Genomic DNA, 72,089 nt, shown 5'->3' with positions numbered 1-72,089 from the left:
TGCTGGAGCCTATCCCAGCTGTCTTCGGGCAGTAGGTGGGGGACACCCTGAACCGGTTGCCAGCCAATCGCAGGGCACACAGAGACGAACAACCATTGACACTTACAGTCACACCTTTGGACAATTTAGAGTGTTCAATCAGCCTGCCGTGCATATTTTTGGAATGCGGGAGGAAACCGGAGGACCTGGAGAAAACCCACTGAAGCACGGGGAGAACCTGTAAACTCCACACAGGAAGGCGAGGGCCCGAAACCGAACCAATGTCAATTGCACTGTGACACAGACATGCTAAGCAGTCCACCACCGTGCCGCCCCCTTTTCAAAACAACAATGCGGAAAATTCCAGGATTTGTAATATTTGGGCTTGTGTACTTCATCATTTAGCAACGTCCAAGCAGTGATGAGAAAAAAGTCTAAGCACAGCAGAGTTAGAGACTCTCTTTTGAAACAAGAATGAACTGCTTATTCCAAAACACATAAAAGACAGACAATTTAATTTTGATTTTCCAAGACGAACCTAGGCTGAGTGAATGCAATGGTGTGAAATATATACACAACAAAATAACTTTAATTAAAAAAAAAACAACAAAACAAACAAATCTAAGAAAAATGAGTATCTCCATTTTCCAGAGCCACCGCATTGTAAATATTATACCCAATAACATCAGAATGACTGTGGCCTCTAAAACGTTTTTCTTTTTGAGGAAAATGAAAGCTCAGCGGGGGAAGCTGTGGTTTTTAAGAATGTGTGTTCAATCCGCCAAATGGCCTTGATATATGCGATGCGTGCACCAAACTCCCCAGGAGCTGGAATGTGGCCTACAGCGCCAGCGTGTCACTAATGGTTTGTGCTCATTCATTACTAGAACATCAAGTTATCCATTAGATTGGTCACATGTAGTGGAGTGCAACTTTTCCAAATACTAAAAACAGCTCTCTGTATGCTGCAGTGCAGTTCTTCATCATGACAAACTATTTTTGAATAACACCGCTGACATTGAAAGTCATAACACGAGGCTTTCAACCAGTTCGTAGGATGTATCCATAAAAAAAGTAGACGCTTGATTCTGGTTTAGTTTTATTCTGCGTTGAATGGCACGCTCAGCTCTTCTCACTATATGCAGAAGAGTGTGTGTCACAGCACTTTTTTCTGTCTGTCATTCTCTTTGTCATTCACTCGCTCTCTCCCCCCTGCGGACTTCTTCCATCACTCGTCCGAGTAAGACGGTGGAGTGGCATTGATGTGATGAGGCTACACAGACTGTCAAGATGAATTGCAACCCTGAGAGATTAGCAAACAAACACACACAGACACACAAAGGACATGTGGCACTCAAACGTCCAGAGTCACACATGCATGCATTCACCCATGCTGACACACACTATTGCACAAATGCACGACCGTGCAGTCAGGGACTCTGCTTCGTGCACATGCACACACGGTCCGGTGAATCTGAGGCCTGTCAGCCAAAAGTTGCTCTGTCTGAAACAGTATTTCAGCTGGAAACAGACTCACGCTGGCATTACGGCTCCACTCCACCAAACACACAGTGAAGCAGCTGCATAATGTTCTCTTTATACACAGCCATGCTTCTTATTTCAATTATTTGAAATCGGAAATAATACACTGTTGCAATGGTGCCTTTACAGACACTGCAACGGTGTTGTTGAGAATGATGAGTTAATTACACTGATCAACGATACATTTTGATCGCAGATGGCTTTATGTGTCTCCAGTTTTTGATACTTCATTTACCCTTTTCATTTGTTTCCTCCCACAATCCAAAGACATGCATGGAAGGTTAATGGAACACTCTAAATTGTCGTAATCTCTGATTGTGAGCGCGAATGCTTTTCTGTCAATGTGCGCCCTGAAATTGGTTGTCAACCAGTTCAGGGTGTACCCCCCCTACTGCCCAACGTCAGCTAAGAAAGTCAACGAGAACTACTTACATGAAAATACTTAGCAAAACGTCAAGCGAAAACAACAAGGCAAAAAGTCATGAATGTCTACAATACGCAGGCACGTGGAAGCAAGAGTTGTGAGCAAGGCTGAATAATGGGACAACCAGTTGTTGGTGTGGCAGAGCTTTTAAAGGCAGCTACATAACGAGGATGATTAACCACAGGTGCGGCTCTGGAGGGAACCCCCTCCACTCCTGCTGGAGACCGAAAACCAAACAGGACAGGATCATAACATAAAGCAAGTTGAAAGCAACAGTAAGACCTTCAATAACCACGAACAGTATGAAAATACAACGATCCATTCCTACGACACAACCGCCTTTGTGAACAACCTCTTGTGCATCTTGTTTTGTAATTCGGAATGCATCCGAGCCTGTATCATGAACCTATGCTGACACAATCATAAAATATCACAATTACAGTACATATTACACACAGTATGCTATAACATACGACAAGGTTGCATTGTAACCATAATACTATTTAATTTTCCAGACTGTACATAAACCTGGGAGTTGCGAAAATAGTGTCTTGAACAGCTGTCTCTATCATTGGCATGGTGATTCCTCTTTGTGAACGTTCTTTTGTGTTCGTGGACACGTGCAGTCTCATTGTTCTTTGTAGCTGTATGTAGGGAACGTGTAGCTTAACAATCTTCATTAGGAGCAAAAAAATGAATAAAAATAAAATAAAAAGAAATCACTTGCAGTGATATATCAATTATGTTAATTTATAATGATATGCCTAATCAGCTGCAGTGTCAGGCTCAGAGCACATCAAGATGGTGTTTACAGCTTCAGCACTCAGCAAAGAGAGTTTTAGGAAGACTGTAATTAAACTGCACTGCTGGATGTGCAATGAGGTTAAATTTGGAACATGAATGTCACGTCGCGTGTCCGCCAGCAGGTGGCGGGTTTTCTCCCCCGCCATCTGCGCACCTGTCCGTAATTTCGGGCTGATTACCCTCTTTTATTAAGAGACTCCGACAGTCATCTCGCTGCCGGAGAATTCCACGCCGTGCCATTGCTCTCTCGTGCTAATTCCTCGATTATAGATTACTCGTTGCCTTCTTGCCTTGCGGCCTTTACTCTTGCCATTTGCGATTAGTCACTAAATTGTATTCTCTTATATTGCCTATTCAGTAGTTCCTCGCACTTTGTTTTTTCGGCGAGCGTTTTCGGTTGTTTCCTTATTTCTCCCCTGGTCCTTATTTGACCAGCGTTTTGTGTTACCGTTTTTTCCCTGTCGGGCTCTTTCTGTTTTTGTCATTAAAGACACTCTTTGTTTTGACAAGGTTCTTTCGTTGTCTGTTTTCCGGGGATCCAACTCTTTATTTTCATTGTTCTGCACGAAGCGATAGTTATCGCTTCGGACAGAACGTGACAGAATTCTCCGGCCAACATGGATCCCGCAGACATCGAAAAAATTTTGTCCGCTCTTTCCCGACAAGAGCAACAGATGAGTCAGCAGGGCCAAGCCATTAGGGAACTCCGTGGCACGGTCTCCATGCTGGCTCATCGGTACTATGATTTAGAACCTCGGTTGGTCCGGGTGGAAGAGCGGAGACCATCTCCCCCCGGGGTTCGTTCTATCATTCCCGAAGCGCCCTCCTCATATCCCATTATGACGAGGGAGCCATCGCTTCCACACCCCCCTCGCTACGGGGGCGAGCACGGGCAGTGTGGACACTTCCTCCACCAGTGCTCTCTCATTTTTGACCAACAGCCGTCTGCCTATGCTAATGACGCCGCCAAGGTGGCTTATGTCATGAGTCTGTTAACAGGTCCGGCAGCATCGTGGGCGATCGCGACCAGTGACGCCAAGCCGAATCTCCGTACTTCGTTCCCCGACTTCGTGGCTGCGTTCCGCCGGGTGATCCATCATCCCGTGCGGGGCAGAGAGGCAGAGGGCCGGTTACTCGCCATCCACCAGGGAGAGCGATCGGTAGCGGACTACTCCATCGAGTTCCGGATCCTGGCCGCCCAGAGTGGATACGGTGATCGGGCGCTGTGTGGCCTGTTTCGCCGTGGACTAAACCCTCAACTCAAGGACGAGCTGGCGACCCGCGACCACAGCACCAACCTGGAGGAATTAATCGACCTCTCCCTCCTCATGGACAATCGCCTGAGGGAGCGAAGCCGGGAGCGTGGAGGTGAGCGGTCCCAGTTCCGACGAACACCCACGGAGGAACTGGTGCAGCTGGGAGGCAGGGACGTTGGTGCGGAGGAAAGAAAGCGTCGTTTCAGCGATCGAGCGACGACTGACGGCGTTCCACCATCTCCTCACGCCGCAACCAGCCATCCGGGGCCGTCACCCCCTGCCCACCAGGAGTACTGTGAGTCACGACCGCGCGCGCCTCCCTTCGAGTCTAGGCGAGTCGACTCGCGGCCTGGACACCCCAACAGACTCGAACTCGAGGGGGAGATATTAGGGGGGTCCCGGTCGTGGCGGGTTCGGGCTCTGGTAGACTCGGGGGCAGATGACTGCATAATGGACACCGATCTCGCATCCGAGCTGGGTTGTTCCGTGGAGAAGTTGATAGATAGGAAGCGGGTTTGTGATCTTGATGGGCGCCTCCTGGCGGTAGTTACGCATAGGACGGAGCCGTTGAAACTTCTACTGTCCGGCAACCATGTCGAACATCGCCGTTTTTACTTAATGCGGTCTCGCAACGCCCCGATCGTTCTCGGGTTACCCTGGCTCAAGACACACAATCCCGTGATTTCCTGGGCGCGCCCAGCGATAGACAGCTGGAGCCAGTACTGTTACCAGCATTGTCTGCAATCGACCGTCGGGAAGCATGAACGTGTCACACCCCCCGAGGAGATCTGCCTTGAAGGAGTGCCGGATTGCTATCGGGATCTAAAGGAGGTGTTCAGCGAGGATCGTGCCCACTCTTTGCCTCCACACCGCCCCTACGATTGTGCTATAGACCTGCAGGCGGGCGCTCCATTGCCGACCTCGCGGCTGTATCAGGTGTCCCAACCCGAGCGCGAGGCATTGACGGAGTACATCAACAGCTCGCTCGCCGCAGGTCTTATTAGACCATCGCGTTCCCAGTTAGGGGCGGGTTTTTTCTTCGTAGGGAAGAAAGACAAGACCCTGCGACCCTGCGTAGACTATCGGGGATTAAACGAGATAACTATTAAGAATAGATACCCGCTACCCTTGCTGGACTCCGCCTTCGCCCCATTACAGTCAGCCACCATTTTCTCCAAATTAGACTTGCGCAGCGCTTACCACTTGGTTCGCATCCGGGAGGGTGACGAGTGGAAGACGGCTTTTAAGACCCCTCTGGGTCATTTTGAATACTTGGTTATGCCTTTTGGGCTCACCAACGCCCCTGCAGTTTTCCAAAACCTAATCAATGATGTGCTAAGGGACATGATTAATATCTTTTGTTTCGTTTACCTTGACGATATTTTAATTTTTTCCCGGTCATTACACGAGCACCAGCCACATGTTAGGCTGGTGCTACAACGTCTACTGGAGAACCGGCTCTTCGTCAAGGCAGAAAAGTGTGAATTCCATGTCCCCGTCATCTCCTTCCTAGGGTTCATTATTGAACAGGGCAGGTTAAGGGCGGACCCCATTAAGACGCGTGCAGTCACTAACTGGCCGGTTCCATCCAATCGCAAGGAACTGCAGCGCTTTCTGGGGTTCGCCAACTTCTACCGACGCTTCATCCGCGGTTATAGTCAGAAGGCGCTCCCCTTAACCCGCCTTACGTCCATTAAAAACCCATTTAAGTGGGATCCGACCGCGGATGCGGCGTTCGCAAACCTGAAGGCGGCGTTCACCAGTCCCCCCGTACTACAGCACCCTGATCCTGATCTCCCCTTTATCGTGGAGGTGGACGCCTCGGATTCGGGGGTGGGGGCTGTGCTGTCCCAGCGCTCTCCGGTCGACCAGAAGTTGCACCCCTGCGCCTTCTTCTCCCGTCGACTCAGTGCCGCCGAGTCCAATTACGACGTGGGCAACCGTGAACTGTTGGCAGTTGTGACCGCCTTGCAGGAGTGGCGGCACTGGCTCGAGGGGGCAAAGGAACCCTTTACGGTCTACACAGATCATAAGAACCTCGCCTACCTCCGCTCCGCCAAAAGACTGAACGCCCGTCAGGCCCGGTGGGCCCTCTTCCTCACCAGGTTCGACTTCATCCTCACCTACTCTCCCGGGTCTAAGAACACCAAGCCCGACGCCCTCTCCCGTCTCCACGAGCCTGCGGGGAGGGATCGATCCCCGGAGACCATCCTCCCGACCCGGTGCGTCGTGGGGGCCGTCCAGTGGGAGGTTGAGCAGCGGATCCAGGCAGCCCTGGAGGGGGTTCAGGTGCCGACGGAGTGCCCAGCAGGGAGGCTATTCGTACCTCCTTCCTTACGATCTGAAGTTCTGCAGTGGGGACATGGGTCCAAGGTGGCGTGTCATCCCGGGGTGAACCGGACTGTGCAACTCGTCGCCCAGCGTTTCTGGTGGCCGGAGCTCCGCAACGACGTGACGGAGTTCATCAAGGCCTGCACCTCCTGCGCCTGCGGCAAGTCGTCCCATCAGCCGCCGGCGGGACTGCTCCAGCCGTTGCCCATTCCTCCTCGCCCGTGGTCCCACATCGCCCTGGACTTCGTCACGGGTCTCCCGCCTTCCCGGGGTCGAACTGTCGTACTCACGATCGTGGACCGCTTCTCCAAGGCGGCTCATTTTGTTCCTTTGTCCAGGTTGCCGTCGGCGCTGGAGACCGCCGACCTCCTTGTCGAACACGTCTTCCGTCTCCACGGCATTCCACTGGACATTGTCTCGGACCGGGGGCCCCAGTTCGTATCCCGCGTCTGGAAGCAGTTCTGCCGGTCCCTCGGGGCCACGGCCAGTCTGACCTCGGGGTACCACCCCCAGTCCAATGGACAAGCCGAGCGTGCCAACCAGGATCTGGGGGCGGCCCTCCGCTGTGTGTGCCTTCACCGTCCCTCATCCTGGGTCGACCACTTACCCTGGGTGGAGTACGCGCACAACACCCTCGTCTCTTCTGCCACTGGTAGGTCCCCCTTCATGGCCGCCTACGGGTACCAGCCGCCGCTGTTCCCGTCCCAGGAGGGGCAGGTGGAGGTCCCCTCTGTGCAGCACCACCTCAAGCGGGCCCATCGCGTGTGGAAGGAGGCCCGGGCTGCGTTGTCCCGCACGGCGGCCAGGAACCAACGGATCGCGGATCGTCGCCGGCGCCCGGCTCCTTCATACGTGGTAGGACAGAAGGTGTGGTTGGCGACGAGGGATCTTCGGCTGGCCGGCACGTCTGCGAAACTGGGACCCCGATTTACTGGACCGTTCGAGGTCGAGGCCGTCATCAGTCCAGCTGCAGTCAGGCTCCGGCTGCCGCCCACCATGAAGGTTCACCCCGTCTTCCACGTCTCCCTACTCAAACCCGTGTCTTCCAGTGACTTGGCTCCTCCTCCCACGCCGCCGCCCCCTCCGCGGGTCGTCGACGGTGACCCGGTGTACACGGTTCGTGCCATCCTGGACTCTCGGCGCAGGGGAAAGGGGTTCCAGTATCTGGTCGACTGGGAGGGCTACGGGCCTGAGGAGCGGCAGTGGGTGCCTCGCTCCTGGATCCTTGATCCGTCCCTTTTGCGCGACTTCCACGCTGCACATCCATCCAAGCCGGGTAGTCCGCCGGGAGGCGTCCATTGAGGGGGGGGTACTGTCACGTCGCGTGCCCGCCAGCAGGTGGCGGGTTTTCTCCCCCGCCATCTGCGCACCTGTCCGTAATTTCGGGCTGATTACCCTCTTTTATTAAGAGACTCCGACAGTCATCTCGCTGCCGGAGAATTCCACGCCGTGCCATTGCTCTCTCGTGCTAATTCCTCGATTATAGATTACTCGTTGCCTTCTTGCCTTGCGGCCTTTACTCTTGCCATTTGCGATTAGTCACTAAATTGTATTCTCTTATATTGCCTATTCAGTAGTTCCTCGCACTTTGTTTTTTCGGCGAGCGTTTTCGGTTGTTTCCTTATTTCTCCCCTGGTCCTTATTTGACCAGCGTTTTGTGTTACCGTTTTTTCCCTGTCGGGCTCTTTCTGTTTTTGTCATTAAAGACACTCTTTGTTTTGACAAGGTTCTTTCGTTGTCTGTTTTCCGGGGATCCAACTCTTTATTTTCATTGTTCTGCACGAAGCGATAGTTATCGCTTCGGACAGAACGTGACAATGAATCAATATTTCATTTGTCAGGAATTGCCAGAGATATCCTCATGTTAATATAAGACAAGACTGCCATTGTCTTCTCATGTGGTATGTGGTTGTGACACTTAAAGTAGCTTCATCCATGACACTTTAATGCAACCAACGTCAACAGCGATGTCACTAGTTTATTTGTGATATATGAGGAAATATCTGATGTTGATATGAGAGGTTAATTTGTATAGCCATTCATCACAAAACAATTTACACAAATCAAGAAAGCAACATAAACACTTTTGGAGAAGAAAAAAAAAGGGAAAACCTTGAGAGGAGAAATAGAGATGGAGATGTCCGGGCTGCAATGAATACAGAGCAGGCAACATCGATCACATGCTATGATGCAGTACCATGTTACTTTAAACAGCATGATAATCCATTTAAAGAAATGAAGCATGGCAGGCTGGTCAGCCCCCGGTGTGAGCAATACAGCTGATATTTTTGGCGTAAAGGAGAGCTAGAGCGCGCTGGTCAGGAAGTGATGGGCGTTTCACTCCATCACACAATTGGTCAGTTTCTAGGAATAAATCGTTGGGTTGTGTAGGACATGCCACACTAAACACCAAACACAACAAAGTGACATGACAGACTTTCTGTGTCATGGTCGTGAGGTATCTGAGATGCCAGATCGGCAGTCTTTGATTATTTCACACTACGCGGGGTAACAACTTGTTTGAGTCCCAATTCATTACTCAATCGGCCACGACAGTGATCGTTTGTTTGTGAAGATTGAGATATCTACACTTAATATCGCAATAGTATTATTTTAAAAAAACATTCACATTTGATCATAATTAACATGCTTTGTAATGATATGTTTGGTAACTCGCCGTGGGTCTCATTTCATTGTGAAGTTCCCACAAGTTAACCACCTGAGTATTAAGTAACGACACTTGTACGCTTACAATCAAGCTGTATTAAGCCTTGCGACAACAGCCTGCGCCAGAGAGGCAGAACCAATTAAATCTGTGCTAAAGTGCATCATCTGCTTTAAAGCCATTTAGATGTGCTCCTAAAGATAGCCGTTAATGAGATTAGAGAACGGTAATCAGCGTCGGAGTAGTCAACTGAAACAGTCTGCGATGAGCAGATAATGTAAAACGCGTGATACCAGCTCTGACCAATAGAAAGATGTTTTTAATTCAAGTGGCACCGCCAAAGGAAATAGAATAGCATCATACAAAAAGAAAAAGAGCAGGTAGACAAACACGTATAGTGTGCGAATGAAAATACTGGACTCATGATCAATACAACGAAATGGGATACTCCGTAACACTGAACTGAGAAAATCCATTGAAGATCCATTGAAGGCTCTTCTTCGATTTCCCCAGTTTGGTTCCTCGTGGAACAGTCCTACGTGTCCCAATTTTTTCCCATTTTTACCCATTCAACAAATGTTTCCAAGTGTTCTTGGAAACACTTTTTTTCCCCCTCTTCTTTCTTCTTCTATTTTTGTAGCCTGGCCTAGATCTGTGCATTGCAACAGTTACTGGCAGTTATTCTAACTAACTGGCTTGGTTTTTGCTGATATGATAACAACTGAATGGAAAGGGTTTTGGTACAAACCACGTTGGAAAGAAAATAAGAGAATACCATTTTATGGATCCACAATAACTTGCCGCTCACACTAATACATTGTCTTTTTGGGTTAAATTTTAATTGAAGTGGTTAGCATGCCTACCTCAGAATAGCCTCTGTCTCTTATAAAGACATCGAATGCCAGGGCCACTTCAAAACAATGACGCAGAGCAATGAGGTGGTGTTCTTTGTGTATGGATCTTTGAAGGAGACGGCTGTCTTTGGGGAGGCACTTGAGTCAGCTCCTAAAATATATTTGTGAGTGCTGCTACAAAGAGCATGAGACAGAAGCACACAGCGCTTCAGGTGCTAGAAAGCTTCACGTCATGACCCCTGAGAGGATGTTGATCACGCTTCACAGCAATCTCATCTTCACAGGGCAAGAAGATGGAACACCTCACGGAGTCGCTCTATCATTCACTAAGCACCACTTGAACCTCCGACGAAGGAAACCCAGGTACTCCCCAAATCCCAATTAATAAGAAAAAGGTTTGGAGTGGCGCCTCTTGACTCTGGTTCTGACGGTTTAATTGTAATTTTTGCAAGGCCCCTCTGGCAACAATCTCCTCTTCTTGACAGTTCTGTGACCCCGATTGAACTGAAATGCCTCTTTTGTATCCACATTTATTTTCAACAGTGGTGTTCAAACGCATGTCAACTGATGTGTGGTAAGGAACAATTGTACATATTGTACTTCATCTAATGACAGCGGATCCAAGCAGAACTATGGCAAATTAGTCAATCGTTTATTCAAATAGATACCCTGTGTATTTAATAAATTAGAGTTCAATAAATCCACAATTGCAAAGCATTTTTAAAGAATGTCGTAACATAGTGAGCCCTCTTTTGCTCTTTTGCTCACATCATCAATCACAGTTTTACACTTCAAGCGACGTGACACTCGATTCCATGAAGCGTCCCGGTCATGTGATTATGATGCAGTGAACAGTGTTAGCTTTAGCGGTGGATCCCATGGCTATTTGCCTCACGTCTGAAGAAACAGAGTAAACATGTGACTGTACCTTGTCGCTGGACTATTTTTATTTATGTTATCCTCCTTCCCTGCTGCATGAATAGGAAGCGGGATTGAAATGTTGTATCTTCTAAGCTGCAGCAACTCACATTCTGACATTGTTTAAGTTTGTGACTGTAATAGAAAGTGTATTTGCGCAATTATCATGTAAACAAAAGGCCGAATTTGGTTAATACTCATACCTGTCAACTCATACGGTTTAGCCATAGTTCATACGGATTTTGTGGTGAATCTTACATATATGGCCGTATCGCACAAATCATACGGATTCTGAAAATTTCCGGGTTTTTTTTTCACCAACCCCAAATTATTTGGAGTTACTTTTGCTCTTTATAAGGATTTTTTTTGGTAGTTTATACAGGTTGGCGCTCCGAAAAGATGACAGGTATGAATACTGGAAGTCGCGCACATAACTTACCCAAGGGCAGATGTTCTGGATTTTTAACCTGGCAATTGAGTCTCTGAACTAGCATAGGGATTTCAGTGTAGTGCAAAGCACATTCTAATTGTGGACATGGGTGGAGCTTTCCTTCTTCTGGTATTTTACGAGACTTTGCACAGGTCAAATTGAGTATAAGGGGGCATTTGCGCCATTGTATGCCATTTGGGAATGGAACATTGCCGACTACCGTACATATAAACACCCTACCCTTGATTTCCATTAAAATCAGGGCAGTGGAAGCACACACAGCGCTTCAGTGCAGAAACAGAAATTGACTTGTTGGGATCTGCGCTTGTGATTTTTGTGAAGAAAGTGCAAGATGTAAACTGCTGTAAACTGCAAACTAAAAGATCTCTCCTTGTGGATGATGTAACTGGAGACTGCCTTGCACCACCATACCCACCTAAGTTTTTACACATTATTATACAATTATAATGACAATAATTTGTTAAATGAATCGATATTTGCAATGATTTGGAAAGATTGTACAACGTGTCGTATTTATTAATGAAATCCAGCACACATCATGTCCGTGGAGAACCAAATTCGTCTGCCGTCCCCTCCATCAAATGCACCCAAATCACATTACACCATCTGCGCCACCACTTAGACCTCCTTCTTGCAAATCTAAAATCTAGTGTTTTGTCACCAAATTACAAGATGCGTCAGTCAAATCCACCAGAACCACGAGCGGGCCATAACACATTTACCAAAATTCACAAACACACTAAACTAGACTTGCCGCGGCACAAAAGTTAATATACCCACGTTTTTAGGCCAAGCGCAGTCTACTTTCTGCAACCAAATTGTCAGGTGTGTTTTTGGTGTGGCATCACCGCCTGCCGAAACGCCCATAGTGGCGCAACGTGGTCCCAAATAAGCAAAACCATACTTCCCTTGGTAAGAATATGAAGATGTGCCCATTTTTATGCAAAGCTCACAGGTGCTTGCATAAGAAAACAGGGCCCCTGATGTCCAAAACTTTGACCATTATTGAAGCTGTCAAATGATTTCCGAAATGTAAACCTGGCACTAAAGTCTCGGAATTTACATTTCTTTTTGTGTTTTGAAAATTCTTATGAATTGCACACAATTGTCAAAGTATTAAATGTAGAAAACATTGAATCCAAAAAACAAGTGTGTCTGGATGTATTGAACACTCGGCTAATTAAGATAATATAAGATAAGATATCCTTTATTCGTCCCACACTGGGGAAATTTACAGCCTCCAGCAGCAAGAATGTATGTAGAAAGAAGAAAGAGGAAAAAAACAACAAACATCTTTCAATTAAATGCAATATGAACACAAAATGGATAAATCGCAGTACTATTTACAATTTTCCTTCACATCATTTAATTATTATTATTATTATGATTGTTATTTTTTATTCATCAGCCTGACAGCAGTCGGTAGGAACGAGCGTCGGTATCTCTCCTTACAGATCTTAATTTACAGTGACTCTTATTTTCTTTCCCCTACACCCTACGGTACGCTGTTCATTAGTAATTTGTTTGAGTATTATTCTTGTCCCCCATTAATTTCTTTGAGTGGCATGGCAATAGCATCTCTTAGCATTCACAAATAATTCCTGAGATTAAGACCGTACTTGTTTTTAAGAATGGCCTTAACTGTACAAAGTGAATATCTGGCTTTACTCTTGGCACCAAAAGCAGGCAGGCACAGAGTAGAGAGTGGCACTATACAATATTTTTAATGTGTGAAGCCATGTCATCTTCTGCATCATCTGGCACGACGTGGTCTCCCTATTAGCATAACATTAACTTTGAAAAGACTGTTGCTAAATGCATTTTTCCACATGAATAATGTAAATCAGAGGAAAATCTTTTTTTTAAAATCCTTTTGCACAAATTGCGCAAGACATATTGACTAATGCAGAAGTTACTAAAAGCCTTCCCTGGGGGAGTGCAGTGTGGTGGACAACAAAGTCCAACTATACAGTAGGTGAGTGTTTCAATGATGCATGGAGGTTGTCAGATTAAAGCAACTCATTACACTTTGGTGGCACTTTGTCCAGCGTCAAAACACAATCAGAACTGAAGGATGGTTCTCTGGGGGAATGTTTCAAAGAGCTAACAGCTTTCCGTTGATGACAAAATGAATAACATTAAATTTCCCCCAAGACCAAAAAGCTCCTTAATAATTAAGTGTGTTTCCCCTTTTTCGGTTGTTTTTATAGTGTTTCTGTTCCGTTGGATATAATAGTTCATGACTTCAGACAACGAAAATAGAAAATGGTATCCTCTATTGTATGCATTTTGCACTTTACAATGTTGTAAACACAATAACAACAATGTGTGTCCTGCAAGTGTTAATGTTCAGGGTACTGTGACACTTTGGAAAGTGTAATGAGATGATTGTAGTTCTAGTAACATATTAAAAGGGAACCACAGGATGAGGTACACCTGCACAATCCGGTGAGCTCACAAACATTAGAAAGAAAAAGTTGGCCCTTGAAGACATCAATGTTTATTTTCACATATAGTGAATATAAAAACGACACACCCCTGTTTAAATGCCTAGTTTTTATGACATCATAAATAAATAAAAGATCAATGATTAAAAAACACAACAAAACCAGCCACAAAACTATAAGTAATTGGGGGGACCGAATATGCCTCATACAGTGCAACACACCTTTGCATCAAGCTGATTATGTTTCGTATTGTGCCCTGTGGAATGTTGGCACACTCCTCTTTCGTGGATGCGCTAAGTTACTCGACATGAGCTGGTACTGGAACATGCTGTCTTATACACCAATTCAGAAGATCCCAAACATGTTCAATGGGTGACACACCTGGCGCAAGTGCCATCCAAGAACTAGCATTTTTTCAGCTTCCAGGCATTGTGCTTTGGCTGAATGGAACAGACCAAATCCATGAAAAAAAAAATCCCAAACAAACAAAAAAAAAAAGATGATTTGTTGCACGAAGAGAGTAAAAATGTCACTCACACCACATTATCAACTTGTCCTCTGCCCCTCCCCGGACCCAGCAATGCAGTAAAACCCGAGTTACAGAGGCCTTTTATTGTGGGCAACCTATGGCCCACGTGTGCAGGTAGATGCTGTCTAAGCAGGATATTGATATGCTACACCTGTGACCTGGATGGAAGTGAAGAAGAAGAAGAAAAGCTTACTAAAGCAGATTTGTGAACAATGTTTAAAAGAAACGGGCCTTTAAGGTACATTCATCCAGCCATCTTCTGGACCACTTCTCCTCATAAAGGTTGCGGGCGGGCTGTCTTCGGCCAATAGGCGGGTGACACCCTGAACTGGTTCAAGCGTGCATACAAAGATTCTGAAATCTTTGGGAAATAAATAAGACCAAGATCATTTCAAAACTTTAATGAGCCCCAAAACATGCCGATTTGACAAAACATACAACAGAATTTCCTCCTTGCCCAGGTGAATGGTGAAGGCCATCTGTCTGATCTTTAAACCTCAACAATGTATATTTTTAAACACAAAATATCACCACAACCTCATGCACCAAAGATGACAGTAGTTGTTTAGCTTTGTATTTACATATCATATTTCTACTATATATATATACAGCATATATGAACCTTTTTCCAATGCTACCAGCATAAAGTTTTTTTTGTCTTCAAACAATCATGTAAAACAACCCGTTATCTTGCTTGTTATTGCGGCATACAAAAGGAAGCCCGCTAACCTGTTTTCCGGAGTTGTTGGTCACGTGATCTTCCACAAAAAGCGGATAAATGCATAAGTGGTTAAAATTGTTGGCTTCCATTGTGCAGATCCTGGTTCAAGTCATCAAGAGGCAGATAATGTGGAGACAAAAAAAAAGCTGTGACATCAACTGTGGACAGAGTTTGAGAGGTTGCTGTGACAGGTTCACCCCCCAACATCGCCCAGACTGACGGCTATGGTGTCCTTGAGCAAGACACTGATATCCTGAACTGCCCAAAAGCTCTGGTTTGCACCACTGTGTTCACAGCTGCAATGGGTTAAATGCAAAGGACACATTTCAGACATGTGCGGAGATTCACAATAATAAAGTGTCCTCTTCTTCTTGCCGGGGGAAATTTTACCCTTTTTGTGCACCAATCATGATAACCTGTAACCAGATGACATGACATGTAGTAACCAACAACAACAATGGCCGTAATGTGGTCGCGCCAGGGTGCACACACCCTTGTATCGGATGTGCCTGTTTTCGGAAATCAACTGATCATACTCAATGTCATGTTAAATGAGAGGCAGCACACCTGCTCAGTATCAACAAACAAACTATATTCCAACATTTAGAATATTCCTTATTTTAAAAGGAAATTAATAGACTGTCCAATTGTATAAAATGTGATGGCAGAAACTGCCCAAGTTGGTGTAGTTTCCTTTTGGTAGGTTGTGGAATGAAACAGTGCAAATGACATACCGGCCATAGATGGCTGCTGTATCCTCTGTTTGGCAGCACTGGTGTGAAAGAGAACCACTTAGTGAGTCAGTGCATGTTTCTCCAATGTTGTCATCTATTCCTCATGGCCAGACTCCCCAACTTGCCTAATATCACTTGTCAACAAGTACTTTGGATTTACCTCTCCCCGCTGATAGTTTTAGCAGTGACTATTATGGACTAAATTGCTCCGTATGCCCCGCAGGCAGCTGCAAAACTTTTTGCCTGCATTGCAATGACGAGACAGTGCGGTACCTGCGGTACCCAGAAACCTTGCATGAACCAAACCCTTCAGGATGACAAAATACAAATGAACACAAAATGTGATCATGTTTCTATATCAATCTGGACAAAAGATGATACTTTTGAGTGCATTGTAAGTATGCATGCAGGGGGCATGTCTCTTGATCATTTCAACCATGTGAGTGACTGTGAATATGTCTTTACTCATGTACTCATGCAAGACAAGAAATGGTCAGAAAACAGTTAGCAGATGGTGAGTGGCCATTTCAAACGGCAGGTCAAATTGCCATTTTGTAGGTAGTGAGGGATAGAGCGCAAATTATTATGGTGGCCAACTTAAAGACACTGTTTGTGTGTGTGCGTGTGCGTGTGTGTGTATCCGGATTTACTTTATATTTCTGTGGGGTCTTCATGTTTAAATGATACAGTGTAACCACAGGTGTCGAACGTTGAGAATAAAGTAAAAATATAGATATTGTTATTTCAAAAGACTTTAGTCGCAATTGAAGTATCAACTCCAGCTGTTTACTCAAGTAAAAGAACAAAAGTAATGGTTCAAAACTACTGAAAGTATAAAGAAAAAATATGCATTGAAGTGGCTTTATATATATATATATATATATATATATATATATATATATATATATATATATATATATATATATATATATATATATATATATATATATATATATATATATATATATATATATATATATATATATATATATATATATATAGCTTTATATTCCCTGACAGACTAAACTTGCTTTTAAAATTAACCTTGCACTCGTGGAATCATTATTAATCAATAGAATTTTTACCAGTTGTGTACTGTCTCTCTTTCGCGCTCTACATAAAGATATATTCATTCATTCATTTTTCGATCCGCTTTAACCTTACTAGGGTTGCGGAGCCTATCCCAGCTGTTTTCAGGCAGTAGGCAGGGGACCCTGAACCGGTTGCCAGCCAATCGCAGGGCACACAGAGACAAACAACCACATCTCACAGCTATATAGGGACAATTTAGAGTGTTCAGTCAGCCTGCCATGCATGTTTTTGGAGTGTGGGAGGAAACTGGAGTGACCAGTCCAGTCTGCTCTACTGGTACGGCTCTACTTGCTATATGATACCTTTCCGTTGGCTGTAATATCCTATTTCCAGTATCTGGTCAGCCACGGTTCCGAACACGGCAAACCAAGCTACAGAATATGGTCGACGGAAACCACTGTTGGTTGTGCTTCGGTTGAGCCAATCTGTCATCACCCCATAACATTTGAAGAAACAAGAAATTCCCAACCTAAACACACCCGCTAACATCAGTTTGACTTGTTGTGTTGGCTTAGCTCATATCTGGAAGATTTCGCCAGCAAAGTGCGGTGGACAATTACAAGCATGTAATTGTTGTCATGAAATCTATAGTCGCGCAACACAACTGTAATCTAAGAGTGTGATTACATCAGCAAGGTTTGACAATTTTGGTTCCTTGAAAACATAATATCTATATTTACAGCTATGGGAGGAGCGGAGAAATTGGAGCTATTGATCATGTTAAATGATAGCCTTTTCCAAACGCTGAAGGGTCGTTTTCTCAGCCGCCCTCCGTTCTATCTGATGACCCATAAAATCGGTGACCTGGCTGGAATCTCCCAGGTGACTTATCTCGTTCCATTCATCTGCCAAGGCTGTGTGGCTTAGCCTTGTGACTGAAAACAACACGCGCGTACACACACACACACACACGCACGGTAGAGCTTCTACAAATGCTGTACAATTGTCACTGCGTGTATACAAGTTCAACCACCTCATTGAGACTGTCTTCTGAAGGGGCTAGATAGAGGGGTCTGTTCCCTTGGAAACCAGTATTTTTTTTCTTCTCCAAAATGAACTCTATTTTCAGGTCGCCCGCTGAGTGGCTGATGAAAAAAAAAAGATCATTACACAGTGAAGACATCTCAACTATCACAAGGCCCGCAAGGCTCTTCACTGATGCTTATAATACATCTGGTTTCTCGGTTGCTAGTCAGCACAAAAATCCTAATTTGTTAGGTCTAGTATTAAACAGTCATAATGTTAAAAACATGAAAATAAGACATTTTGTTTTGTTATTTCTTTGGTTCACTGTCAAATATAGTCCAGTGCAACCATAACGTTTGAACAAAATGTTTGCATGGATGCTGGAAAATGGTGTCAATCGGTTCCACAGTCACAAGTTGTTTTAAGTAATGTTTAACATTCTTTACCTGTGTATCACATGTCATCCCATAAAACTGATGGCTTTATGCACAGAGTTTATGGCAGGAGCGGCATTTATTCATTTTTTTTAATTTGTGCACGATACAGTTCACAGAGTAGCGACAAAGTGGGCCTCGCTGTCAACAGGGAATTGCCTTGCACGCTCAAGCTGAAGGACAGGATAGGGTCATTGTGTTGACCTGTTTTTTTTGTACTATAGCCACTTGGACTGAAATCACAGAAAATGACGCCAGGCCCTCTAAAGAGCCTTTGACAGTGCGAGCGCACTAGACCTGTTCACAATGAGAGTTAGATGAGCTTATGAGTCATGTGCTGCAGCAGAGGCGTAGTCACTCTCAATTCAATACCTGAGTGAAGCAGTTCAGAGAAGAGAATACAATGACTCAACCGTATTTATATGATAAGTCAACTCATTTCAAATTGACACAGTATGTACTCAGAATATTGATACGGCATGTATGCGTGCAAGCTATTTCTAGTATAGTCGGCATAATTTGAAAAGAAAATCCTGCATCTCCACTTTGTCATGATTTTGACCTTTCAGTATAACTAGATTGTGTTCTACCACGTGTCCTGCTAAACCTATGCAGCCAAACCAATTAAAACACTTCTTATAATGTCACGTTGACAATGAAGCATTAGTGGTGAGCACATTTTGTTTATTCATTTATTTGATCTAGACGGAGCAAAACATTGGACAACACTGCTTGAAGTATTTTAGCACAAGTGCTCATCCTCAACACTTATCGACAGGCACTACTACTACTACTACCCCTGTAAGCTTTTGTTTTAGATACTGTAGGCAGAGGTGTGAATATAGATTTAAGTGGTGTGTACAGACTGTAGGTTAACTGTTGATGGATTGCATCATGGAACAGTTGACGTGTAGAAATTGGGAGGACGCTTTTGGCAAAATTAATTTTGCTTTTTGACTTTGACCAACAGAAGTGCTTTTGAATCAGCCCATCGTTTGCGCTCTACGGTAACGATAAAATGATGTCAGCAATGGGAAGTAGAGCAATTCAATTGTTGCCGATCAAGAAAATTTACTCACGACTATCCGGTTGTGACATCATCGTTGCATCGACTTGAAGGTGGCCTCTGGCTCTAGTTATCTGATATCAACATGAAGATTGTTTTTGTTATTTCAGTGTAAGTTTTGTTCAAATCTTCCATCGGGCATCGGTGGGTTACAATAGCACATTATTTGAGAGCTCCATACACAAATACTCCACGTACAGTACATGCCAGACACTGTCAAAAGCAGGGCGAGCACAATTGATGTCATTCTACTTTCTTTCTCGGTGTATGTTTGTCGCTTTTGATTAGGTCCTTTCATCATGTTTGCATTGACAGAAGATTGTTTAATTCCTGTGATACACATTTAGTTCAGGTCGCTTTTCATGTCTGTATGACAAAAGCTGGTTAGTTAGTTCTATTGTGGCCAACAATGTCTCCTTTGAAGCCTCAGCTCGGCCGAAAGCATGCCCGTCTTGTGTTAGCGTCGAGCTTCTTAGATTCGCTGTGATCATCCATCCAAACAGAACACGGCTCTGTTACGCTCCCATCCTCAGAAAGAGAAAGCAAGAGTGAAAAATAGAATGAAATTGTCATCTGATGTGCTGAATATCTCTCACTGTTAGCTGATAGCAAAGTTAGCCTCATATTTTAGAACCTCACACATTGCGCCAAATAATGTGAAACAGCCTCATTACTTTGCACAACATTTCCTTGTTTTCACACTGTAGGTGAGTGGACGTGGTCCCCCCCTTTTTTCCGGAAGTATCAGGCTCCTTGCAGACCGGCGGACCTGGAACCACTCCTTGGTCACTCAAGAAGCTGCGGTATGAACAATAGGAGTATGTTTCAGTTGAGAATCTGATACCAGAGGCATAAGAAATTAGATTTGAATCTTCAGTGGCCATCCACGACGTTGAAAATATACCTTATGTTTATTTATTTTTGGGTGAGTTGGTGTGAGGGAAGCGAGGAGGATGAAGGAATGCATTCGCCAAGTTCTTGCAGGGATGGAAATGAAACGAGCCAATCGTTGCTCTGTAAAGAATTAAAACCACCTCTGCAAATAGCTCCAATATTTGCATAGTGCCTCCGAGTTGGAGTTTCACAGCGTCTGGGTTTCCTGTCCAAATAAACAGTGGAGCGGTCCACAAGTGTGGAATGCCCCTCCTTGTCCCTAATCAGGGCCACTCTCGACAGAGAACTGATCAGATAAGACTATTTGATAATGTTTTCCTAAATAAGGAATTCTTGAATCAGCTTCTCAGACCTGTTGCTGAGGCTTCTGAATCCTACCTGTCTGCTGCCTGAGATCCCTTCACTCTGCCTTTTTTGCTAGTCTTGCCCAGTTGTTGGCAAATGAGGAATGGGATTTTATTTTCCAAAAATGGATACCTCCCAATACTGTAGCCAGCAAGTTTCCTAAAGCCCGAGCTACCATGTCAGCATGTGGCTGTGCCAGTGACCGGGGTGTGCCCGTGAGTGTACGGCAAAAGATTGAGACCTGATGTGAATGAGAGATCTGGCCAAAGATTGGTCGGCAAAAGACTGCTTCCATCCCACAATGCCACCCAAAGGCACAAACACCCCCTTACACCTAAACAATGAAAACTGCACCCTATTCAGGCTTATGGAGGTTCGTGGGGTTGTCATGATCCTGTTCTTTTTTTTCTCCAGAAGGTGGCAGTGGAGGGCTTTTCCTCCAGCGTGCACACCCGCTCCCAATGTGTTCATTAGTAATGCCAAGATCCCACATCTCTTGTCGGATTATTGACCTTGTTGCTGTTATTACTCAAGAGTTGTTTTCTGTACCTCTCGATCTCATCATAGTCGCGTTTGCGCTCTTGTCTCCCACTTTGTAAGTATATGTTTTTTGTCTCTGATGTTGCTCATGTTTTTGATTTCGCGAAATTGGACGTTAGTCATTTCGTTTGTATTCTCGATGTTACTTACCTTGCCTTTTGCAAGCATTTTTTTAAGTATCATTTTCCTGGTTCTTTTGAACAGTAATTTCTGTTTATATTTTTCTGAGCGTTTTTGTATGAAATATTTTCGTACGACTTTTATTTGTGTCCACGTTTTGTGGGATCCGATCGCCATTCAGTTCATTTGTGAACTGTGTCAGGGGTGGAGGGAAAGTCTTTCACAGGAAATAATATGAAGGTGAATGAGCAATGTGTTCACTGATTCAATACCTGCTGCTGTTTTGTATACTGACGTGCTTTTTTCTGAGATGGTAATATGTGATGAGTTGAAACATTCTTCCTTTGCCGCTCATATCAATGACACGGTGTTCGCTCCAAACAAAGTTCCCGCAAGCTTACAAATAAAAATCTGATTCCACTGTAAAGCTGCTTGAAGTACAGCATGGGACCTAGGCAACATAATGTTTTTAATATTACAAATGGCAAATAACTCGGATCAACCGACTTGATTTTACGAAAATTAAATCACTCCCCTCGAAGGCCTTGCCAGTTTATGACCCGATCATAACCTTAATATCATTGGTCTTTGCAAGACCTGGTTGAAACCAAATGAGTTTTTACTGCTGAATGAGGTCTCGCCCCCAAACTTGGTGAGTTCACATGTGGCATGTCCTCGTAAGAAGGACGGGGGGTCTGGCCATTCTTGTCCAAATCTGCTCTCAAACGTAGTCCTCGCTCAAACAACGCCTTGAAAACGTTTGAAGAGCTCAATGTGCGATCGATTGCCTCGTCGCCATTTTATCTATTTTGGTGATTTACCGTCCTCCTGGCCCTCACACTGGCTCTTTACATGAATTTCCTGAATTTGTGGCTGACTTGGTGACTCATACAGATAATATATTAATAATGGCTGACTTTAATGGTCATATGAATTCATGGTCTGAACCACTTACCGCGGCATTCGAAACAATATTTGATACTTTGGGTTTCACGCTGATCATAGACGAAGCAACCAATAAAAATGGCTACACTATAGATATGGTACAAACCCGGGGCTAAGCAACCTCGTCATGGTAACGTCATATATCACTGCTATATCTGACCATTATTTTATAAGATTTGAAAACTTTACTCACTGCCTTCGTCCTCACCACAATCAAAGCAATAGCAGCCGCAATATTACTTCTTCAACCACTCCTGCACTCTCTAAGCTACTGCCTCTGGCACCCGCTCCTTTTCCTTGTAGTGGTTCGAGTCTCACTAATGATGTCAGTGCCGTTCTATTAAATCTGCCCGACTCTGTAGCACCAATTCAACTTAAAACTCATCCGAAGATGCCTACTCTGCAGTTCACAGGTGAAATGTGCAGTTAAACAATCATGTAGGAAGCTTGAGTGCAAATGGCGTGCGACTAAACTCGAGGTCGTCCGTTAGATATGATGCAACGGCTTGTTGAATTTCCCTATAAACTTAGGACATTCCATCCTAAATGTGATTAATTTATCACTCATCTGGGGCATTGTACCAGCAGCTTTTAAGATCGTTGTTATTTGACCCCTACTTAAGCAAGCAAACCACAACCCAGAGAGTCTCAGTAATTATTGGGTTGTGCTCGAATCTCTCGTTTATTGCAACAATTCTTGAAAAAGTTGTAGTGCAACAGCTTAATAAAGATAAGATATCCTTTATTCGTCCCACACTGGGGAAATTTACAGCCTCCAGCAGCAAGAATGTATGTAGAAAGAAGAAAGAAGAAAGAGAAAAAAACAACAAACATCTTTCAATTAAATACAATATGAACACAAAATGGATAAATCGCAGTACTATTTACAATTTTCCTTCACATCATTTAATTATTATTATTATTATGATTGTTATTTTTATTCATCAGCCTGACAGCAGTCGGTAGGAACGAGCGTCGGTATCTCTCCTTCTTGCAGCGCGGGTGTAACAGTCTCTGGCTGAAGGAGCTACCAAGTGCTGTCAGGGCGGGCTGGAGGGGGTGGGAGGGACTGGCCATCATAGCTTTTAGCTTAGTTAGCATCCTTCTGTTGCCCACCTCCACCAGAGTGTCAAGGGAGCAACCCAGGACAGAACTGGCCTTCCTGACCAGTCGCTCCAGTCTCTTTCTGTCCGGGCTGAGATGCTGCCTGACCAGCAGACAATGCCATAATGGATGGCCGAGGCCACCACCGAGTTATAGAACGTCTTAAGGAGTTACCCCTGAACCCCAAAAGACCTCAGTTTCCTGGGTAGGAAGAGTCGGCTCTGTCCTTTCCTAATCAGGGTGTCCGTGTTTGTAGACCAGTCCATTTTGTCGTTCAGAAGAACACCAAGGTACTTGTAGGAGGTCACCCTCTCTATGTCCATACCCTGGATGTTCATCGGTGCTGGTGAGGACTGTTTCCTGCAGAACTCCACAACCAACTCTTTCGTTTTCCTAGGGTTGATCTGCAGGAGATTCTGCTGGCACCAGTCCACAAAGTCCTTATTAATGATTGCAGGGCCACTAACAATCAATTTCAACTTCTTCAGTCAGGATTTACAGCCGACCACTCTAATGAGACGGCCCTTGCTAAAGTGACTCATGATTTTCTCCTAGCTCAGGACCCTGACACTTCATCAATATTATTATTCCTCGATCTTAATGCTGCCTTTGACACCATCGATCATAACATACTCTTAGAATACCTCAGAAAATGTGTTGGTATTTCAGGCTCAGCACTTTCATGGTTTAGTTCTTACCTCTGAGAAGATGCACCGTATAATTCATGGGTATTTGGCTTCTGAGTTTTGGAATGTTACATGTGGAGTCCCGCAGGGTTCGGTACTTTGCTTTTTATTGTTCAATATCGACATGCTTCATCTTGGTTAGGTAATCTATCCATCCATCCATTCATTTTCCGATCCGCTTATCCTCACAAGGGTCGCGTGGGGTGCCGGAGCTTATCCCAGCTGTCTTCGGGCAGTAGGCGGTGGGACACCCTGAACCGGTTGCCAGCCAATCGCAGGGCACTCAGAGACGTACACCCATCCACGCTCACATTCACACCTAGGGACAATTTAAGATTTAAGATATCCTTTATTTGTCCCACACTGAGTGTTAGAGTGTTCAACCAGCCTGCATGCATGTTTGGGGAATGTGGGAGAAAACCGGAGTACCCGGAGAAAACCCACGCAGGCCCGGGGAGAACATGCAAACTCCACACAGGGTGGTCGGAGCTGGAATTGAACCTGGTACCTCTGCACTGTGAAGTCAACGCGCTAACCACTGGCCCAGCGAGCCGCTGGTAAGGTAATGATACCCAATTTCATTTGCCGTTAGCAAAGCAAATCTTTGCAATTATTGTACTCTATAGGTACTGTATGTCTTACCCTGATCAAACAATGGATGTTTTGCAGTTTTTGCTTCTTAGTTCCGATGAAACAGATGTTCCTCATCCTCATTGATTTAAAGACACCACTCTGAGTCTTGACAAATGTACGATTACGCAAAACGATTTAGCAAAAAAATCTTCATGTTATATTTGGCTCAACTCTCGCTTTTCAAATGCACCCTAAGAATATTACTGCAATTGAATTTTTTATTGCAACATACTGCTCTCTGGTCTTCCTATGTCCAAGATTAGAAGTCTGCAGTTTACAGCTATACTCTTGACAAGGACGAGAAAGTTTGATCATATTACCATTACGAGCCAACTTGCATTGGCTCGTGTTCCATTCGAGATGTGATTTCAAGGTTTTGCTACAGTACTTACTTAGCACCCTCTTACCATGTTGATTTAGTGGTACCTTGTGCTTTTTCCCAAATTCTTCATTCACAACACATGCTGGTGATCTTTTTGTGATCCTGAGAGCCAAAAAAGAAGTCTGACGGTTCTACAGCGTTTTCTGTTCAAGCTCCAGTGCGCCGATATTAGAACTATTACCTCAGTAGAAATGTGCAAAACATGACCAAAGACTTATTCATATTTTCTGTACTTCTCTGCTGAAAAACAACAACAAAAAACATTGTTCCCTCTCACACTAAGGTGACCAAGGTGAACAGCGTATTAGGCCTACACAAGTTAATATCCACACAAAACATATTTGTTGTATTTTTCCATACCTCTGTTGCGTTAATACCTGTTGTTGTGATAATGAGTCGATTGTTTGCCACATGCATTCTTGCAGATATGACCAAGAATCTCATTTCTGTTTCAAACAATGCATCCATTATTCTGTATTGCCTAATCTGTTCAGGGTTGCTGCATGCTAGATCCTCAACTGTTTGGGCCCAAAATAAATAAATAAATAAATAAATAAATAAATAAATAAATAAATAAATAAATAAATACACTACAGGACGTTCCTTGACTGGTTGCCAGTCAATCGCAGGCTACACATAGGGACAGACAACAATTCACACTTAGATTTACACATCACTAAACAAAGAGAAAAGCAAACCACTACACCATCAGTGGTGTTGTTACAAATAATATTGTCTTATTTGGCCGTACAACATTAAGCTATATTTAAACATACTTACCAGTCAAGTGCTGAAGAGCCAAAACAAACTTAAAGATCTGAATCACACAAGTCACAAGACACATCCAAACATCACATTATTGTCTTAGTTGTCTCATTATTGTTGTCGAGGCTATTTTGTGTATGTAAGTGATTCTCTTCTCAGGGAAAGGACTGGCTGCTTCAGTGACAACATAAAGGGGTTTTTTTTCTCTCCAGAAGGCGTATCATGCCCAATTCAATGAGGCGCAGCTGAAGTAGTTTAGTCACATTTTGTATCTTCTCAACATGATTCCAGTCAAGGACATTTGATATGAATAAAAAATCTCATATGCCAAAATCCACATCAACAAAACACCCAACTAGGTACTTAACCCTAAATTGAATTTTTGTATGGCGACAAATCTAATTAGACATCCAGGATATTCACATCAACTACAAATGTGGGTTACATATTATAATGAGCTTTGTTATTTTAATTAAGTATAATTTCTCAGCTAAAAGCTTGTCTCGAACTCCCCGCACAAACACACACACGATGCTTTGTTTGGAGTGTGGTAAATTGTGTACTTGTCTTCATTGTAGTTTCAACGAAAATGCACCATTTTTGAAATGCGAACATACTTAACTTGTACCAACATTGTTTGCGCCCTTTAAAAACACAAGCGTAATCCTGGCTCCGCAAATCATTTGCAGATCTAAATGCGGGCAGAATTGTCAAATTTTCCACGCCCCTCAGCCCATATCACTGTATCTCCAGGAGTCAGATATTGTTGCTTAGCAACAGTTCCAGTAGATTGCACCATGCTACATCATGTTCAAATTGTGATACACCTCATGACTTTTAGTGAAGTCACCCCCCCCCCCCCTCCCAATCACAGTTGAAAATAATATCTGATTCTGATCTTGACTATTAGACGTAAGCAACACATTTGGATGTAATAAAATTCTGGACTAAGGGTCCGCCTTGGGGCAATACAAATGCCAAGTGTCTAGAATGTTGTTCACTTTGAGAACAGGGTGAGTGGCTTGAACATGTGACAATAACAAGTAAAAGCAAATTACACAGGACTGCAGAACACATCCAACCAAATAAACCATTCGAATCCAAATAACAAATTACTTTCTTGGATTACTTTCATATTTCACCACAACAGAAAATAAACCACTGTGTATTTTGCATTAAAGGGTTCTCAATTCAGCTATGATTGATGCTCAGTCAGTTGGAGCAAACAACTTTGTGAATTCATACACGTGATGCAATCGGTATGACATTTTCAGGGCTAGACTCCCCCAATATCTCCCACAGCTGTAGGAATGACTCGCATATTTCATGGATTGAGCTCGTCCTCCTGTCACAAACGTCTTCATTCCCAAAATGGCACGTTGTGATTTTACACATAAACGTACCACAGCAAATAAAGTCGTTGAACATTTAAGAGGAGAAGGTGAGGACGCAACTTGCAAGAAGCCAGTGTTGAGCGAGGTCCAAGCTTTGTTTTACAGAAAACGTTTTCATGGGGGATGAAGAGAAGGGAAATCAAACTGATATTTAGCCCCTACTGCCCCCCCCCCCTCCACTTTTCGCTTTTGTTTTATGCAAAGCTCTTTTTACCACATGGTAGTGACAGATTGTTTGAGCTGAAAGGAAAAGCCATTCGAAGCTAATTAAGCAGCCATTCCAGCCTCTATTCGCAGGCAGGAGGGAGAAGGAGCGCCGGCATTTGTCAGCACCGAATCCAACGTGGGTTTAATTGACAGCCTTGCATCCTGACTGACGGCTTCTCCTGCGCTGGGCCAATTACAAGCTGTGTGGGAAGACAGCTAAGAGCTTATTGGATAACATGGATTGCTTGGGGGAGGGACGACCCACGTGGTGTGATGCATTGAAGGCAACGCTTCATAGGCTGATGTCCTCAAGAACAGAAGCGTGGTAGCCCACTGGCTTGCTGATAAAGAGAAAGCAGAAATGGTTGATGTTTCATTTGAAATAGGTCGCTCAATTTGGAGCTGTTAAAGGAAACGCTCCGCTTAACTAAGCACTTTTCACACCGTGCGCATCTTTAACAATTCTATACACCGTAGTATTTAGGTGAAATGTGGAACAGCAGCAGAGCAAAAACGAATGATCGCGTGTGTGTTCGCGAGTATGTTGTACTGTTGTATACGGTTTGATTCTCACGCTGTTTTTTTACCTAGTAATGACCACCGTACACCAATATCTAGAATGTTGGCTTTGTTCGAACAAGTTGTAGAACACACCGATTGGCACTTCAGATCCAAAATGGCGAGTGTGTGAGGTCACATATCACTGACCAATCAGAGCAACGGTTGAATGCGTCCACCCCACGTGGGATTTGTTCGTTTTGATTGGCTGGAACATCCAATTGGTTAGCGAGTGGTCCTCTCACGTCAGTGGTGTCCTCGTGTCAGTACTCAGTCTGTGTGTGGCATAACGCGCGACGGAAGAAGCGGGCTAGCTTGTGTTTTATTTCACAACTCCGGACTTTTTCCCCGCCAAGTAGTGCTATTACCTAACATCCATCTATAGGACACATTGGAATCCACTTTGACTACTACTGGATTTAATATACTCTTATATCGAAGGGGGTTCCATAGTCCTGCTGAACGGAGTACGTCCACAGCCTCGGGACCACGGAGGTCGAAACACAGCACAGTGGAGGAGCGAAAAGAGGACGGAAAGGAAAAGGGAGCGGATATTTTTTCTTTTTATTTTATTTTTTTGCTGCGGTGACTTTTGCGAATGAAGGATATACAACGACCTAAGAGTGGAATTTAAAAATTAACAAAAGGGGGGCGAGGGAGGCAGTGGAGACAAAGGTAAAGGTGAGCGACATTAAATATCCGCTAGATAGAATGTGTGGGTGCGTGTGACTTTGTTCTTTGTGTTGGACCACCACAGCAAGCCAGTGAGAGAGACTTGTGTTCGTAGAACGCCTCTCACCTCGATAGATTTACGAGGAAACGAGCCCAATATTCATAAGGGTGTGATCCAAACTATCAGTGATTACACTTGAGGGTTGTTATTCTCACTTTTGCCTTAGTCGAAGAGCTAGAATTATTTCCACTGAATGTGAAAGAACAAGGCGAGATCCACTTCCACACCGGCGTGTTTGTGTGTGCATGTGTAGGAGAAGCGAGAGCTTCGATGCCGGGTGACTGAGCGCCTCGCAGCCGCGAACGGTACTTTGTCCGGGGCCGTCCCGTGCCACCCGTGGAAGGTTCTGGTGACTGGTGGTGATTGGCTGCACTCGGATTACTTGAGGAAAAACGCAGGAAAACAACGGGTTCCCTCGCGTGAAGGGCAGATATGTATCCACAAGGCCGGCATCCGGTAAGTAGTTGTGCTTGATTTCAAAATGGACATGCACACCACTGCCCTTTCAGGTGCGCCCTCGGTGTGGAGCTACACACCTTGCTATTTAGTATCGTGCGCCGAGAGACTGGCGGCAGTCGATGTACTAACATGTGTTTTAAAATACATTTTTGTATATTTGTCCACATTGCATCGATAGACATATTCGCCCCTCCCTGTCCAAAGGAAATTGGAGGTCGTTCGACAAACTGTTCTTTTTGCTTCGCAGGCGCCTCACCAGCCAGGGCAGCCTGGTTTCAAGTTCACCGTGGCAGAGTCTTGTGACAGAATCAAAGACGAATTTCAGTTCTTGCAGGCTCAGTATCACAGGTATAACGTCGAATCTAGCGTGTAAACATGACTGTCTTCCCGCTGGAAAGTACTGAGAACGCTTGTAATTAAGAACTTTGAGCAACTCCTCTAATTAAAGATCGTACGTTTATGAATGAGACTTGGACAGCAGCAGCAAAACGTTGATTGTGATTGCCACAAATGGAGTATCTAATCAGATATTTATTTATCCTTCCCTCTCCTCAAGTCTTAAAGTGGAATACGACAAATTGGCCAACGAAAAGACCGAAATGCAGCGGCACTATGTCATGGTAAGTGCGGTCATTGTCAAGATGTCCATTTGATTCAACGTCCTCTCCTCCATTTAGCCTCAGGTAAGCGGTCACAGGTGCGGCAGAGTGGTGGCCATGTTGCCCAGACGCCATGTTAACGCTTGTGCCTGCTGCTTTGTTGTTGACTCTCCACGTCTGTGTATTCATTGGATTAGCAGGGGCAGGGCGGACAAGGGGCGGTTGAAACTCGAGCAAGGGTCAAATATCCATCTATTGATTGCGGCGTGTGACGACCCCCATCTATGGCCCCGGGGTCCTCTTTATGACCCGAAGTGACCCTTCTCGACAAACCAAGTATGACCCGCGGCGGGTTAATGGCCGCCCTGCAGGCTTTGAGCACGAATCAAAGGGTTTCCTGTACCCACCCTCTTCTTAACTATCCCAACGTGACACTCCTGACACCCAGGGGGTCCTGAGATATGGAGGCCATTTGGTGTGTTTTTCATCAGCCCATGAGATAATCGAGGTCACCTGTATATTTTAAGACAATCAACTCGCAGTCCAATTCTAACTAAGATCCACGTGTTAAACTTTAAATCAAACACAATTTTTGTCATTGGGCAATTCATATCACAGTATCGATTCCCTTCCTATACTGAGCCTAAAATTTACTCGTCGATGGGTAAGGACGACAAACGGCGGCAGTATTGCGCGTAACCGTAATGGTCGTCTGGGACGGATGGCGAATGGGGTTTCAACGGGCCCTGAAATGGACCCGCCGTTCAGGAATCACAATGACATTTATTGTGCGAATCATAAGTCAGAATAAAATGGGGCCACTAACTCACGCCAAGAAAAAAAATGCTCATATTTTAACTCCTTCACTCCCAATGACGTTTTTAAACGCCTTTCCGTTTCGTTATCCAGATTTTATTTTACCTTGAATTAAATAGGCTTTATTCATATATCCATTGATATTTATTGATCATTATTTCCTTCGTCGTCGGTGCTGCTTGCTTACAGAAGTGTTGCCTTTTCGCCGCCGTTGAGGTGATGATTAGTGACTTAATGCGAGGTAGACACCAGATGCAAAGCAAAACTTTGGCCTTCGCGTCATGTTTAGCCACGTTAGCTATCCAGCCGCAGCTCGTAGGTAGCGCAGACGTCGCGAAAAGTGTGCAGCAATCATTCAACGGCGCAAAATGGCGAGGTGATGTGGGTGTACAACTTGGGCATTTCTGTCACACTGAGCAGTGTCAATGTGCATTCCCGCGGTTGGACGGTAGGGTCCCAATCCCTCCCGTAGCTAATTCATTGAAATAACTTCTTCCCCCCTCGCATTTTCTAGTGTGTGTGTGTGTTCTTCGATCCTGTTCTTCTGTTGGGCGGCGGTGGGCTTTTGAGGATGTTTCTGATTGGCTCAGCCTGATAAAAAGTATCACCGCTACCTGTCATTCCATATGAAAGTGACCGCACGTCTGTGCTCTATGGATATCACACGGGCCATTATCGCGCTGATATTTTTGTGATAATTGTGCAGTCCTAGTCTATACTACGCACCTCTCTACTACTACTATGCTACACTTTAGTCACATGATAAAATGATGATAGTTTTGTCAGTCAGAACCATTTTAGAACTCACTACATGAGACACAGCAGTTGAATTATGACCAGCATGCTGCAAAGGCTCAAGTAGAAGCTCCGTTCCAGCATCACGTTCTGTCACGTTTACAATATTGCAACATTCCGTAAGCATTTTGGTATAGTAAACGTGCTCCTATGTTAAACTCTGGCTGCAGCGCATTGGTCACACCCGCCAAGAACTGACCAGAACGCATGAGGTTCTCATTCATGAGTACAATTTATTGCAGCATTTATAATTCACCTGCGCTATTTTATTATTATCATTATTTTTTTTGAAGATGACGCACACAGCCTCGACCGTCAGGACGTTCTAATGCTTTGTCTTCTCTTTGGCCTGCAGTACTACGAGATGTCCTACGGGCTCAATATTGAGATGCACAAACAGGTATGTACCATATCACCCCCGTCTGTGTTTAGCCAAAACAATCTCGTTGTCCCTCCGGTCTTTGTGGAATACACACACGCACCTGACCTTAGTTCCTACCCTCATCTGGAAATGCCTTCAGGAGGCACACATACTGGCTTTCTGTCGTGAAAATGCTGACAGGCTAAACAACAACATGAAGGGCACGCTGCCTGATGGGGATGGTTTGATAAGATTAAAGCGAAGTATTTGGCAGACTGTCTGAGAGGATGTCTTTTAGTGTCCCCTCTGAACGCTCTGGTGTGCGCGCGTTCGTGTGAGTGCGCACGCGCACGTCTCTGTATTGTAATCTTCCTCCCTTGCCTGCCTTGTTCCAGCTGAACAAAAAGCTCATTAGTTTAGCTGCCACCCTGCACCGGGCATCCTGCTGCCGGCTACTGCTGCCAAAGATGAAAAGGAGAAGCCTGATTAGTACAAGAGTACTTTCATGCAACAGCCAAGCTTAGTAAAATGAGCAGATGGAATCGGATGGAATGTGAAAGTCCTGAGATGGTGACCGCGTTTCAGACCCAAAGTGACTTTGTGGTCTGTTTGTTGTTTTTTTCAGTTGGGAGTGGGGGGTCGCAGTCCAAAGCATAATGGGGGATTATTTTCAATATGCAACCTTTGCTGTTACTAACGTTGTTGGTAGGATGAGTGGTAAGACTTTGTTGATCCCATTTCATACGAAATTAAAACTCCAGCCGCAGGATATTTAATCATCATAGTTTAATCAGCATTTTCCTAGGCTTGAAATCATTTTGGATGTCGTTAACTCTGCAGACTTCATCGGCGTGAAACTATTGTCTCATCAGGTGTCTGTTCAATCATTTCATTTTCATTCACTTGCAGTTGATGGTTGCACTCGGTTTCCTGCCATATTTTGCTCAGAGTTTTCGCATCCGAAGTGAATGATGGCCCCCGGTGCCGTTAGCGGTGCAATATGACGTGTGACAGTCGGAGGGAGTCAGAGGGGAGGTATAGAGCCGTCGTGGCCCTCCGAACGAGCAGTTTCAAGGCATCAGTGCCAGGGTAACCCAACTGGAACGTGAGCAGCACACGGCGCCGTTGGTCCGCTATCGTGCTTTTTGTGGGCGTGTTTTGGGCTTTTTTTTTTTTTTGTTTATCAAGCAGCTCGTTGTCCCCGCTCCCTCCTCTTGTGAGTGTTGTTGTTGTTGCTTCGGCACCGCAACAAATGTGCAGGTGGTTGATCCGTCTTTATGCTGGTAGTGGTGTACAAAACAGAGAGGGTTCAAGTGGGGAAAGAGACAGGAAAGGAGCGAGACGCTTCGGGGTAAATGAGTCAATCGACTGCTCCTCTCCTGTGTGTGTGTGTGTGTGTGAGTCCCCTCTTATTTTATCGATAAACCTGCCGGTGTCAACGGAGCACTCTGAATAATGCATGATTCCCGCCACCCTCCTTTATGCCAGCATTGATGAGCGAGTGTTTGTGATGACATCAGCGATAGGTAAATGGACAGCCCCCTGGCCTTGGATTATTGGTGGCCATATTACTTTGCCTGGCCGGAAGATTGATGGCAGTGTGAAAAAAAAGACATTGGCTGGCTTTGTTCTTATCAGTCCAAAGCAGATTTGAGAAGCAGAGCAATGAGCTCAAACACTCCCCTGCGCGTAGAAATAAATACTCTTATGACTTACACGGCAATGCCAGCGATATCTTGACATGGCATCCATACCGCTCTGGCCATGCTGCCGCGGAGCCGAGGCGATGTCTTGCGGCTGCCATGGGGCAATTTGTTTTGACAGTGTCTGCGATGATGGCAAAGGCTCCACGTTGGAGGTAATCACCCTCGCTTGCTGTCAATAAGTGATTTTAATTAGTGCAGCTCATTAGGCCGCCTCAGCGCTGTGCCCTGCTGACTTTGTGGCGGGGCTTGCGCTCTCTTTCCACTACCGTTGTTCTCTTGTAGTACCTGTTTATCTCGCACGCTCACTCTTGCACGCATTTAGATGTCACTTGTCAATGTGATAAGATCACGATGAGAAAACACACACACATACACGTTTGGCAAGTTTTTTTTTTTTTTTGCTTTAGTTGCACTATCAGCAGGCACACTGTGTATGTGTCATGTCCTGACTTGGCGTTGGAAAGAGGGGAAAGTGCTCCATCAAGAAGGATAACGGCTTCCTGGATGGAGGAAAAAGAGTGTGAGGAGGAGGGAAGAGCGAAGAGCAGCAGAAAGCAAGCTTGTGCAAATGAATAATTTATAGCGGATTCCTGGAATTGTTTGCCAAGGTGATGATGGGCGACCTGTCTCTAAGCCAAAACAAACTAACTCCGCGAACACACACACTGCCTCTCAAGGGAGGTTGATGAGGTTACTAGGGTTCTGTGCGAGACGTGCTTTATTTTGGTTGCCTTGCAAAGGGGGTGCGGGTAGGAGAGAGCCTGCGCGTGTGCTTTGTACTCACAAGCACTGGATCGTGGTTGTTGGAGCAGAAAGCAAGATCCGCTTTGTCTGTGTCTATAAAAGGCTTGTGACAGAGAGAGGATTATCAAAACATTGTCTCCTGTATGTGATGATTCCAACTTCCCCAAACGAATCTGTTGGCAATCGTCAAAAATACTTGATCTCCTCTGGAAGAACTTCACTGGAGTTTTGTGGGTAGGTGCTGACAAATAAAATGGCACGCGTGCAAAAAAGCCTTTGTGCATTTTTTTAATGAAGAAGACACAATGACTACACCTAGTGCCTCTTTCTTCCTGCGCTCTAGCCGAGAAGATAATTTCCCAAACAACCTCCCACATCATACGCCACTTGTTTTCCTCTGCAATTGAATCCTCGTCTCTGCTCTCCACTCGGGGACTAATGCCTGCAGCGACAAACAGCCAAATGGCTTTCAACGCACCATTGACAAGAGGGATGCAGTGGAAGGAGAGAGTGAGCGAGCGAGAGAGATTGATAGAGAGGGAGAGAGAGAGGGCTCTCCATGCTGTGTTGCTGCTAAACAACCCTGAGTACCTGTAATTGTGGCACGGCAGTGAAAAGCCCTGTCGTCCTCGAAGGCTTCTGTTTTCAATGATTTTAAGTGACAGTAAACTCTTTCCAGCGCCCATCTCTGCCGCTAAAAGCCCTGTGACAAGTAATCTTTTTTTTTTTAAATGGGAGTCAGAATAAGAAAGGAGGGCTAAGGCAGTGATGTAGGCCCACTGTAGTTTACTTTTTCACGGCAGCGGTCATCAAAATTAAGAGCGCACATTCAGCCGTCAGAGCTCAAATGGTTGTTCTTAGTGAGTCGATTCTGGAAGGGCCGCTTGTTGTTGCTCAGTGCGGTGGATAATTGTTTACTTGAATCGGGTTTAACGCTGCACACCGTCCTGATAATTTTGACAAGCGTGTTACCAAAATCCGGAGGCAAACAAGGTTGCGTGTGAAATTATTTCTCAGCCCAAATCCATGTTTGAATCTGTGTTTGGTTTTCCAATGAGACCTGTGCTTCAAGATCATTCAAAAACCTGGTTTGCCCGACATTCGGTACTGCAGATCTCCAGCGAAAAGAAGGTGCCGACAAAATCGCTCCATTTTCAGTCCATGGCCAAGAGATTCTAGGATTGCTTTCATCACCTCAGAGTTTCTTTTGTTGTGTCTATTTAGTGTGAACACATGGATATTGTTCTTTAAACATTTCCATTTGCCGTTGCTCTAATAGCCAAGTGTGCCAGCCAGCATGCCACTGTTTTCTCTTCAACAATTTTCGCTCCCTTTGTAGCCATTTCCAGTGAAACGCTGTAATCCCACTGTGTGTCATTGCAGCCAGCCCCCACTAATGATGATGCTTTATGAGTTCCCTCTCTTGTCGTCCTTTTTTTTTAAGTCATGCCGCACCTCACTTACCCGCTCCCCAGTTATCCCTCATTAATTTCCTGTGCCGATCACATCGACAGGCTGAAAATTCAATTTAATGACCTTCCTCTGTGCCGCGCCTAATATGATTTTACGGGCTGTTCTGGTCAGGACCCCAGTCTAATTTACATAACGATCATCCCTGCCGGATAGGGTTGCCCCAGCAACAGAGCTGTGATGCAGGGGAGACGGTGGGGGTGGAGGCATGTTATGTGAGGAAATGGAGGAAGGGGGGAGAGTGTGTTGTGGAGATGAACAAGGAAGGCTGCCCAGTGCATTGGCGGGATGAAGGTGGCTGGATGTTGAGAGACAACAGCGAGCCAGGTCAGACGGACACAGAGATGATTCCTTGCTTGGCTTCCCTCGCCTGTAGTGCGCTGCAAAATCAACGGAGTGACACAAAGGGTTGTGGAAAAAGGCCAGTGGCATCTCCTGTCTCCTCCTATCCACTTTCACAGTCAAACAAGTCTAAAGCTGAAAATGAGTGGAATGCAGCACACACACCTGCTGGGCTTCCACCCCTAATCTCTCCGAATCAATTAGTTCGCCTGCCTTGCTTCAGTCAAACCGCATTACCTTGGCGTCAAATCAAAGCATTTCACGTCACCAGTCTGCGCTGCTCCTCCTTAAGCTTTTCTGCTCGTCTTCATCCCCTCCTCAGTCTCTGGAAAGTACACTTTTAAAAAGGTTAAAAAGCTCAATTAGCCTTCAAGTAATATCTGTAGGCAGGGCACCGAAGCATCCATTTATCCAAATGCAGCACTGAAAAGTACTCTATGTGCATGAGACCCCGCAGTATCGTCTTGCTCTCCCAGCTAATAATCCGGTCGATACCAAAGATGCCTCTGATAGATGGCGTCCGAGGTTTAAGATGACTGCTTCAGCCTGCCCCAAGCTCCCCACGGGCAGTAATTATGAAGCATGGACCTCGTTAGTTTCGTTCCAGCCAGACGACATTAGCATATTTCAGCCTCCTAATTATATAAGGGCTGAGTCTAATGGTGGCAGTAGAGAGTGGGGCGTGAATTTGTTTTCTGGCGGACCCAATTTAGTGAAGTTCAGTTCTATCCAACTGAACCTTGAAAACATTTGTTTGTGTATGGACGTAACATATGTCATGTTTGGCTGCTTGATTCGCGTCTTTCCTTTGCTCGCTGTCTGCCGTTCATCCAGACTGCCGTATCAGTAATATTTTGTCTCCTTCTTCCCGTAGACTGAGATTGCGAAACGTCTCAATGCAATCCTGGCTCAGATAATGCCATTCTTGTCTCAAGAGGTAAGTGTCGCTGCAGCAAGAAGCAACTTAAGTGCAAGATGTTCACTCATCATTTTCTCCAAAGTACAAAAAGTGCAGTGGAAACTCCAAAGTCAAACACAATTCAATTTAGACTTCGGGCCTATCTCCGAGTGTCCCCGGGACTTTGCGGGTGCAACTGTCTCGACTTATGTCCATACGCCTCCATAATGGGAATGACCAAGCTTGAAATTCAAAACCAATCTAGCAAACAGTTTATTTATGTATACCAGATGAGTGTTTTCTTTTGGGGGCCCATTTAAAATGCCGGTTTGAAGTTTAAATGATTGCTTTTCTTTCCTGATGTGTTTCCTCTAGCACCAACAGCAGGTTGCTCAAGCTGTTGAGCGAGCTAAACAGGTGACGATGACCGAGCTGAATGCTATCATCGGGGTACGTGGACTTCCCAATCTGCCTCTCACTGTGTGTATACCCCCTCTTCTTTCTTTATTTCACCTGAGGACGGGGGCAAATCTGCACGTCGAGAGGAGTGTTGGCACCCTAGACCACGGTCAAATACTGATGATATCCCAGCGTGCTACATTATGTTGGGAGGTTTCTTTCACCTTCATGTGCTTCGGTTCAATTGGCCAGAGTTTCAGTTTCAGTATATGTGGGAGACAAACACGGAAAGGGCAACAGATTAAAATGTATTATTATTATTATTCAGGAAGAAAACATGGGGGGAAGTTGTCTTCGCTGACGTCATTTTAAGTCAGCTCTGCCGTCCAACTTGTCGATTTTGAACGCTCAGACTGAATGCAAATAACAAGTTCCTCTGTAGGTGTGCAGACTTGCCCCTGATTTCAGTGTTGTGGCATGTTTATGATTTGTTTTACTATAATTCATAATGTTTTGAAAATGAAGCTCATTTATTCCCTTCAACGTGGTTGTGCAAGGTACGAGGAGGGATGATAAATCAATTTAGATTGTTTTTCATTGCTGTCCCTTGATTAAATTTAAAGTTCCAATGAAGAGACTTGCCTCGGCAGTAACCTAATGGAGTCTTTAGGTCACAACGTACGGTGAAATCTCTGTTGAGGCTATTTCCGAGCCAAAAGTTCTGTCTGCTTTGACCATCTTTGGGGCCTCATTTCAATTTTGTATTTTCCTCTTTCTGATTCAAGGGCAGAAATGTAAGTGCACTTTAAAAACCAGTAATTGGCCTTTTAATAGTTACAAGCCAACATTGCGCTCGAACCAAATAGACCTTTTGCTTATTTGGTCCTCCATCTGCTTTCGTTTAAGCACAAGACGCTTACCAATAGCCAGCTTGGATCCAGATGTTAAAGTGACCCTTTTGATTAGTCTTCTCTGTTGCAGAGGTTAGTCAGTGGTTAGCTTGTCCCATTGGTGCAGGTGGGGTGGGGGCGGGGAGGGTCAAGCCTAATGAGAGGTGGATAGTGAAATTCGATTAAACTAAATGAGCCCCGAGCACAACCCCCGGTTCTAAAGATAATTACTTCCTATTTCCCCTTGATAGAGGTCAGCCTGTCAGCAACAGGACTGACCTTTCTTTAATTACAGATGGAACCGACAGAACACAGGGAGAGGAAAGAAAAGCTTTATTTGGTAGCCGGCGTGGCAGGTAATCAATCTCTCTGCCGAAAGAGAGTGGGACCTGACATTCAAAAATCGGAACGCCAACGTCCAATCGAACCGTACGGATTTGAGCCTATGAGCAGATTTTAACATAGTCAAACTGGAGGTAAATATTTTAACTTGGAATGACCAGTGTCTGTCTGTTGTAAATACTGTATGAGTGAGGAATGTTACTTGTCATTGTCTTGCTTAAGCTCGAGACTTCTCGTGCCTCATTTAGTATTTGACAATGCATGGCTTCGTTTGCCTTTTTTTCAAAAAATCGGGAAACATGTTCCGGGCCAGCCCAAGCCAATGTGGCGCTCATGAGGCGATATTTCATATGGCGCATTGGCATTTCCACTCTTGGTAACCGGGTCATGCTAGGCACTTAGAGGTGTACTTGGTAATGGTATCATTGTATGCATGATTGTCATCTCTCTGAATCTGTTCTTCCTGTCCTCTGTGTTCCTTCAGAAGCAGCAGCCGCCTCACTGTTTCTATCCAACCTTCATGGTCAGAAATTACTCAAAGCGCCATCTGTTTAAAACTGCTTGCCATCTATATAACCTGCATCGCTTTCGAATGGGAGGTGGTTAGGATGATGCTCGATTTGAGCGTGTGGTTGGTATCTTGTTAGACGTCCGTGTTACCGGGGTGTCACGGCTTTGCAGGAGACGAAAGGATAAGCCGCATAAACGTTTGCTGCTCATTAATTTGTGTAATCAGTCAGGTGTGTTTTCTGGTAGGTCACGCGGTGATCAACGATCACTTGTTGCGCCAGGGTGCCAGCTGGTTTGCATTGGGGCTGGTGTTGACGCTTGCTCTGGCTGACAGTTGTGTTCTGCAGGGAGTCGGCTTCGCCTAGTTAACTTTAATTGCCTTTTTCCTGTGCAAGTTGCTTCGGCTGCAATGGCATTTACGCATAATGAAAATAGATAAGACTGAAAGGGAGCCAGCTCTTTAACCATGAATATTGAATTGGAAGCAATTTATTTCAGTTCCTTCTACCCGGTCTCCCCCCATCCCCCCACCCCCCATTCCTTCTCTCGCCTTTTTCCTCACTCGTCTGCCCAACCACATTTTACTAATGAGGCTTCTTGATAACGATCCCTGCACACTTTTCCTCATTAGGCTCACTGAATAGGGATGCCCCTGCCCCAATCCCATGCTCACGCTTCCACTCTCTTGTTAGCTACTGATTCTCTCTCGCTACTTTTGCAGCCTTTGTTGACATTTTGTCCCCCATACCTCACGGGAAAGAGTGTGTGCTTAAGCCCGTGCACGCTTACGGTATCAATTGGCGCTGCTGGCTCTCCGTTGCTTTCATTTGCGATTATGGTTCCGTGTTCCCGACGAAACACCGAACCGAATACGATTTAACAATTTCCATCATCGTTAAATGAGCCCCTGCGTGATGAGCACTCTCTTGTCTGTTTCCAGTATTGCATGTAAGGATGATGTCATTGAGATACAATCTAGCATATAGATTGACAATAAGAGTCAGGATTTTTGTGCGCAGTCGTTGATGGATGTGCTAAGTGTTATTTAACCTCGTTTTAGAGCACTTTCTTCCCTTTGCCTGAGTGGCTGTTTAACTCGTGTCTGTTGACTCACTTTAACCCCGACTGCCTTTTACACACAGACATCAGAGGCCTCTTGGGGGTTGTGGGTCGGCATTTGTATGACTGTGCTGAAAAGAGGGTTTTAGTGGAGATTATTTCCTTCTCATTGTTTTAGAATCCACACAACTTTGTTGACAGAAGACTCCAAGTGTCCCTCCAAATGAAGAGTATGAATTTGTTGTGGCTTGTGTGAGAGCACTTAAATCTGCACATTTGAGCATCTGAATATTTCGGCGAAGGTTCTGTTTCAAATGCTTCTGCGGCATCATCCTCACTGTGTGCTTGAGCACAAAGCGAGACTCATGACGGCACGGTTTGGTCTAGAACAGGGGTCGGCAACCCAAAATGTTAAAAGAGCCATATAGGACAAAAAAAACAAACATGTCTGGAGCCGCAAAAATATAAAAGCCAATAAAACTTACAATGATGGAAACATGCTGTATGTATGTAGGAGGCTGGACTGTCTCAGAATTTTTTGTTATTCATTCCTTTGTTGTATGTTTACAATGCTTGATTTTTTTTTTTTTTGGTACGTTATTTTCGCTTTTCTTCGTGAAGTGATCATGAATTTCTGTTTTTCGGAGGCTGTCTTTAAACGCCTCTCGAGTTGAACGAGAAGAGAGAAGAGAAGGCACGGAGTCGGACGCAGACGTGTCTGTGTTTGTCGAGACTGTTAAAAGCATAAATATGTTGCATAAAAGTGTACGTTTTAAAAAACCAACACCACAGCTCTCCTTTTTTGGAGCTGCAACATGTATCTATATCTATATCATATATATATATTTGAGCTATATTAGCCGACTATCAAAATCTTTTTCCATTTTTTTTTTATAAAGCTCCAGGGAGCCACGTGATGTCGCTAAAGAGCCGCATGCGGCTCTGGAGCCGCGTGTTGCCGACCCCCGGTCTAGAAGAACTGTACTTTGCCTCACAGAGCCATGAACTGAACTCCGTCATTATTGAGATGAAATTCCATCAGACGCACTCCAACATCTTAGACCCCCCACCCCCCACCCTACCCGCTCCCTCCGGGAATGTGAAAAATTGGATCACATCCAATCATTATCTAATGGCCTTTTGTGTCAGTGCTTTTGTTGGTACAGTATCGAGTGTGTATTTATTTAGTTGTGAACAAAATTGCGGAACTGGACATGTCATCACCTGTCATTCTCCTTGGCGGCGTGAATCGTGCAAATGATATGCAAGAAAAGATGACATGGTATTTGCCCACAATAGGGAAATGAATTGCTTTCCTCTCAGTGAATGAGCTGTTGGCAGTCGCTGTCATCTCGCTATTATCCATAATCGGTTTGACCCGGGAATAAATGTTGGTGTAAGCCAGCGCTAATGCATGCGTCCAGTGCGGTCATACATGCATTCGCTTCCCAGCCGACCCACTTGTCCTCTCGTCTTCCCTCCCGCCTCCCTATATTTGTTGCAGCAGCAGCAGCTACAGGCCCAACACCTCTCCCACGCAGCGCACGGGCCACCTGTGCAGCTGCCCCCGCACCCATCAGGTTTACAGGCACCCGGCATCCCCCCTGTGACGGGTGCTGGCTCTGGTCTGCTTGCGCTTGGTGCTCTTGGCAGCCAGGCGCACCTGCCTGTAAAGGATGAGAAGAACCATCACGACCTGGAGCACAGAGGTGAGGAGCGCCCTCTGTCTCTCTTGTCTCACTCACTCCCCCACCAAAATGCCAGTTGATATGCAGTGCAGCTAATTGAACATGCTGTAAATGTCACGAGGAAGCCAGAACCAGAGACATTTTAAAGACCAATTTGTCGCCGGCCCACCAAGCATTAACAAACATTTACCAACCAGTCATAAAAAGGTATTCAATATCATTTAGAATGGTTTTAAACAATATGTTCTTAGACACCGGTATGAAAATGAATCATGCAGTTGATCACATCACAAATGAGATGAATCTTTGATCTGAATAACGTATTACCTTTGTCTGATGAAAGCACGGAGACGTTGTGACACCCATACTAATTTACTTTTTGATTTTCTCTCTTCTGGCCCCTCATCGTTTCATTCGCCTCGGGCTCTTCCTCTGAAAGAACGAGAGTCGAGCACGGTACGTTGACATCCCACTCTTTCCTTATGCCCCATGCGTGACCCGCCTTTGCCGGTGATTAGGTGTACCTTACAGAGATGGGAGATCCTTAGAAATCCATGTTCGCCATGTAAGACCACACGTTTTGTGGATACGAGTGCTCTCGCATGAAGGTATTCGCTGACTGAAATCAAATATTGAAGTCTAACCAAATAAAGTCGAAAGCCATCTAATCCTCGAGGAAAATGACTCCAATCGGACAGAGCGGATTAGTAGGCAGCTACCTTCTTTAATTTCTTCTCAATTTTGACTGGACTTCTATTCTTTCCGTTCCTTGCCAACTGCTAGATTTATTTTGGGCCGCCCACGACCTGACTCCCTTTCAACTGCTTTCACCCTGACATTTTTCTTTGTGTGCCTTCATTTTATTTTTATTTATTATAATTTTTTTTTTGGGTGCGTGTCTCATGAACAATGTTCACCAGCCTGCTCGCTACCCCTGTCTGTTGGCGTTTTATAACTTCATCCTCTCATGATAAAGCCTCTGTTTATTGGACTGCCTCGTAGCGCTCGCATAACTGGAGCGCAACGCTCTGTTGGACGGGACAGATTACGTTCCCATTGACTGGCCTCTCTGAATGGGCCCACTCATGTCTGAAGGGAAGCCAAACTATGCCTCCATCTTGTGTAGTGACAAGCGCCCACCGGCGCCGGCATATACGTGATCTCGCCGCACCTCTTTCGAGTGCACACCCGCTCGTGCTTCAAGGTTTGCTATTCTCTTGTCTCTGGTAATCCAACACCAGACAAGGTGGGAAAGTACACGGTTATTGAGTCCAAGCAGCCCTTTAAAGGTCACCGGCTTGCATACAAAGACAAGCTGTGTTCCATTGATCATTGTCTCCCTCCCCTTGCCTCAAGCGAGCAGTTATTGCACAAATGTTTTGATGCAAGATGCAGGAAACTGGAAATTACAGAATCGTGCTTAGTTGAAGGAAGTTTCACCCTATGTGCTAGCCCATGCGAAGCATAGAGTTGTGGTGTTATTGGCCGCCTTTTTAAACCACCACTGGGCCAGGGTGGCACTTTTCCCTCCCAGACCACTTTTCTTGCTCATTCCTCTTTTCCGATGAAAGCACCGGTTTGTCGTGCTGCCAATCAGTGTGGCCTGCCCTCAGAGTTCTCTCCTCACCCTACGTTGTTGCCTGTCAGCGTGTTTGGCCATGCCTCCACAGAGCACCGGAGCCCAAACTACTACAAAAATCCAGTTTATAGTTAATTCGAGCGTGCCAGTTCATGAGGGCATTCCCACTGGCGCGGAGAAGCTCATTTCCACATAGCTATGATCTCATCGCTTGCCAAAATAGTTTCAGTCTATGCTCTTTGCTCTCTTCCTTTTTTCTTTGGCCTAACTTATTTTATTTTCCCTATTGGTGAGCCCCCCCCCCCCCATTTTTTGCCGTCACATTGTTGTCATTTTCAATTAGTGACCCCTTTTTAGCCTTACCTTTCCACTGGGTTAATTTTTGATCAACTTTGCTGTCAGTCCTTTATAGGGGCTTGTCTCTGACCTGACATAGCGCACGCAATCAGATCTTCAGGCAGTTAGCTTTATTGGATGATGGATGAGAAGGCGACTTGCATCCTTTTTGTATTTGCATGCACATGCATGTTGTTAATCTGTAATAAACAGTCTTTGCTCATGTACTTCTTTTGATTTGAAGTATTGAATTGCTTCAGGCATGTTTCTGAATGTTTGTCCCTCGGCTGTCCTTTACGTTCTTCTATGACAAATCAGTCCAAAGCCACCCTGCACTTGGTTTCAGTCAATAATTGCCACAGCTTTGAAGAATAGAAGCCTGGTCCTGTCTCGGCGCTAGTAAAGTGTTGGTTAGAAGTTGGCAGAGCATTGCTTTCTTGGTCCCTCACACTGGCACTTTCCTTGACTAACGAGTCAATTTGTGTGTTTATTTGCGGTCAGTGCCAAGATGGAGCAAGATGACAGACTAGAGGCTGAGTTAGCTTTCTCCGTTTTTTTTTCTTTTTCTTTCATGTAAATAATTAAAGATTGAGGATCTTTTGGAGCTTTTCATTTACACCGACGCATCTCTTTATTGTTTGTCGGCAGAATAATTCTGTGTCGCCATCAGACAGCCTGCGGGCTGCAAGTGAAAAGCACCGCGGCTCATCAGATTATGGCCTTGACCCCAAGAAACGTAAAGTGGACGATAAGGACAGCATGAACAGATATGTGAGTGGTTTTATTTTATTCTTTTGCTTTCATCATATCATTTGAAAAAGGTACTGACAACAGCTCAATGGCAGTAGTAAAGAGGGCAAAAGGAACAGCACATCATCATCATCTCAAATGTTCATCCAAAATTGAGAGCACTCCTAAATTTCTCGGTAAAAGTATTGATTCAGCAGTTACGGAATGGATGACCCCAACCCCTACATTGAAGTGTTCTATACTCATTCGGTTTTTATTAAGATACTGCACGAGAAATGTCATTTCTGAAAATGTAAGTATAAATAAAGCAGCACTTTTTATTGTGAGTTTAAATGAAACAAACATAGACCCGCCCCCAAAAGAAACAAAACAAAACATAAAAACAGGACAGAGTATGCTGATCACAGAAAATCAAACCAAAACACCATCTTACCTTCTCAGGTTAATATGAATGATCCTACTATTTTTTTTGCCATTTGTATCCTTACTGTATTGTGTCTTTGGCATGCCTTCATTTTAGGATAGTGACGGAGACAAGAGCGATGACTTAGTGGTGGATGTTTCCAACGAGGTAAGACCGCGTTGGGACAATGCTGCCCAGCCACATTCCGCAGCGTTCGCATTGCTAAAGACAGCTGCTTGTGGGCCAATCGACACCTCCCGCACTGTTGCCAAAATGTCTGTCATAATGTTGATTGTGTGTGCGCGCGCGTGCGTTTTGTTTATCATTCTTTTGGTGTCCAGGCGTAAAATAAAACAAAGATAAAAGGGAGCAGCAGGTGAATGAGGAGTATTTGTGTATGAGAGCGTTTGAGCACACATGAGTATATCCATCTATGTATTATCTTTGTTTGCACATGAGGCCCTCAGTTTGTTTGACCTGCGTGTACATGCCAGTCTCCTTCCTCCCGTCTGTGTGCTGAGTCTCACTCCCGGCCCGTCTCGTTTCACGCTGTAGGATCCAGCCACCCCTCGCGTGAGCCCTGCTCACTCTCCTCCAGAGAACGGCCTGGATAAATCACGGGTTCTGAAGAAAGACGCTGCGCCCAATAGCCCTGCCTCAGTGGCGTCCTCAGGAAGCACGCCATCTTCCAAAGCAAAGGACCACGCCCATATGGCAGTAAGCGCCATTTATACTGTATATTTAAAAAAAACAAAACAAAGAAGGTGCTTTGGAGGGGGCGCAAAAGCTTTTTATTAACGGACTGGAAGCTATTTGTCCAATAAAGTGGGCTTTTTGCAAGGCCTTGTATGGAGGGGGCTTAGCAGCTCGTTTCAATGAGGGCCTCGAAGGGGCAGTGGGTCGATGCACACTGGAAATCAGACCCTGTGGCTTAGTCCTCTCAATCGCCTTCGTGACTTAGCCAGTAAGTGGTCATTTCTTTCTCGCGGAGGCTATATATAACACTGAGACATGACTCGTTTTACTTCCTTGTTTTTTCTCATCTTCTCTCCCGCCATCATTTCCTTCTTCTCTTTGATTGTAACCAGGACTGGTTTGACATAAGCCGCTTTGGTCCAATTAGAGTCCACAGACTACTTCTCGACACCCAGTTTCCATCTCGCATTAATGTGTTTGAACAGGCTGAGGAGCCCATCTCTTTTCCCTTGATTGGGGACGCAAGAAAAAGCTTCATGATGTAGTGCTCGGCCATCGTCTAGCTTGTCGAGTTATGTTTAACGAGCTTGACCTCTGAGCAAAAGGTTTACGCCTCCACCCTTACGCCAACCACTCAAACCACGACTGTAATGAAGTGCCAGTGTGGGATTGGATTACCCTGAGCTATCCACTCAGAGTGTCACTCGGCGTTTCCTTGCGAATGGAATTATTTTCAGCTCCATTTGTTTTTGTTTTTTTTGGAACTGGCAGATGTTACGTGGGGTCACTGAACATTTTGCTGACTTTTTTCTTCACCCTGATGTATCTGACAAAGCTTTGACAGTAAGCCTAACAACAACAAAAAACAATTGCATGTTGTTTGTTATTTTAGAACGATAAGTCATCGACACCGAGCCTGAAGTCCAACACACCTACACCCAGAAACGAGGCCCCAACACCAGGAACAAGCACCACTCCTGGGTTGAGGCCTCTCACTATGGGCAAACCGCCTGGCATGGAGGCATTAGGTAATAATCGCGCTCATCACCCTAGACCTGCTGCAATCTTATTTTGCAGGCCTGAATGGAATGAATAAACAAAACTGCCAATATGTTTTAGAATGTTGCCGCATGGATTGGTTTTTCCTACCAAAATGAATCTGTAGTCTTGCCCATGCTTTTAAATTGTGAAAAAACTGATACAAGATTACAGCATGAAATATCTCCTGCCGACTAACTAACTTGAGAGTATTAAGACATCAGTTGTTTAGCGGGACACAAAGTGCACTTCAGGACAGAAAAAAAAGTTAACCTATGATGGAGCAAAATTGAAAGTGAGGCAGTTTTTTGTTCCTCTCAAAGTTTGCAAAATCAAGACCTTCACCAAAGCGCACTTAATGTCATGAAAAATGTTTTTGTAATCCCCTAAAATGTCCTTTTCCTCATCGACAGCGGCTCCCGCCCTTCGCACCCCGCTGTCTATTGCGGGTTCCTACGCCACCCCCTTTGCCATGATGGGCCATCATGAGATGAATGGATCCCTGACCAGCCCGGGTGTCTATCCTGGTCTGATTTCACCTCAGATGAGTGCAGCGGCTGCCGCCGCTGCTGCTTATGGACGCTCGCCAATTGTAAATATTGTGGCTTGAATATTGAATTTGTGAAAAGTTGCAGATTTTGCGCACATTTTGTATACGTCAGCCTCATCATGTGGCGCGAGCATTGATCAGCGTTGGCATGAATTAAGCCTCCTCACTTCAAGTTGTACGATCTGTATGCAAAGTGTCTTGGAGAAACTCAAGTATTCATTCCATAACTCTTTGTGAATGTCTCTGCTCCCCTGGCTACAGCTTTGTTTACATAATGAAAACACACAAAGACTTCCAAGATCCCATTACTTTGATGTTCCCTAGTTAGCATTGGAAAGGCTTAAAAAAGGCGCCTCCCCCCAAACGAATCTCATGTTTGAAAATCTCCCAGGTTTTCATGAGTATTACCAAGCGGGATGTTGTGTTATCTTGTGTAAAGCTTCTCCGTTCGCATTTGAGTAGAACCTATGCTTTTCAAGGGATTTGCCTAGAAAACAAGCGCGTTGGGCTTTCTTGTGAATAATGAAAGACGGCATCGTTTTCCACGCGAATATTTGAATAGCGCAACTTATAACGGCAGTTTGTCATTTGTTTTGAATGCTTTACTCCGCTTGTTCATGCAGGCGGGGTTTGACCCTCATCCCCACATGAGAGCGCCAGGCCTGCCAACCAGCCTGCCTTCCATTTCGGGAGGAAAACCGTGAGTATTTGACGACGTGTCATGTTGCTTTCGGTGAATAACAGAGAGCTAAATGCATCTGTGGTTGTAACTACCGCTTACCATCACTTTGATTTATGGCAAACTTAAAATGGAAATCAATCTTATTCTTTTTTTTCCCTTCCTTTCCCCATTGTCAGTGTGTTGTCGGATTGCCGGTAGCGCTCACTCTCGCAGTTCAACTTGAATACATTTTGAACTGATCATGAACGTTACAATAGCATATCGTATGGGCTTGGTGAAAATGTACATTCTTTTCAGTCGACTGTTATCACAAGGGGAAAAGGATAACGTGACTGTCAGTGGTATATTTTTCAGCAGCCTGTGTCAAAATGACAAAGCCACTCTGACAAGAGACGTACGTTTCTCAAATTGCTCTCCTCGCTGCTTCTGGCTTCTCTGCAGGGCATATTCTTTTCACGTGAGTGCGGATGGTCAGATGCAGCCTGTGCCCTTCCCCCCAGACGCATTGATAGGCCCGGGCATCCCGCGGCACGCTCGTCAGATCAACACGTTGAGCCACGGGGAAGTTGTGTGCGCCGTCACCATCAGCAACCCCACTCGTCACGTCTACACAGGTGGCAAGGGCTGCGTGAAGATCTGGGACATCAGCCAACCGGGCAGCAAGAGCCCCGTGTCCCAACTTGACTGTCTGGTAATTAGTTGTCATTGTTTCTTACATGGTCATGGCAGAATGCCTTTTTGCCAGGACATTATATACTCGCTGTATGACAGCTCATTGCCTGAGTCCCATTCCACATCCCATTGTAGCTTAACCCCACATCCCACTGGGACCGAAATGTGAGTAATTTGGCAGTGTCTGGCTGCGCTGTGCTGTGCTATGCTGAAATAATCCTTTGCTGCGGGAAAAAAAATCCTGCTGACTAAAGATGTTCCGATTGGTTGACCTTGTCTCCCATTACTGAGTGCATTTCTTCCTCCCAACTGCCTTCCTTTTCTTATTTTGATACGATGGCTTCGTCCTCTTCATATGGCTGGAAACACCCTTGAGGTGCATCGGGAGTGCAATTGGCGTTTATCAAGTCGTCAGTGTGTTGTTTTAATTCGGCTGAGAGCGTTCACACTCCTGACTATTGCCTTAAACGCCTTCCCTGTATCTCCTGGTCATGCTGACACTTTCATCTTCACTTTATCATGAGGGACGAAGTGTTTTTTTTTCTTTCCAAAATTGCACTTGTCGTAAAAAAGCCAATTGAGGGAATGAAGTCCGTACAAATCATTGTTACACCCCACAGACTTGAAATTGGAGACCTTTGTGCATTTTTGTTAGTGTGGGGGGCAGTGGGGGGGGGGGGGGGGGCATTTTCGAGGAGTTCTCCATTTATCTGCACAATGCTCACCTCTCATTTGTGCTTCAGAACAGGGACAATTACATCCGCTCCTGCAAGCTGTTGCCCGATGGCCGCACCCTGATCGTGGGCGGCGAAGCCAGCACGCTGACCATTTGGGACCTGGCGTCACAGACGCCACGCATCAAGGCGGAGCTTACCTCTTCTGCCCCAGCCTGCTACGCGCTGGCCATCAGCCCCGACGCAAAGGTCTGCTTTTCCTGCTGCTCGGATGGTAACATCGCCGTGTGGGACCTCCATAATCAGACCCTCGTCAGGTAAGTCCTCCGACACGTCAATAAAAATGTCCAGCTCCAAGAGAATTCGCAGCCCTCACAGAATCATGACTTAATGTCTTATTGCAGGCAGTTCCAGGGCCACACGGATGGAGCCAGCTGTATCGACATCTCGCATGATGGGACCAAGCTCTGGACCGGAGGCCTGGACAACACGGTCCGCTCCTGGGATTTGAGAGAAGGGCGGCAGCTTCAGCAGCATGACTTTACTTCACAAGTAAAGACGACATACCTAAACGGAGGCATTCACATTGCCTTTGTTTTAATTCAAAGCCAACATTCAACATTCTGACTTGAAAGTTGTGCAAGGTTCCGTAGTCAGCTCTTTGGTTGGCCCTCGTTTCCAGATCTTCTCTTTAGGCTACTGTCCCACTGGAGAATGGCTGGCTGTGGGCATGGAGAGCAGCAATGTGGAGGTGTTGCACCACACAAAGCCTGACAAGTACCAGCTACATCTGCACGAAAGCTGTGTCCTCTCGCTCAAGTTTGCCTACTGTGGTAAGAAATTTGTGTCAGACATTTTTACACATGAAAGATCTCTTATTTGGGAGGGGGGTTAGCTGTGCAAGGACTTGCTGGGACTAGAATTGTCAGTTCGTTTCTTTGTCCAATATTGTCTTAAGCTCGGGGTCTCAAATTCGCCAAATGGTGGTGGGGGGGCGTGTGATCTCAGATGATCTTGCAGCATGATATTGACCTCGAAATTAATTGTTAGCGCAGCCCCCATGTTTTTTGCCGTACCGGGCAGTGTGTATGTGCGTGTGCATGTGTTTATCACCTCTGGGCTAACAGAGCTTAGGCTTGTGACAGCTTTCAGCGAAACGTAATTCTGAAGTCACCCACTCCCAGGCTTGTCTTTTTCAAAACCTGCCGTGAAGAGAGAGGTTGGCAATGAGAACAAACAATTTCAAGATAAACAGGAGATGGAATGTGCTCAAGAAATTAGACGTCATTCCTCAACCAGACCTGCTGAAAAGTATGCAAAATACCAGGGAGATGAAGAGAGTACTGGGTCATCAAAGCTGTTCCCGTTCTGATGAACCGATAATGTTCTCAACCGGTAGTAATGAAGACTGAGAAAATTTGATTCGTTTTTTGGAATATACAGTATGTACCCCTTTTTTTGTGGAAGACTTCTTGTAGACACACCCAGAATCTTTTTGCAGGTATTAGTATATGTCTACTTATCTCAGGATTACAACTTTATTATCATTGGAGGCCGGGATGTTTTTTTTTTCTTTTCATGGCAAAGTGTAATGTTGAGTATTACATTAAAAGCAGCACATCTTTGATCTGAGGCCAAGGATTTGTATGGCCGAGCAAATCTCGGTTTTACAGGTTATGTAATGCATAGTAGCATTATTTTGTAAAAAAAAAAAAAACTTTAAAAAATCTGCTCTGTTGTTGTAGATGCCTGTGACAGTTATGTAGACATTTTTTTTCTTTCCCCTTTTCCTTTACAAACATGACTATTTAGAGAAAATTGCCTCTGCTTCAGATCCCTCCCAGCCTGTCGCAGTGTTGCTGTAAAACTGAAGTTCCAGAACAGACAAATGAGATTTTGCTATCGCTTAACATTTAACCCCCAAACCCGAAGTATTTATTTCTGCTCTAAGCCCTCCTCCAGCACAGTGTTGAATTTTCGCCATGACACAGCCGGTTAGTTGAAATGGTACTTCTTCTGGGCTCTGGGCGCCATCAATTACACCATTAGCCAACTAGTCATTTGGGTAATTAGTCAGAAGCTGATTTAAATAATTATCTGAGCGGAAATAGTGCGTGGACCCCATTATGAGATTCCCCCCCCCCATCGTTTATGTTGTACTACTTTCCCCAATTAGCTTTGATGGCCATTGATGGATAGTCATTATGCATTTGCCTCCTGGCTCCAGTTGTGGGTGCCACGGCCTAAACGTTACCATTGTAGATGTAACTGCTCCAACCAGTTGGCTTGTGGAGAGTGGAGATTATTTTCTGAAGAAGACGATTCTGTGTTGTCAGGTAAATGGTTCGTAAGCACGGGGAAGGACAATCTGCTGAATGCCTGGAGGACTCCCTATGGCGCCAGCATATTCCAGGTACGGTATTAGCACCCGACGATGCACATTGACGAGCAGAACATGTTGCGCAACTCAGATGTCCTTGTTCATTTCAAGAAAGCCAGAAGCATCTCCTACCGCTTCTATCACTAATTTCATCCTTCTTCCCCCTTTCTCACTGCACATAGTGTTTTTCTTTTGGCAAAAAGCCAGAAGCTACTTGTTTGAGTTGTATCCGTTTCAATGGCGTTCATGTATATCCAATAGGAGAGCTCAACTGACTTTGCTTTATTTGTGCAGTCCAAGGAGTCGTCGTCGGTCCTAAGCTGTGACATCTCAGCGGACGACAAATACATCGTGACGGGTTCTGGTGACAAGAAGGCCACGGTCTATGAGGTCATCTACTAGAGACACTCTCACTCTACTTTCGCACTTCTACTGAGACTACTCTTGTCGCTGACCCTGCCATCGATCTGAAAAGTGGACCACAAGACTTTTATCCACCCCTGACGACATCCGCTCCAGGGAAGCTGATTTTGACAGGGTGCCGCCCTTTTGTCGGAGGGTTTCACATTTTTGCGTCTTATTTTCTTTTGAATTTCTTCTTTTTCAGCTATTTGAGCAAAACCCACTGAAGCAGTGCTTCAGCCCTGAGAACCATGGTCCACAAGTGTCTTGTGAAAAGTGTACATATTGGATTAAATACAAAGACATTATATATATATATATATATATATTATAAAACTTATATATATTTTCATGTCCTGGATGTACTTGTGGTATGGTTTTGGCCCTCACCGTCTTACTTCATACGTGAGCGCAAATCATAGATTAGAACTTTTGAACCGTAACTCACCTTCTTTGTTTCCTTGAAGCACATTCTGTGGGTTGACCTTTTCAACAAGATGCAGAGAAGCAGGACACCGTAAACTGGGACGTTGCGGAACATTTGAATGGCCTTTGTGCTCGGTGCTCTTGTGAGATAATGTCATCTGATCTACATTGTGGAACCACGGACTCAGTTGTGCCACGGTAGGACCCAGTGAGAAATGAATCCCAAAAAAAAAAAGAAAAAAAGAGAAAGAAAAGAGACTGAGGGAGTTCAATTGATAGCCGAACCCTTGGACCTCAGTTGGCAGCAGAAGCACTGCAGCAGCCATGAACTTAATGACAATGTGCTTTTAGCTAATTCCACGTAACGAGGGATGCAGAATTGCACCATTGTTTTCTTAACTTTTGGCTAATGTCAAAAAGTTAATTCGAAGCCATTAGAATCAGTCTGCCCCTTTTCTTTTGTCAAATCTCATTAATATTGCTCGAATGTGTTTGGTCCATCATGCCTGGGAGGTTATAGTCGTCTCTACCTTTCAGTCCTTGAGGAAATGATCAGTGCCTGTCCTTGAAGCTGCGGGAGGCAGAAATACGTGAAAGACGAAATCAAGTGTTTATGTTGCCATGAACGCTTAAGTGAATCAGTCTGGTTTTTACACTGTGCTTCTGACAACGTCGGCCTTTCCTACAAAAAACAAAAAGGGGTGGCGGGAGGTGTGGGGGCATTGCACTTCCCACGGCATCACACCAAAGTATGTAGCAAACGCTGTCAGCACTGTCAAGAAATGTATAGTTGTTAATAAATCAATAAAACTTTTTTTTTATAGACGCGGACTCGTTCTCTGCTCAAAGAATATTCTCCACAGGAACGTGCAGAGGTGCGTGGGCGGTTGCCCTCGGCCTCCACCTTATCTCAGTGAGCGGTGAATGTTAGCGCAGTCATGTACACGTGATTTTTTTTTTCAGGGTTTGTACAATGTTGCAAAGATATTTGCCAGACATCGCCAAACCGTTTTAACGGTCGCGAAGCGTTTTTCTTGTCATTTTCAAAACGTCTTTGCAACAAGATCAACCATAACGATCATTGGTGAATGTCTGCGACCTCGAGAGAACCCTGACAACTGCACCATCGACCAAAAAAATTCAAACGGACACACAAACAGCTTTGGATGGACAATAAACTAGACGAATGTATCGAGGAGAAAAATGTCACCACCCACGCCTTCGCCCACCCCGACCATCAACAATCCGTTTTGAAGCGGCCTCAGCCTTGTGCTCAAGTCCGAGGCAGCAACGGCGCTTAGCGTGCCGCTGTACTCGGGTTGCACGCAAGTGGACAAAGTAGCATTAAATTCACACTGTGAAAAAAAGAAGTGACAATAACAAAGTTGTAGTATTCTGAAAATGAAATTATCTTCATGAATGAACTTGAGAAGAAAAGCAACCGTCCGGTCACTGGCTTACCTGCCCAACCGTTTATTTATCACACAATCGCAAATTAGCAAAAACATTTGATGTTCCAAAACATCGTCAGTTGGATTGTTTGTGAAACTTGCACTCAGTGCAACTCCTCAACGTTGACATTTTAAGGCAGGTGACAGCAACTGTTTGCTCATAGTATTCATTTTCAAAGTTTTTTTTTTCTTGTGTTTGTGTGCGCGCCTGTGTTATATTATCAATGTCATACTTTTTTTAATGACTGAATTATTGAATTCTGACAATCAAATTCGTAAATCTGCCATGTTATTGCCTCTAAGCACCTACGAAGCAGCCAACCAGATTGATGTCGGCACGGGCAGCGCGGTGGGTGACAGGTTAGCAGGTCGACCTCACAGTTATGAGGTGCAGAGTTCGATTGCGGCTCCTGTGTGGAGTTTGCATGTTCTCCCCGTGCATTATGTGGATTTTCTCCGGGTACTCCGGCAGGTTAATGGAACACTCTTAATTTGTCCCCAGGTGTGATTGTGAGGTTGAATGGTTGTTCGCCTGTGCCCTGCGATTGGCTGGTGCCCGGTTCAGGGTGTGCCTCGCCGACTGCACCAACGAGGCTGGGACAGGCTCCAGCACGGCCGGGACCCTCGCGAGGACAAGCGTGACAAATAATGGATCAATGGATCTGCAGGTATGTGAAGACATTGATCATGTTTTTGATTTCTCACCTGAATAATGATTTAACAATAGGAAACAGATCAATCTATATGCAACACTTTCTATACACCATATTTACAAATGTTCACTTTGGCGACATTCGTAGGAAATCACAATATCACACTTGAGACATTTTTACAAGAGGCCTGCAGACGACTCAAGCGGTCCTTGGGGTCTACCTGGTGACCCCCGTCTTAAGGTAATCTATTCTCACTTTGGCATGTCAGCTCGGAGAAAAGCTCACTTGCACATTCGCATTTCTTTTCTGGTTTCACATTCAAACCTTCATGTTGGATCCAGCAAATGTCCAGCTATTTTCTCAACCTTATTGGACTAAAATCAAAAACAATGATGCAGCACGCCGCTTCGCCTCACACGGATCCTCGCTCACATTTCACACACACCCGCCCTTACTCCGTGAACAATGACAAAACACTTTGGGAATTTGCCGCTCAGTGCTCTCCCATTATGTGACGCTTGACTGTGTGTGCGTGTAAAAAAATGTCTCACTTGTAATGATGACATTGCGACTTTATAACTGTGCTGCTATATTATGTTCCACTGCGTAAGGTGACAAATGTATTCTCGCGTGTTGGATTCCGATCAGGATCTTTGCATCCTGTCCTATACTTGGTCCCTAGTCAGTTCCTTTGTTTGTTCGTCTCCTTTCCCACTCACTTGTTCTGCTCCCACCACAGGAGGTGTCGGCGTTCATTTTCACTTTTGTGGGCGAGCTGGGTGTGAGGCTGTGATGTCTGACTGTGTGTGTGTGTGTAAGTGAGAGGAAGACTGTGTGGTTTGGCATGCAATATGAAACCATTTCTTTCTTTCACCGTGTGGGGCTCAAGACTCATCCGGCCCACGTTGTCCCCTGTATGTTTCCTCGGTGAATTGCTTCGACAATGACTGCTTTTCGATATTTCCCCGCATAGCTCGTGAGGCCGACTTCTAATCCAAAATGTGATAACTACAAGGACTTATGCTTCATAATCTGTTTTGTGGGCCCGATTGCTTCAGTAGGACTGTGCAAAGCGTGGGTGTTTTTTTTTTAATTTGTACATTTTACAAGAGGCGTTTCAATGTGCAGAAGTCAAGGCTTTTTCTTTCATATGCTGTATTGGTGCTTTTGCTACTCAAAGTACACTCTACTACCGGATGTGTACAGACGTCCACCTCAATGACGGGCTTCTTCAAGTTTTTTTCTGGTACAAATTGTCACGTGTCACATTCCCAATGAAGGCGAGAAGAAAAGAGGCATACGCTGCTAAAAGCTCCGGCGAAGGCCTCTTAGCCTTTGACAGGCTCAGCCTGTATAATAGTGACTCCAAATGCTTTTGTTCTCTTGACAGTCAACAGCTTTTTCAGGAGGGAGAAATGATGTACGTCATTCCATCTCCCTCCTCGTTCCATTACAGGAGGAAAGTAAAGCTTCTATTTTTCAGCCGACAGCTCTCTCATTTCATCTTTCCTTTATAGCACGGTGAGACAAGAAGGAGAGCAAAAACCGATGAGCCTTTTCCGTCTCTCTTTTCTCATCTCGACAGCCTTTTTCATTTTCATCATACACCTCACACTTTTCTCCGCGCATCCATTCAGCCGTGATGGTCCAATGCCTTTGCGCCATGTCTTTGTTTTGTCCTTGGATCCGTTCTTGCTGGCACCAACTCATAAAAACATGTGATTGACGATGCAGGAATTCCTTAAAAAGACTGAGGATGGATTAAAAATGTATTTCTCTCATCGCGTGCCGCTCGGAGCTTGCAGAGTTAGATAAAAGGAGGCCTCTGTCGAGCCGAGGAATGCTGGTGTTCCATCTCCCAAGAGTAATTGGACTCCCTTTGATACCGCGCCTTCCTCGCCTCGTATGCTGACCGTCCTTCAGATGTGACGCTTTCATCAGCCTTCACCTGGGCATACAAGCACACCCAAATCATCAGCCGTATTGTTTGTTGAATGTTCACATTGTTACGGACCTGTCTGCATACAAGAGCCTTTTGTTCTTTCATCACGCTGATGAGTGGGATTAATGTTTAAAATGCTTTTCAGAGACTCTTTCCAGCAGCAAGGCACCACGACCGGAAGTGGTTTGATTGATGCGGTTTCCATTGACCTTGTAAGTCACAGCTTGGAGGCATCCAAGTTGACGACATTCCGGTTAAGTTGAAAAACCAAGATGGATGCCGTCAGGAAACGGTTAACCTCGGTCTTGAATTTTGACCTGCCAAATTCACGACTAATTAGCCGTTCTGGTCGCCATTATGGTCATCGCGGGGTTTGCCCAAGAGTACCGAGACAAACTGCAGTCCCACCCTATTATTTGTGCTGTGCGGTCACGGAGGTGACCATATTTTTAAGATGGTGGTTAGAATTCTTTCAGTGAACTGATTTCTCCAATGATTGGGTGGGATTGTCCCTTGCTGTGGTCATATTTCTGCATCAAATACGTTACAAACACACAACCGTGCAGCGCCAAATCTATCAGCCTGCGCCTTGCTCAAATACACTAACATCACACCAGACCAAGGAGCAAAAAGGAAGAAAAAAATTCCAACAAGGGTCAGTGTCCAGTATAGGAACAAGACAGGATGCAGCACAGCAGATGGCCCAAAGAAAATATCTGGCATTGTCCTGGTGTGGATGCAGAGTTGAAGAGAAGTGCAATGCAACTTGTGTCATTCAAAGGGGTTTTTATTTAGCTGTATACATCTCTCCAATTAAAGACGATTGGAAACGCGGCTCAATGTGTGTGTGTCTGGGGGAAGGGGCTGTGGGGGAGGCGGGTGATACGATTCAAGCATGATATATTTCCATGTGGAAAGATTTGAATCGATGCACTTACATCTTTGAAAATCAATTTCCAGTGTTCCAGTGATGACCGCTGTCCACCATATATCGTATTTACTTGCTTGTAACTTAACTCACGGTACCTGCTTCGGCCAATGGAAGCACATCAATGTTGAGTGTAACTATAGCAAGGGCCTAAAACAGGGAGACACAGCCCCACCAGCTAGCTCACGCTCTGCCTCACCCTGCTGGACGTGCCTGTAAGACCTCACCAAGGAATTGACTTGTAGTAGCGACTCTTCTCTGATGAGTTCCCAGATGACTGACCTTCTCTGACAGCCTCACACTTTACTCATTTCTGCCATCTTGGGCTCAGCCTTTCAACGTACTGTATGTTGAAGACATATTTACAGTCTTGATGTATGTCATCATCATTTCCGGAAGATCATCAGGCTTTCATTCAGACCGTGGATGCAGGATTTATTTTGTACAATGTTTGAGAAGACTCATAGATGCTCAATTCATCTCTTGGCTTGTCCCATGACAGGTCAACAGACACATAGGCCTTTTTCATCTTCTGCATTCTCCTCTCTAACACCAACAGTCCTCAGGTCGACCCTCACATCTATCAAACATCTCTTAGATATTCGTCTTGCACTCGTGTCTCACAGCTCCATCATCATCATCATCATCATCATCACTATCATCATCATCGTCGTTCTACTTTCATACTATTCACAATCTCCTTCGGAATGCAAACCATCTCAATCTTCTCTCCCCAACATTGTCCCCAAATTATCTAACCATAGTTGTGTCTCTGTTAAATTCCTTTCAATCCCGTCCAACTTGATCGAAAGAAAACCTCAACGTTTTCATTTGCGTCACCTCCAGCTCTGCTCCCTTCTGTTTCCTTCGGTGCCACTGTCACCGCTGTCTTGTAAAATTTCCACCTCATCCAACACGTGACCCCCGCCGGACATTTTCTTCTGGCTGTCCTAACCTGCTTGGATCCATTTATTCACCTAATTTCCACACTTACGACCGATCTGTATTGTTCACGCTTAGATTGAACCCTTTTAGGGACAGCGGTTACTACAGTGGACAGGTTTTCATGTAATCAGGTTGCATGAAAGCGTTAAAGTGACGACTCTCAGAAGTTAGCAGCCAATCAGAGTTTCCACCAGCCCCTTTTTTGTTTAAAGTTTTGCTCTGTTGTTTTTATTTATATACTATATTTCCCTCACACAAACTCTGTTCGTTTCTCTTGGTGATTACACACATTTGCGCTGCTAATGGGCGTATTAAACGTGAGTATGCAGCATCACCACATTTAATGGCAATGTAGAAGTCACTGCCATGAGTACAAATAACTGAGAACAAAATATAGGGTATGGTGGTGTTGGGCATCGTTTACATTCAAAATGACCAACCAAAATCTTTGGTTTGATTTTTCTATTCAGGATTTTAGATGAAACACAGAAACAATGACTAGCTTTTCACTGGGGAGAATGATTGGAGGCTTCCAATCCTTCCGGTAGCATTTTATTGTATTTAATGGATTATAATTGTCATTTGTTGGTACTATAAATGTATCCTTCAAATACAGAATTTCAGCTGTAAAAAAAAATCTACTTATAAAAACATGAAGCAGTGAATTGTGTCAATATTTGACCTGAATTTGAATATTCTGTTTTGTGCAACAGCCTTCTGGTAGGGAATATCTGAGACACATTAATATGTAAGATGGACAATTTCACACTCTGCATAAAGGCCTATTGAAATTGCTGTCATCTGCTTGTCACGTTACGTTGGCAATTTCACCTTGAGGAACCATGAACCCTCCCCGAAACAAATGACCCTTTCATCCAGTGCAAACGCTGCCTGTCAAACTTCAAATCACTTTTCCTTGCCCAAAGTCACCTCCTCTAACCTTCCTTCCTCTTCTTGGGATCGTATTCAGTTCTGTCTTTGTGTTCTTTTTGCAAATGTGCTGCTGAGAAAAAAAAAGTGCAATGCAGCCAAGATCATGGGCAGCACAATTTTATTGACATTGATCATTAAAATATTACTTGTTGGTCCTTTGGATGCTCAACAATCATTATTTTATATATTAGATGTACCGTTCCCACTATTAACCCATTTATAATCCCAAATTTTTCACAGACATTTAAAAGTCAAAATCAGGTGTCTTTGGTAGCCTTTTTAAGTAATCAGTAATAAAAAAATGTAGAGCCCTGTAAATTAAATCATTGTTGTCCTTCACAAATGTGACCGGTGGGATTAAATGGGTTTAGATACAAAGCTAATATGTACATAGCCATTTAAATTTAACTCATTGAGAACCGGGGTGTCAAACTCATTTTTCTCACACGCCACATTGCAGTTACGGTTTCCCTGAGGGGGGCGATGATGACTGTTAATTTCATAAAACCGTATAAATGGTTAATCACCTCCACATACTGTATTACATATTCAGTGGACAGCAATTTGGTGGATAACTAGTTTTGAGATGAAAAATCAAGATGAATGGTTTGTTCAACCAAAGTTTACATTAATGTAGTAAGTACATAACAAGATTATGCTTGCAATATCTCGATGTTATGATGGATTACATTTGACAATTTGAAACTTTGTTACAAACTTGAGCAACCACCATGGAAAAGTTGACATGCTCGATTGGCTCTCGTGGGCCACACAAAATGATATGGTGGGCCAGATCCGGGCCTCGGGCCTTGAGTTTGACACCAGTGACTTACAAAGAAAATACAGTACCTAGTACACTGTATAACATTGATTTACTATGGAGTCCACCCAAGGCTGACACCTCCTTATACTGAGACTCTAGGCAGAGTTGGGCAGGTCGTAAAATTTGCCGCTTTCTCATTTGTCATTCGCCAGCGGCCAGGCCATCTGTCCGTCATCGTCAATCCGTCTTTATTTCAAGCTGAAACAAAACTGCAATCGTCAGTCCATCACTCGGTCATCGTTGTTTTAACCTTGCTTACGATTCTTTTCTTAGCTTTATGATTTATTTCTTTTCGAACACTGTTAGATTCTTCTGCTTCTTCTTCCTCGGTGCTGACGTGTCTCAAACACCAGTTTACATGGGCCACACTTTGAACACCACATTAGGGTGCAAGTTTGTGGCGTCGTTGGTAGAGACTTTTCTTCCTTCGTATCTCGTACCAACCTTTTTTAAAAATATGTTTATTTATTTTTAACTGCTTGTAATTTCTGGCAGCCAGTCAATATTTGTAAATGAGCTTATTTCCCCTACATGTTTAGTGAAGACTTAAACACTTCTGCAGTTGAACAATTTATGATGTAGCATGTGATGAATCCGCAGACAGGAAACGCAAAATTATTGGACTGACATTGCCCTGACAACCACAGTTGGAATCGGGAGTCAGTTAATCTGGAAGCCAGATCAACCATAATATCGGACACCCTAAAGAAGGAGCAGACTTGGAGAGTGGCAACCGAGGTTTAGTTGGCAGCCAACATAAACGCACGTCAGTCGCTAGATTGACTAGCGATGTTCAAACTTTTTTTCTTCTGTCGGAGGACATGGAGCCCCTCCTCTGCTCTGCTCAAAATCCGGTGTATTCATTATGCAAACAATAAACACAGCGTTTCCCTCAGTTTCCCATCAGACGTCAGTGAAACGGAGGTCTGTCAGTGACTGGCTTAAGAAGTCCGTGGGTACTGACCGTCACAGCTACTTCCATCCGTTTTTTAAAAAATTGTCGGGTCATTCAGCGGCGAAACAGGCATCCATCAGTGACAGAAGGTCAGTGCTGACGGAATGCCCACCTCCATTTTTTTAGGTATAGACTCTTGCTCTTGCTGCTCACTTATGTATGGAGAATACAATATGTGTACACAGAAGCAGGCCGAGGCATGAGCAAACTCAGTAGCTGCTTGGGATTAGCCCAAAAAGCATTTGGATTTTTTTTTTTTTAACACTGCAAAGCTGTAAACATGGTGGCAGCCCCCCTAATCTAGTTCTTCCTTGAGATCCATTCGGGCCTTTTGGAACACGTATTAACTACGACCACAATTTAAAAAGCATTGCCAGACCCATGAGTGCTAATTTTATTGAGTGTTTAAAAAAAAAAAAAGTACATTTTCCTCAGTCGTTGTACAAACAGATGCATCATAGTTTCTTCCAATGTCTCTCGAGCTGTCTCCCACACCATTACCTCTGCAAGGGGAAGAGACAACCCTGCGCTGGTGGCAAGAAAGGTGCGCGCCATGGGTAATGTCAGTAGAAAGACGTCAAAAGTACAGCCTGTGTCCTGAAAAAGCTGTGCACGCTGTGATAGCAGCCCGCCTATCCCCCTTCATGCTGTACCTCCCCCAACTCTGTCCAGTCCAGACACAAAAGCTTCCTGTGGTCTTCCCGAGGGAGGAGGAGCTCAAGAGGGATCCAACAGGGAGGGTCATCAGCAACACTCCACTGGGATAAATGCTTTTCCTCTTGTAGCTTCACCTCACTGCACAGCTATTGTCCTCGGGAAAAGTGCAGAAGGCCTTTGTGTATCTGTGTGAAAAGCAACAGCTTGACTGTGGTGCTGTGTGAATGAGTGTGTGTGTGTCTGTGTGTGTGTGTGTAAATGTGTGTGTGTTTGTGAATAATGGCACAAAAAGTGTGCAATGTGTGAGAAATAAAGGATTTGCCTTTTAATGGTAGAATCCCTTGACAAAACAACAAAGTAAGTTATACAAAGTGCACATTTTGAGAAAGAGTAATCTTATTTTTTATTTCAACTTACAGATTTTGAGATGGAAATGACAAAAAACAAAATAATAATGACATACAGTATATGTACATTTTTCATCGTTTTTTTTTCACGATTTGTGTCCATTGTGTGCACCATTCTTAGAGTTACTGTGAAGTAAAAAATAAAAATAAAACATTCTAAAGAGAAGAGGATAAGTGGTTTGGATAATGGATGGATGGGTTTTAAAGGGAAGAAAATATTGACTTTCAAATTGGCGTTTGAACATCCGTTTGGACCATTCTCAGAACCACCCATAAATACTTTTAAGCCATTTTTTTTGTTTGTCAAAATGCCAAACATCAAACCCATAAATAAATAATAAATAAATAAAATACAAAATTCAAACATCAACAACAAAAAAAGCAATCTAATCATATTTTAGTCTTTTGCCACATCCTCAAACCATTTAAGCCAAAAGATACCCATTTATGAAATCAAATACACTTTAACGCAAACTTGGTCCAGTATATTGAATTAAAACATCTGCCTGTGGACTTAACGCAACAGTCAGAAGCAGCGTTTTTGTTGCCTTCAAACCAATCCAAGTCCAACCACGACAGCTTAAGTGAGATTGCACAGACATTAGGTGATGAGTTCAGGCTTGCTATTTGGGCTCCAGTTGAGGTTGAGGATCAGCTTGCTCTAACAGCCAAGTGGGAAAATCAGCTCCTTATGTTTGAGTTTGGCACTAATTCCTGGCTCTTTTCAGAATCCAAGGCCTGCGACTAACTCTGGCTTTATCCGGCCTGGGGGGGGGGGGGGGGGGCAGCGTGGGGTCAAATCTTTTGACAAGGAATAAGTGGACAGCTGGAGAAAGATGTCAGTTTAATTCGGTCTCAGACCTGCTTCTATTCACCACTTTTGGCAGACTGAACAGACAGACCATATGTGGGACAGTAATGAGATCATATTCAATCTTAAATAGGTATTACGTTAGAGCTTATAATGTTTCAATGTCTTCCATGTGCATATCCTTTATAGACATTATTTTATGCATAGAAATATCATTTTTGAACGAATTCTGTGACCAGTCCATCACAGGTGAGAAACGGCATCTGTGTACTGCATGTAACGCTTTTTAAGAACACTGACCCAATCTGACATCTGACATAGGTCTGTTTACATTCCGAGAACGGCACTAAATTGTCCAAAGAAATCGTTGGCGGCACTAAAAGCGCTTCACCTTGAGTTTGACGGCGCAGCATCAGGAACAGCTGGAGCTTCTTGCTCAAGGACACTTCAACATGGTCAGGGCTGGGGATTTAACCAACAACCTCTGAGTTGGGAGATGAGCACTCTACTGCTGAACAAAGCCACCTCCAAGAAAGTCTGTTTTGGAATGCCTCCAATGTTAACACTGAAAAATGATCTTTGAATGAACTTGAATTTAAGCGTGGCACTGAAAGACCTGATGATGCTGCGGTTTCACTGAAAACGTATTCTTCTTCTTTGAGGTGACAGACTGATGATCAGTCCAGGGTGGACCCCTTCTCTCACCCTTGAACTCAGAACAGTATAAGTGGTATCAAAAATGGATTATATTCTTCTTCCAGTAGACTTTGTGTTTGTAGAGTATGTTGTAACTTGAATTTTTGTGCAATAAAAATCTCAACATTTTTAGCGCCCTCGTATCCATTATTCAGGATCCAGGATCATTTTTGGGAGAATTTAGATGAGTGCACTATTATGAGTCACTCTATTCTGGTCAGATTCTAAAAATCGAGTTTCTCTCCAGAAATGTGCATTCCTCCCAAACAATCAACTTTGTTTTGATATGTCAACAGAATATTATGCCAGTGGTGCTGTCGAAAATCTAAACGCTCTTTGGTAAACTTCAGCAATGCTTTTTTTTTTTTTTTTTTTTTTTTTTTTATACGGCAATGGCCGTCCTTGCTGTTTTCCCCTATGAACCCCATTCTTGTTTAATGTTTTAAATGTGGGGTAGATTTGTCAATTGAAATTTCTATGAGCCTTCAGCTGACACTCTGATGTGCTCTTTATCTCCACTGAGCACTGTGCTTTTGTAAGTCATCTTTAGTCCTCGACAGAAAAGCAACAATGCTGAACTTTCTCCATTCCTGGACAATTTGTCTACCATGGTCTGATGATCATTAAGACTTTTAGATATAGTTTTGTAGCTTTTCCAAAGTGCCTAAACCTGATTGAGAAGGTTTGGCATGACCTAAAGAGAGCGCTTCACACCAGACACAACAGCAATCTTTCTGAACGGCCACACTTTTGTAAAGAGGAAAGGTGCAAAGGTCACGCGGGTTGTTTTGCATACTGGATATAACTACAGAAAAGGTTTGTTTGACATTATTGCGTCAAAAGGAGGGCCAACTAGTTTCTAAATACAAGGGTTATTTTCGAGAAAAAAAACAATTGTTTGTGCGATCATAGTTGAAACAGACTGTTTATTGTTGTAATTTTGATGAAGAGCAGAACATCCTTTATGATGAATTTATGCAAAAGTGCAAAATATTCCAAAGGGTTCACATTTTCCCTTCCACTGTATTCATATGAGGCATATTCAGTATTCTACTTCAACTGTAGAAATTGTTGATGACACTGTTGATTATGTTTCTCGGACTCTTACCTCACTACACTGCATGTAGCAAGTGAGCTGCACGCGATTTATGGACATGCTAGAAACTTCTGACCTGAGGTATTTGCTTCCCTGTTTAAACTCAAATTAGGATAAGATGACGGAAATGGATGGATGAATTCCTATACCAACAACAACAAAAAGGAGAGTGCATAGGCCAAAGAGGCATAGAAAAGCACATTGTAAAACGTTCAAATCCTCAAGTCACAATGGGTGACCCTAATCTTAACAAAGAAAGTGCGTCATCTTTAGACAGAGAGTAAATGCACTTCAGTAACCCTCCATCGCCTGCTTGCAGCGGTGGGAATCATAAGGGCATGGGTAATTGCCCTCATTTGTGGCCTGGACAAAAGCCAATGTTCCTCTTGCTCTTCAGTAATCTGGGGAGTGTCACTCAAGGATTCTTCAAGTCTGCTGGAAATTGGATGTAACTTTTTTCCCCCGCCTTTTCAACCAAACTGAGGCTATTAGGAGACTCAGTGAGGCATCCTTGTTACATTTCACTTTTAGCTGGCTTTAACGTGACATACCACACATTACTGACAATGTGGGAAAGGTAGTGGGCTTTTCATGCTATATTGCATGGCATTGGCGCGTTATATTTACCACAAGTACCATTGCTCTCCTCAAACACACACAGACAAGCATGCAGAAATGTCATAGAAAATGCCCCAAAGAGAAGAATGAAGGGTTCATAAATTGATGATTGATTTTCTCAAATGACAAAAGCAATCCAGTTAATCCATTTAATGAACCCAGATAAGAATTGACAAAATGTACTGTATATTTACACAAAAATCCAAGATTGACAAAGTACAACAAAAGACGCCGGTCACAAATAACCTGATTACAGAATCTGGGAATCCGTAATCAGAGCGGATCTCAAAAATATTGACCAAGATAGATCCAATGACAAAGACTGAAGTAAAAAGCAAATCCAACAAAGAACACATAATGACTGTCGTCACAATAAAACAGTAGAACGTGCCATAAAATCAAAGCGTTTGCAAACAGCAAGCAAAAAAATTGAAATTAAATTGCTTGTCTCAAAAGGACAGCGGGAAGCCAATTCCGAAAACGAGCCCAAAAAAAAAACATAAACCTAAGTATAGATAGTTGGGTTGTTACTTATGAGTTTGTGACACCAGCGCCACTGTAGTCAACTGGTGAGGGTGTCAGCTTAACAGTGGGAATATGCAGGATTCAAATCCAGGTTGAGGCCTTCGTATGCAGATTTTGCATATATAGTTCGGCTTTTTCTGAGACCATGGATAGTATGGCGTTTTTAGCCCCAAAAAACGATCATGTATAGTCATGCATTTTTTCCCGAAAAAAACCCGAACATGCATAGTAAGTACGGCATTTTAACCGAAAAAACGACAATGTATAGAAAGGCGTTTTTAGCCCCCCAAAACGACCTTGTCTAGGAAAGCGTAGGAAGGCGTTTTTAGCCGAAAAAAACGACGATGTACAGAGAGCCGTTTTTAGCCTCCCAAAAACGACCATGTATAGTAAGAAGTTTTTAACAGAAAAAAATGACCATGTATAGAAAGGCGTTTTTAGCCCCCCCAAAACGACCATGTCGATGAAAGCGTTTTTAGCCCCAAAAAAACGACCACGTAGAGTAAGGCGTTTTTAGCCGGTAAAAATGACCATGTATCGTAAGGTGATTTTAGCCGGAAAAAAAATGACCATCGATATAGTAAGGCGTTTTTAGCCGAAAAAAATATGACCGTGTATAGTAAGGCGTCTTGAGCCGAAAAAAACGACCATGGATAGTAGAGGCATTTTGAGCACAAAAAAAACTATGTATAGTAAGGTGTTTTTAGCCGCCAAAAAAACACCATGTATAGTAAAGCGTTTTAGCCGAAAAAAACGATCATGTATTGTTAGGCATTTTTAACCCCCCAAAAAACAACCATGTATTGTCAGGCGTTTTAGATGGAAAAAAATGCCCGTGTATTGTAAGGAGTTCCACCATGCATCGTAATGCGTTTTTAGCCCAATCCAGGTCCCGGCCTTGCTCTGCGAAGATGGCATGTAATGCTATTTTGAGACCATGTGTATGAATACCTTTTTGGATTGTTACATAAAACTTGAAAAAGCTGCACCACTGTGGTCGACTGGTTACTGTGTCAGCTTACCAGCACAAAGGTACAGTGTTCGAATCCAGGCCTCGGTCATCATCTGCGGAGTTTGCATATGAAGCTTTTTTTTGAACGACCAGTTATGTAAACTTCTTTTTGGTTTCTTACTTATGAGCTTATTATAGCAGTGGCACCGTAGTCCACTGGTTTGTGCGTCAGCTTAACAGTGGGAAGATGCAGGGTTCAAATCAAAGTTGAGGCCTTTATATGCAGAGTTTGCTTTTTCTGAGGACCATGGATAGTACGACGTTTTTAGCCCCGAGAAACAACCATGTATAGTCATGCATTTTTCACCGAAAAAAACTAACATGCATAGTACTGCGTTTTTAACCGAAAAAACGACAATCTATGTAAAGCTGTTTTTTGCCCCAAAAAAACTACCATTTATACTAAGGCGTTTTTAGCCGGAAAAAAATGACCATATATATAGTAAGGCGTTTTTAGCCGAAAACAAAATGACAATGTGTAATGGTCTGTAATTTCTGTTAAAAGTGCCTTACTATACTTGGTCGTTTTTAGGAGGCTAAAAACGGCTTGCTGTACATGGTCGTTTTTTTCGGCTAAAAACGCCTTACTATACTATGTCTTTTTTTGGGGGGGGCTAAAAACGCCTTACTATACATGGTCGTTTTTTTCGGGCTGAAAACGCCTTACTATACTATGTCATTTTTTTCCGGTATAAAAACGCCTTACTATATCGTAATTTTTTTGGGGCTAAAAACGCCCTACTATACTATGTCCTTTTTTCGTCTAAAAACGGCTTGCTATATACATGGTCATTTTTTTCGGGCGAAGAACGCCTTACAATACTATGTCGTTTTTTCCAGCTAAAAATGCCTTACTATACGCGGTCGTTTTTTTCGGGCTAAAAACGCCTTACTATACTATGTCGTTTTTTTTCCGGTATAAAAACGCCTTACTATAACGTAATTTTTTTGGGGCTAAAAACGCCCTACTATACTATGTCCTTTTTTTCGTCTAAAAACGGCTTGCTATATACATGGTCATTTTTTTTCGGGCGAAAAACGCCTTACTATACTATGTCGTTTTTTTCCGGTATAAAAACGCCTTACTATAACGTAATTTTTTTGAGGCTAAAAACGTCCTACTATACTATGTCCTTTTTTTCGTTTAAAAACGGCTTGCTATATACATGGTCATTTTTTTCGGGCGAAAAACGCCTTACTATACCATGTTGTTTTTTTCAGGCTAAAAATGCCTTACTATACTATGTTGTTTCTTTGGGCTGAAAACACCTTACTATACTATGTTGTTTTTTCGGCTAAAAACGGCTTGCTATATACATGGTCGTTTTTTTCAGGCTAAAAACGCCTTACTATGCATGGTCGTTTTTTCGGTCTAAACACGCCTTACTATACTATGTCGTTTTTTTCCGGTATAAAAACGCGTTACTATAACGTAATTTTTTTGGGGCAAAAAACGCCTTACTATACTTTGTTGTTTTTTTCTGGCTAAAAACGCCTTACAATGCATGGTCGTTTTTCCGAGCGATTGACTTCTATGCAAAGTCATTTCTCAACTTGTCTTCCGTGCCATGTCATGCCTGTTGAGTGTTGATTTACTTCACATTAAGAAACTACTGCACTAAAACATTAATTCATAAATGTATATCATAAGTTTTTTTGTTTTTCTCAGTATAAATAACACATACCCTGACTGTTCTACTCTTTGAATAAAAACACTTCATTCAAGTGTTAGGGAGTGCAAGGAGTTATGGTGGAGGGGTGTTGCAAATCATGAAGACCTGCCAAGTGGTATGAAAGCATTGTTTTATACATGTCCTCGGCTAGGCCTCAGCTTCAAAATCAGTCCTTGGTCCCTGGCCTTGGAGGCAAGTCCTTGGTCCTTGGCCTTGTCCTTGGAGTCAAGTCCTTGGCCTTGAGCTTGGCCTTGGCCTCGGGTTGCCGGTCCTTGGACACAACACTGATGTTTATACGGGACTTTACAGTATTAAGCACAGTCATCTCAAATTCTCTTTGCAACATGATGTTATAATGGCCAGATGCAAACAATGTCATTGCTCAGTCCTAACTGTGAGAGCTAATCCCTTGAGACCTGACTTTGAGTGCATCGTGGTTGAAACATCTCCAAGCAGCAAATGACATCTTCACCAATTGCTCCATTGTGCCTCATCCAACATGGCAGTGACGTTGAGGTCTGATTCAACGATCAGGGATGGTGTCACCATACAGTATACAATACAATACAATACATGCTGATTTATATAGCGCTTTCACAACAGCGGCAGCTGTAACAAAGCGCTTAACAAAACAGTTAACATCAAGTAAAATAATAAACACAACACATAACATAAAACACGGACAGTCATGCAGTTCTAACCACTTTTCCATCACATGCTTTGTTGTTTGAAGCAGTTTGAGATGAAAGAGGAGAGAATCAAAGTTTCCTTTAACCAGTGCATCAGAGACGTCATGCTCAAAATGTGCACACGTCAGCTACAAGCTAAGTTTCATACAGTGTATGTGGCCTACGGTTGTCTTTGTAAGTGCTCTTGTAACTCATTTGAATCAAGTTCATGATGTAATTTCATCACACAGTGAAGTATTTAGATTTCAAGCAAAGGAGTTCTGATAAAGGATGGATGACACCGTCCGATAAAGATTTAGTATAGTCGATATACTGTACACTAAGTACGCTGTAATCGAAGACAAAAACCCAAAAAGAACTCATTTTCCAGTTGGTCATTGGTCCATGAAATATGCGTCAAGGCACCCATGGCAACACATCTCAGTTGAACTGCTTTAGTCATTTTCATGCATGAGGAAATGTTGAGTGGGTCAACACTGAGTCATTCCTTGCTAAAGGTCTCACAAGTCCATTTATGGAAGGCGTGCATGCTTTTTTGTTCAAATAAAGTGTTTTCTTTTATGCGCTGTATATTCTACAAATGGTGAGAAAGGGGAATAAGCGTATAAGTTATTGAATGCCTGGGAAAAGGAACATTGTTGCTTTGATCACATAAGGAAATGAAGCAAATCAGTAAAACATTGCATTTAGTATTCACACAACTGTACAGTAAATGCGACATTATTACATAATTCCATGGCTGCCTGCCAATAATACGAAAGCTATTGACACTGTAGGGCAAGCTGCCTATGACTACAGACCTTCAATAAACCTCACAGAGCAGAAAATCATTGATTGCTTGAAGTGTATTTTATTGGACTGCGTCCCTGTCCACTCATGTCCAAGCATATTGTATCGTGTCGTCCATGTCACGTTTTGCATGGTGGTAGTTGGAGGACCCCAAAAAGCAGGGAGGCAGAGAGGACCCGGGGTCCTCCAACTACCACCATGCAAAACAAGACAGAATGACCCAACTTGACAAAAAGGGCACACGAGGAAAACGTAACTAGACAGCAACATAACAGTCTAAGCATCATTAATGTGGTGACACATGGCCCCTGTAAAAGATCTGCACAGCAATAAAGAAAATGTAAAAGTAATGTATTCCTGAGTGTCTCTGAGTATGTTTTGCAGCCCACAAAAAAAGACATAAATAAAAATAACAAATTCAAGGGCTCCATATGGCACCCTCAGAATGAGAACTGTCCAGGGTGCTGACTGTTACACACTGTGTTGAATGTTCTGGCAAGTGAATAAGTCCAGTATCCAGCAGTAAGAACAAACTGCGTATGTGTGTTCACACAAACAATTGAATACTCATTAACAAAAAACGATACATGGGTCTGTGTATCTTGTACTGGCGTATCGTGACAAAGCACACACTGCATATGGTATGGACATACGAATTTTACGCGATTAGGGAAAATTGAAAGACAACTGTGGAACAACAGTCCAATTGAAATATTAAACACTCTTCACACATACTGTATGTCATTCTTCAGTGGTGTCAATATCATAATATATAGCGCATCAAGAAGTCAAGATGGCGCCCGAGTAGGCAGCCGTCAGCAAGTGCTCTCATGAGCCTTGCTTTTTTTTTGTTGTTCTTGTGTTTCTTTTGTCACTTTGTGTTTGTTGTTACGTCGTGTGGACTTGATGTGGACCTTTTTCAGCATTTTTTGGCCATGACATTCATCAAGGAGGAGACTCTGTGCTTGGTGGTTGCGCCTTCTCGGCAGCATGGGTATACCAGCACTGTTTTTGACTGGAGGAATGTCGGCGCCATTTGACTGTAGTTGCTGGACAGTCCCGGGGCGCTTGTGTCTTGCGCCTGTAATGGGCAGCATTTTTCACAGCCCCGCTTTGTTCAGCGGAGAGATCGGTGCTGTTGAACGGTCTGCGGCTGGATGGATGGAGGTCTTGAGGAGCCGACGATGAGAAGAAAGGAGGGTTGGCGCGGAGTGCCGATGCGGATGTGGAGCTGGGAGTCGCGGCTTGGAGTTTGAAGCGGATTATGTGGGACAGGAGAAGTGAACTAATCTCTTTTCGTCAATGGACGCTACAGCTTCGTGTTTGCTTTCAAAACTTTGCTTGTAGCAGACGTGTGCACATTTTCAGCATGATGTCTCTGATCCACTGGTGAAAGGACACTTTGATCCTCTCCTCTTTCATCTATAACTGCTTCAGACAACAAAGTGTATGCAGAAAAGTGGTGAAGATTGCACGACTGTCTCTGTCCTATGTGTTGTCTTGTGTTATTTTTGTTATTTTTGACTTCAAAATGGCGCCGCGAGAGTGGCTGCCTTTCCAGCAGCTCCTATTTTTTTTTGTTGTTCTACTTCTTCCTTTCATAACTTTGCTGCTGTGAATCTGGAATTTCTCCATTGCGAGACTAATAAAGGTTTTCTTTTCTTTTTTTTTTGCATATGCTCAATTAAAGGGCATCCAAGTCAATAATTGTAAAACACTGATGAACACTTCTCCCACAGCTGATTTAATTTTGTATTAGCTCTAGGCTGGATTTGTACTGCTTGATTTAGGCACATCGCCTTGGGCCCGCACACCAACATGTTTGTGCCTCAACCACACTCCTTCTCCCAAATTGAGGCAGAGATTTCTAAAAGTAAATGTCTATTATCTTAATATATGATATTATGCTGTGCTGTCTACACTGAAGGAAAAAAAACGGTGTGAGAATGAATTTAAAATAAATCAATCATAAATCAACTTTATTTTATTGAGTAGTTGCACGAAATAAAATCATTTGGATCCGGATACATTTTTAACTACTTTAAAAAATGTATCCAAACCCAGATGATTATATTGTGTGCAGCCAGTTGAGAAAATAACAGAGTAAAGTCCACATGCTATGATTTTCAGTGTATGAAAATAAAGCACTTGGAGTTATTTATGGCAGGTTGTTTCATGTGTTCCTTGACTCTAAACACAGTCTTATTGAATATACAGTCGGGAATTGAATATGAATATGTTACTAGACATTGAAAACATTTCGATAAAGGCATGACATCAGAATTAGGCTCTTGGTCTTGC

General features: G+C 44.0%; 1 protein-coding gene across 9 annotated transcripts; it reads left to right on the top strand.

The window, feature by feature from the left end:
- The first annotated feature begins 28,027 nt into the window (after positions 1 to 28,027).
- On the top strand, positions 28,028 to 53,006 carry LOC127599269 (transducin-like enhancer protein 3-B). Of its 9 annotated transcripts, none has more exons than XM_052063089.1 (22): positions 28,028 to 28,461; positions 28,773 to 28,975; positions 29,226 to 29,326; positions 29,535 to 29,598; positions 31,544 to 31,588; positions 36,686 to 36,748; positions 37,085 to 37,189; positions 38,825 to 38,863; positions 41,414 to 41,618; positions 42,037 to 42,053; positions 44,161 to 44,283; positions 44,783 to 44,833; positions 45,221 to 45,382; positions 46,254 to 46,389; positions 46,813 to 46,991; positions 47,573 to 47,649; positions 48,073 to 48,322; positions 49,047 to 49,294; positions 49,382 to 49,529; positions 49,660 to 49,810; positions 51,314 to 51,390; positions 51,652 to 53,006. In XM_052063089.1, exons 2-22 carry the CDS (start codon positions 28,952 to 28,954, stop codon positions 51,757 to 51,759), a joined length of 2,373 nt encoding a protein of 790 aa, XP_051919049.1. In that variant the 5' UTR covers positions 28,028 to 28,461; positions 28,773 to 28,951; the 3' UTR covers positions 51,760 to 53,006. The 9 variants fall into 9 exon arrangements, with proteins under 9 accessions (XP_051919049.1, XP_051919053.1, XP_051919052.1 ...); XM_052063093.1 differs by having other exon boundaries at positions 28,028 to 28,467; positions 37,085 to 37,159; positions 41,417 to 41,618; XM_052063092.1 differs by having other exon boundaries at positions 28,028 to 28,467; positions 37,085 to 37,159.
- Positions 53,007 to 72,089: the final 19,083 nt, after the last annotated feature.

Source organism: Hippocampus zosterae, chromosome 4 (genome assembly GCF_025434085.1).
Source record: "Hippocampus zosterae strain Florida chromosome 4, ASM2543408v3, whole genome shotgun sequence".
Classification (NCBI taxonomy): domain Eukaryota; kingdom Metazoa; phylum Chordata; class Actinopteri; order Syngnathiformes; family Syngnathidae; genus Hippocampus; species Hippocampus zosterae.
This window is presented reverse-complemented; position numbering and strand designations above follow the sequence as displayed.

What these genes read in the sequence shown, in the direction of transcription:
- LOC127599269 (XM_052063089.1), top strand. Translation starts at nt 28,952, where the DNA reads ATGTATCCACAAGGCCGGCATCCG. An exon ending in AGGACAGCATGAACAGATAT is followed by an intron (nt 44,284 to 44,782) that starts GTGAGTGGTTTT and finishes CCTTCATTTTAG; the next exon opens with GATAGTGACGGAGACAAGAG. An exon ending in GCTCAAGTTTGCCTACTGTG is followed by an intron (nt 49,811 to 51,313) that starts GTAAGAAATTTG and finishes CTGTGTTGTCAG; the next exon opens with GTAAATGGTTCGTAAGCACG.